General features: G+C 39.4%; 4 protein-coding genes across 8 annotated transcripts; 3 read left to right on the top strand and 1 right to left on the bottom strand.

Annotated features, from left to right (window-relative positions):
* The first annotated feature begins 3,376 nt into the window (after nucleotides 1–3,376).
* On the top strand, nucleotides 3,377–28,174 carry LOC122657919 (SWR1-complex protein 4-like). Of its 3 annotated transcripts, none has more exons than XM_043852717.1 (16): nucleotides 3,377–3,662; nucleotides 3,745–3,834; nucleotides 6,820–6,885; nucleotides 6,993–7,052; nucleotides 7,185–7,245; nucleotides 16,466–16,522; nucleotides 16,839–16,906; nucleotides 17,061–17,153; nucleotides 17,356–17,403; nucleotides 18,729–18,905; nucleotides 19,184–19,294; nucleotides 23,739–23,834; nucleotides 27,472–27,543; nucleotides 27,733–27,796; nucleotides 27,896–27,930; nucleotides 28,044–28,174. In XM_043852717.1, the coding sequence occupies exons 1-16, from the start codon at nucleotides 3,549–3,551 to the stop codon at nucleotides 28,122–28,124; spliced, it is 1,293 nt and encodes a 430-aa protein (XP_043708652.1). In that variant the 5' UTR covers nucleotides 3,377–3,548; the 3' UTR covers nucleotides 28,125–28,174. The 3 variants fall into 3 exon arrangements, with proteins under 3 accessions (XP_043708652.1, XP_043708650.1, XP_043708651.1); XM_043852715.1 differs by having other exon boundaries at nucleotides 7,185–7,241; nucleotides 16,393–16,522; XM_043852716.1 differs by having other exon boundaries at nucleotides 7,185–7,241; nucleotides 16,393–16,522; nucleotides 27,736–27,796.
* Nucleotides 28,175–30,570: 2,396 nt separating this feature from the next.
* On the bottom strand, nucleotides 30,571–32,616 carry LOC122657921 (patatin-like protein 2). The gene is made up of 7 exons (XM_043852718.1): nucleotides 32,388–32,616; nucleotides 32,059–32,267; nucleotides 31,700–31,964; nucleotides 31,448–31,594; nucleotides 31,047–31,331; nucleotides 30,782–30,957; nucleotides 30,571–30,653 (listed from the first exon to the last, which is right to left on the bottom strand). The coding sequence occupies exons 1-7, from the start codon at nucleotides 32,538–32,540 to the stop codon at nucleotides 30,596–30,598; spliced, it is 1,293 nt and encodes a 430-aa protein (XP_043708653.1). The 5' UTR covers nucleotides 32,541–32,616; the 3' UTR covers nucleotides 30,571–30,595.
* A 2,377-nt stretch (nucleotides 32,617–34,993) lies between these two features.
* Nucleotides 34,994–40,649, top strand: LOC122657918 (beta-glucosidase-like SFR2, chloroplastic). Its single transcript, XM_043852714.1, has 10 exons — nucleotides 34,994–35,214; nucleotides 36,074–36,428; nucleotides 36,632–36,770; nucleotides 36,961–37,127; nucleotides 38,061–38,282; nucleotides 38,863–39,034; nucleotides 39,124–39,357; nucleotides 39,432–39,581; nucleotides 39,675–39,804; nucleotides 40,257–40,649. Exons 1-10 carry the CDS (start codon nucleotides 35,034–35,036, stop codon nucleotides 40,451–40,453), a joined length of 1,947 nt encoding a protein of 648 aa, XP_043708649.1. The 5' UTR covers nucleotides 34,994–35,033; the 3' UTR covers nucleotides 40,454–40,649.
* A 2,775-nt stretch (nucleotides 40,650–43,424) lies between these two features.
* LOC122659894 (serine carboxypeptidase-like 26) lies at nucleotides 43,425–47,201 on the top strand. 3 transcript variants are annotated; one of them, XM_043855050.1, is made up of 11 exons: nucleotides 43,425–43,532; nucleotides 43,563–43,854; nucleotides 44,009–44,116; nucleotides 44,298–44,393; nucleotides 44,501–44,593; nucleotides 44,666–44,754; nucleotides 44,839–45,117; nucleotides 45,202–45,335; nucleotides 45,660–45,755; nucleotides 46,157–46,262; nucleotides 47,041–47,201. In XM_043855050.1, the coding sequence occupies exons 1-11, from the start codon at nucleotides 43,518–43,520 to the stop codon at nucleotides 47,185–47,187; spliced, it is 1,455 nt and encodes a 484-aa protein (XP_043710985.1). In that variant the 5' UTR covers nucleotides 43,425–43,517; the 3' UTR covers nucleotides 47,188–47,201. The 3 variants fall into 3 exon arrangements, with proteins under 3 accessions (XP_043710985.1, XP_043710986.1, XP_043710987.1); XM_043855051.1 differs by having other exon boundaries at nucleotides 46,175–46,262; XM_043855052.1 differs by lacking the exon at nucleotides 46,157–46,262.
* Nucleotides 47,202–58,631: the final 11,430 nt, after the last annotated feature.

Below are 58,631 nucleotides of genomic sequence, written 5' to 3' on the forward strand. Positions count from 1 at the left end.
AAAAATGAAAAACTGTTTAGTACCTACTAGACATAAAAGAATATTGAATGAAAAACCATTTGGTAACTATCTATGTGTAAATAATTTTCATAATATTTTTTAAGCTGTGAGGCCTTAACACCTCTTTTGGGGGCCATTTCTCCGTAGCAAAGGAATAGATCAGAATCCTCAATCTCTACGGCGGCCGCTAGAAGGGAAAAAGGTCCATGAACCGTAATTAGGTTCAACCTATGGGCCTTACTTCTAGGTCATTGCAAATCAACCAAAACACATTTTCCTTGCTGATGAGATGTTTTAGAAGAAGGGCGAGTGGATGGTGATAGGGATGGAACAAAGGATGGTGGGGCAAGTGGGGTTGCATGAAGAAGAAGAAGAAGAACAAAGTGTCGGACGAGGATGCTTCTACCCTCTATTTTGGGTCATATGAGCACATGCTCATTAAAGAGCGAAAAAATGAAGGAAAGACAGATTTTGGCCATAGGGGGTGTTATCATTTATTTTAAATAAAAACAAGTTTCAAAAGTGTTACCAAACACATGAAAAAATTAAAAATTATCAGAAAATGATAATGAAAATGAAAAATGATACCAAAAAGGCCCTAAGTGATGAGCCATAAAAACTACACAATATTCCTGCTTAACCAGATGTATATCCTTAAAACTGATATAAGCAGTTAAGTTTAATAGTCAACCAAGCTTTTGGGCAATTAGTCCACACTCCACACCTCTAACCTTTGCTATTCCATTTCTATTTCATCTTGCAATACTTCTTGCAAACCTCTTCCTTTTGCTTCTTGACCACATCTTGCAATTCCATAACTCATAGAAGCCAAAACAAAAATTTTGTCAGTGACCAAGAGAGAGGTCCAACCAGCCTCTATTCTATTCATAGAGGGTTACGATTATCATTTCAAATCAGGATAAGATGGATCTCGATAAATAGTTGTTGGTAAGCCTAGAAAGATAATAAAATAGAATCTTGAGAAAGAGCAACTGATTCAATCGAAGATAACAACTGAAAAGATCACTTGCCCATATTCCAAAATTGTGCAAAAATGGTAAGGTATTATGAGAGATCTTAAGAAAAAACGACTTGATTGTGAGCCATCTATAAGAAATGTTTAGTAACAACAATAATTGAAAAAGTGTAATTTTCTAGAATTAGAGATAAAACAAGAGGAAGGATCATAGATTCCAAAAGAGTTACCAATGACCGAAATTGAAGGCATTCAATGTGCAAATCTAGAGGTCCTACAACCCATATTCGCTTATAGAAAAGGAAAGACAGAAGCAAGCACCAGCCAGAAAATCAAAAAATAAAAATATGTAGTTTGACCAAGAGAGATCTTCAAAATCGCATGAGATGGGAAAATAGAATAATTAAGACCTATTCAAAGAGTCATTTATCATTAAGTTCTGGAATTGATAGTATGAAGGGTGGGGTGTAATTGTAGGAGTAACACAATAATCATCAATATAAGGTATCCAAGGATCATTCAAAATAGAGATTTGAGAACCATCCCCAATCTGCCAACAAACCAAATTCCTTAATAGTAGATAACACTTTTCTAGTACTATTCCAAATCCAAGAACCTCTCTTGGCAGCCACTGAAGGATCAAGTGAAATATAATTACCCAAAAAAAAAACAACACTTAAAATTCAAAACTATAGCCCATAAAGAGGATGAATTAGTAAGAAGTTTTCGAGAGAGTTTTAAGAAGTAATGTTTTATTATGTACTAAACTACTTATGAGGCCTTGATCTTCCCTTTTTCTTTAGGCATATAAAAGGACAATTTCATATCAACATATTGTTTCCCTTGCCATAAAGCTGAAATAATCAAATCTAGCTAACTGATGGTAGAATTGAGAAGGAAAAAAGAAAACCATACATCATATAGGTAAACATTGAACTAAAGACATACATCATATAGGTAACCACTGAGCTAAAGATAGACTCTTTTCTTTTCTTTTCTTTTTTTATCATAAATTAAAGATAGACTTGATTAACATGGCTTGCCTGAAATTACTTACTGCTATGTTTGGAAGCCATGAAAAAAGAAAACAACAAAAAAAAACAATAAGACAAAAAATGATGATATAATCATTGGTTTATGAGTATATCTCTCTCCTCAAATTCAATTTTTTCTTTTATTAGCTTCCAAATCATAGTTTGAGAACTCACGAGATCTCGACGAGTTTCCTGGTTTTTTGAGAAATCGAGACTAGTTGGAATACAAGTTGAAAAATGCAACAACTCGTTTGAGATCTTGATCCAAACTCATTTATATGAGTACCAGATCTCGAGATGTTTTTGTATTTGTATTTCATTTACTTAAGTTATTATTCATAAATAAGCAAATACCCCCTATTTGAATTTAATAAAAATAGTTAAAAAATCAAATTCCAAAAGAAAAAAAAAAGTCAACCCCTTGATTAAAGAACAAAAACTAGCTTTTTTACGGTAAGTGTAATTTTAAAATCTTTAATGCTGGGGTTTTTCTCAAATCTAAAAATTTCATAAATCTTAATATGGTAAAACATTGTTAAAAACAAAAAGTACGGTAAAATATTCATTTGTTTTGATGTCCAAAATAATATTTTCATTCAGAGCGATTTTGACAGCATTCGTGCACACCAAATTAAGTTTGATCGGTGTATAATTTCTTCAATATAAATTAGATTTAAGCATTCTTGGACTTGTTGGAAAGCTTAGAAAGCTTTAAATAGGCTGAATACCAAGTTTCAGACCCAAACTAGACATAAATGAAATACAAATATAAAAGCATTTACTTAAATGATATTAGGCATAAATAAATATGTTTGTCCTGGTTTCTAGCATAAATAAGTGTATGCCCTGTTTTTTCACTAAGTGAAACTCCTATTTGGACTTTGTTTTTATAAAATCTAACAGTGTCATTGTCTTTAAATGACCTAAAATAGGCTGAATATCAAGTTTCAGATCCAAACTAGGTCTAAAATCCATTGAGTTGAGGTTTCAAGTCAGAAAAAAAAAAAAAAAAAAACCAACTCGGCGAGATCTCGATTCGACTCGATTTTTCCAAGGGTCGAGTTGGTACTAAGTTCCGAGTTTTAGTACCTTGTTCCATACATAGCCACATGTTCATTAGTCATTACCTGATAAACAAAAGCTAAGTAGCTAACCATGTCTGGTTTGTTTGTTGGTTGGCCCGACCGGACCTAGTGGTCCTACAGTACATAACTACATAAGCCTGAGCCGTCGAGGCATATGGACCACTATTAATCATTTCGTAATTTCGAATCGGCGCGGTTCGCGGATCTGGATCGTCTGATTACTCAAACTGTGAAAGCGTCCTTCCTTCCCGCCATACGGAGTACAGACTCTACAGAGTATGAGGGTACCGACCCCTCGCAGGAAAACCATTGCGATCTGCATAAATTCGTAATTTGATTTTCATCAGATTTCGTTGCAAATGGAACGGAAAAAATAGCCATTTCATCTGCGGACGTTTTGGACTTTGAACGAAGAGAGAGGGGGAAAAAAAAAACCCTAGATTTCGCCATCGCATGGATGCCAAGGACATTCTCGGTTTGCCCAAAATCCCTTTCTCTGTTGCTCAGGAGAAGAAACCTCGTCCGCAGAAGGATTCTCAGAGAAAACCAGATGGCATTTCTCGAGAGGTATTTACTTCTCTTAATTTTTTTGCTTTAAATTCCTCGTTGCTTCTCAAATATTAACTATTTCAGGGTTTCCAAATTTTAGGTCTATGCGCTTACAGGTGGTTTGGCACCCCTCATGCCTTCTATAGACGTCTCTCACTTGAAACGGAAATCTCAACCGGACAATGAAAAGGCGAGGCCTCCTCAACCGTTTCCCTTTGAGTTATCGTTTTTATGTTTTCGTTCGTGCTGAATTTTCAGAGAGTTATTGCCCTTGCTAGTCGCTAAACTATAGTGTTTTTTTTCCTGGATGAGTTTATGAAGCATATGCTGAAGTTAGAGTTGGGAAGATTTCTCAACCCCCCTTCAAAAGGGAAAAAAGGAAGAAGAAAAGTTGGGATAAATAGGGTTCTCTGTTTTTAAGATGGGTAATGCCCAAAGTGTGGATTGTCATGTGCATCGTATTATGGTCATGAAGAACCATCGAACCAATTCATAAAAAAAACACCCGATTCATGCTAGGAGACAAACGACTTACATTGGTCAACTAGTTAGCCTATGCCAATGGGAGCTATGATGCTTTATTATAAGATTGAAAACCAGAATACAAAGTTCAAATCTCTCAAATCAAGGCATACAACTTTCAGAATCTAGAATTCAGTGCTCTGATTATCAATTTTATGAAAAACCTAGTCAATGAAAGTATGAAACCCTCTCACAGTATCTAAAAGAGCTTCTTTTGTCTCATACACAACTAATAATAAAGAACAGTCTTAACCCATTAGTTTTGGCCTTTTGGGTCATAAATATGTATTGAATCCTATTAGGCTTCCGAAAATGAACAGAAGTTTTGAAATGCTAATGGGATTCAACCCTATGGCGAACAAGATGCTTACTCAATGATCTACACCTTGACTTGCTTGCAGCAACTTTAAATATCATTTTGTTGTTTCCATCCCTCCAATGTCTTCTCCAGGATATGAACCTTGTCTTATATGTAACTGTGTACAAAAAAAAAGGCTGTACCCAGTGCACAAGGCTCCCGCGTTTAGCAGGGTCTGGAGAAGGTCAATTGTACGCAGCCTTACCCCTGTTTCCAGAGAGGCTGTTTCCAGAACTTGAACCCGTGACCAAGCGTTCAGCAAGTGAGCACTTGACCAACGCGAAGCACGGCCTTCTTGAACCATCTTGGAGATAACCAGGCACATGCCATCCTTTACCTAAGACCAGGGCATCAGACATCAGGTAGGTTGCTCCATGCTGTGCATGAGAATAACCTTGCTTGAACAACCCAAGCAGGCATCAATGGTGCTTCATGTATTGTACAGGCTTAATTCCTTTGGACTCGATGGAGCAACAAAAGCATCAAATTATCCATTCAATTGGGTGCCAAAGCGGTTTAGAATTCTTATTATTTGTCCAAGAGAGTAGGAGTCCATCTGCCTCTTTCTGTGAGTTTTCCATCCACTGGGATTTGATCCAGCGAAGGAGACAGGCATTGAAAGGAGCTTGTGGTTGGAAGCACAAGGAGGAGTGACAAAGTGATGCATGACTCCTTTATTGTTCTGTTCATATTTGTTCTGATCTGCAGCAACTCTAGTTGTTGAATCACTGGACTAGACAATTTGAGGCTTTCCAACTTGTGAACCTCTTTTATGTAAATCACAACCGAGCCTTAACCATCTGATACACCTGTAAAACTCTTGAACAAGTTTCTTGTAATGGTCATCGCTCTTCAATACGATAGATCTTAAGCTGCAGCTCTAGTATCTATTGTAGGAATATTCTAGAATCCTAATGAATGAAAGATCAGTAATCTCATCTTCCAGTACAATATAATGTAAAAGAAGAAGAAAAATCAGACACATACCAGAAGGCAAGAGATTATGTAGTTCGACTAGTACCCCAAGTCCGCAGTATTATGATACCTGTTCATCGCCATATGAGTTTAAACCAGAATACAAATTGTCCATATCTGTCAGGCTTGCACCCCCAAGTATTCATCCATTTAAAGCATTCATGCTCCTATTGCAAAAAAATGACCTACACAATGCCCCATAGGCAAGCCCCCCCAAGTATTCATCCATTTAAAACATTCATGATCCTATTGCAAAAAAATGACATACACAATGCCCCATAGGTCTGGTTCAACAAGTATATTGTTTTGGAGAGAGAAATTTGTACTGATGGTTATCCCGAAAAAACTAAGACGGTTAGTTAGGTGGTGAAAATTGATGAGAGGGAGATTCCGCACAATGATTATTTTAGGTATCTGGGCTCAATCATAAATAAAGAAGGTGATATAGAGGATGATGTTGCTCATAGAATTAAAATATGATGGATGAAGTGGAGAGGTGCGTTCAGAGTGTGGTGTGATCGGTGTATTCCTTTAAAGCTTAAAGGAAAATTTTATCAAACTGTCAGATGACCAGCTATGATGTGTGGTGTGGAATGTTGGCCAATTAAGAAGTGTCAAATAGATAAACTAAGTGTAGCGGAGATGAGGATGTTGAGATGGATGTGTGGTAAATCTAGGAAGGATAAACTAAGGAATGACTATATTGGAGCTGACTTGGGAGTAGCTCCGCTACATGATAAACTACGAAAAAGTCGTTTGAGGTGGCATGGCCATGTCCAATGGAGGCCTTGGGATTCTCCAATACAGTGGAGTGATTTGATTCAGATCGAAGGAATTAAAAGATCCAGGGGCAGGATTAAAATAACCATAGGAGAAGTGGTGAGGAAAGACATGCATAGCTTAGGACTTGTATCATGTATTACTTCAAATAGAGCTGATTGAAGTGAAAGGATCCATGTAACCGACCCCATTTAGTTGGGATAAGGCTATGTTGTTGTTGTTGTTGTTTGCTATCCCGAAAAACCCATTTATCAGATGGTTCATATCATGTTATGTGTTTGGTTTTGGCTAACATCTTTTATATGAAGTCATCTGTTTGGGTTGTCATGGTTGATTTCCTGAATGTCGATGTTAACATGATAGTGGTTTGACCATATTTATGTTTGTACTTATCTTTGGTGTGTTGTGGTTCCATTTAATGATATTTCTCTTGTAAAAATTTGAAGCTCTCACTAGGGATCCCTTCTTGTTGGAGCTAGATATGCTGTTTCTTTCAATCTTTGATTCAACTCCTAAGAAAATATAAGATTATTCATGCAGATCACTTGGAGGTGGCTTCCTTTCACATCTTCAGCTCGAACAGATAACTTGCAGCTTTGTCATTGGGTATCCTCATTAACCTGTTCGGAACAATTGAAGCACATATTTGGTGGTCTTTATTGTGGGCTTCATGAATTTGCTTGATCAATTGCTGATCTTATTTCTTTTTGCAGGTCAGAATTGTAAATGATGTTCCACCCACCGGTGACTATTCTTTTGCCAAGTATAACAAGGTTTCCAATTTGTTTGTTTTTTTTTTTCTTTTTGTATTTAAATATTTGTGTGAAGTTTATTTCCATTGTTTGGATCCCGAATTACATATTTTCTTTGTTCATAAAAGTAAATGTGTTACTTAATGTGTGCAGTCTGTAGACATTGTCAAATACACTGAAGCGGAGTATGAAAAGTGTTTGACTGATCCTGTAGGTACAGATTAAATTTGCTACATTTTTTTTCTTCCCTTTGGAATTAATTTTTCTGCAAGACCCCACAGTGCAGCATGAATATTCAATTTGATTCAATTTGATTCAATTCCTGTAAATTTTCAGTTAGGAAGACCCAAAAGTATATACCAGCATAATTAGATTTAGGGAAAATTACACTGCCACCCCCTGAGGTTTGTACTAAATACAGAGCGACCCTCTGTGTTTCTAAATTATACAGCCGCACCCCCTAAATTCTCACTCCGTTAGTTAGATGTTACGGTGTTAGTTAAGTTTGCCCTCAAATGACTAATATACCCCTTTTGGGGTGAACTTACCATTTTGCCCATAGGGCATCCCTATTACTTAATGAAGGTGTTTTTCCATATTTACCCCATTTGTTTGAAACACTAAATTTTTTTTCTTCCAATTTTACACTTAAAATAAACTTAATGGGACCCACCCCATCACCGGCCCTTCTTCTTCTTCTTCTTCTTCTCCTTCTTCTTCCTCCTCTGCAACCCCACTAGCCCCAGCACCTGCTGCAACCCAACCCCACCCGCCGCTACCCACTTCTGCAACCCAACCCCACCACGTCTCATCCTCCCATCTCCCCCCTCCCTCTGCAGATGACGTCTTTATCGGAGAAAAATTACCGCCAATTCAGTAACGACAGAAGAGAGAATTGAATTGATAAGATAAATTGAATTGATAAGATAAGGAGAAGGGGAACGAAATTAAAAAAAACAAAATTTTGGAATAGTAATCAAGAAAACCAGAGAGACTAGATGAGAGAAAATCTATAGGGAAAGGGAGAGAGAAAAAGACATTTTATTTACTAATTCGCACCCTGGAGCTTAATAGCTCTCCTCTCTCTTCCATTCTTCGTTTTCTTTTTATCTTCCATCATTTTTTAATTCTGTTGACCGTGTTACGAGTACCTGGTGCTTAGTTAACAAACCAAGTGCTTATGTGTGATTTCTTTGGTGCGGGATGGAAAAGAAGTTGAATAGATCAAGTGCCGCTACCCCCTTCTGCAACCCAACCCCTAAGCAACACTTGCAGAGCAAGAAAAAGAGAGAGAGAGATGAAGAAAGTAAAAGTTGAGAGCTAAAAAGAGGAGACACGTGAAGCGAAAAAGAGGAATTTATGAAGGTGATTGCTTCAGTAATCATTCCGTTTAAGGGGGAGTGGAAGGCAGCAATCATTCAAACCACCAACACCCCCTCACACCCTTCTCTTCCTTCCCTCCTTTCTTTGCACTTTTTAATCATTCCTCTCCTCCTTTTAGTTTTCCCACCCAGAGACCAATGGCAGAAGAGTAAAGTCAATATGAGAGACTCTCTCTCTGTTTTCTTCTTAGTTTTAGTTTCATAGCAGAGACGGGAGGATGGGACGTGGTGGGGTTGGGTTGCAGAAGGGGGTAGCGGCGGGTGGGATTGGGTTGCAGCAGGTGTTGGGGCCAGTGGGGTTGCAGAGGAGAAAGAAGAAGAAGAAGAAGAAGAAGAAGAGGAAGGAGAAGGGACGGTGATGGGTGGGTCCCATTAATTTATTTTAAGTGTAAAATTGGAAAAAAATTTAGAGTTTCAAACAAATGGGGGTAAATATGGAAAAACACCTTCATTAAGTGATGTCCTATGGTGTGTGTGAAATCTTGTGGTTGAAGAAACTTGTTCAAGAATTGGGGTTTGAGACAACTTAGCCTATGAGTCTATACTGCGATAACATGGCAGCCATCAGTATTGCTCACAATCCGGTTCAACATGACCGGACAAAGCATGTTGAGGTTGATAGACACTTTATCAAGGAGAAGATAGAGTGTAAGACTATTTGTACTCCTTTTGTGAAGACAAATGAACAAGTGGCAGACATATTCACCAAAGGACTTAGTTCTCATCACTTCAGTTTTATGTTAGACAAGCTGGGTATGTATGACATATACCACCCAGCTTGAGGGGGAGTGTTAAGAATAGTTGTTTCAGGGGTATACTTGTACATAAACCCCTTTTTATGTATTCTATGTGTTATTTGTATTAGGCTAAGGGCCTGAGTGTAATTAAATATTCTTTTCAATATAAGGCTGTTTGTCTCTAGTTGAGAGAGATAATAGATTACACCAAATCGTGTTTGAACTTTGTCTTTCTTGGAGCTTTTCTTCTTTCTTCTCTTTTTACTCTAAAACCTAACACAATTGACAGAACAAAAATCTAAAGACCTAATGGACGCGGACCCGGTGATGTCTTTAGTGCGATCTCGTCTACACGAGAATGAAGTACTACTGCTGCTTTGTCAGCGGACTGTGCAGTTTGTACCACCAAAAAATGCCCTTCTAACCGGAGCTGGGTACTGGATCCATTATAAGTCAACCAACAAGACTAAAGTTCATCAAGTTAATGACCGTAGTTTAATGCCTTTGGGCGACAGTGATGATCACATTAGGTTGTTGCTTTGTCCTGAGCTCGATTTTCACCGCATCGATCAGGTCTTGAATGGCATGCTTTAGGTGAAAGCACTTGTCAGTCTGATGACCCTTTTGGTCATGATAATGACAATATAGATCAGGCTTGTACCATGATGGTAGTTGTGCCATATCGACTGGTTGAGAGGACATTGTGCTCATTATTCCCTCCTTTTTCAACTTTGTGAACAGTGCAGTCAGAGTCATGCCCCCGAAATCTGAAAATTTCCTTCTAGGTGGGTGTGGCATTGTATGGCTTGACTGTATTATAATATGAGGAGTCACCAAATTCGGTTGTTATTCAGTTCTTAGCTTGAACCTTCCGATGTCCAACAAATCCTGAATAGCATGCTTGAGCGCAATGCATTCGTCAGTGAGGTTCCCATTTTCGGTGTGATAATCACAATATCGATCTTGGTCATACCAGGATGGTAGGGGATCTTTGACTGGCCTCGAAGGAACTGTGCCCTAAAGTCCTAGCTTTTTCAGTTCTATATGTGCAAGGGACCTAGCCACTCCCAAATTGGCAAACTGTCATTGCTGCCTCAGTGCTGGTTGTGATGACGAATCAGATTGCATCACAATTGGAGGATGTTGGGACGTGAGTGGTTATATGTTGACGGGCATTCACCAAATTCTCTTTTGAGCCTTGGCCTTGATCTTGCATCGAGTAACTATCTTGACCTTATGCATTTTTGAACGATTTGTTTTCAATGACCTTCTTCGTGGCCATGAACGAATCGAAGGTCTTAAGGTGTTGGCGGTAGAAGTGATCATGATATTCTCCGTAGATTTTCCAAAATCATCTCCTTCTGCTCTGCTTCCATTAGACAAATCCCCATCTTTGCAGTTTCCTCTTTGAACCTCATAATGAAATGGGAGAACCCTTCAGTTGGCCCTTGCCTCAGTGTCTTCAACTCTCGCCGCATGATGTCGACTTCAATATCGTATTTCACAACCGCTGACCAAGTCTGAGTCCCTGTCTGGTCCAACTGTGTCAACCAATTCAAAGCGGATCCCTCGAGCGAATAAAGAAATGCCTGACACATCTGATTTTCAACAAGATTCCAAGCCTCTGCCATAGTTGTAAAGACTTTAAGGTGGCCTTTAAGATCTCCAGTCCCATTAAACTTGTTGAGTTTCCATTTGAAGTCCTCTGGTACTTACCTAAAAGCAAAAGGCCGGCCAGAGCGCAATGTCTATAAAAAAAAAGTAAGCCTGAGTTTGTTGAAAGGTGAGCAGCCCCCCCCCGGAAGGAAGCTGACATTGGATAGTCCGCGGGGTAGCATAAGCCACCCACTGGTTAGTTAGGTGGTGGCGCATTTGGCATTCTATAAGCTTTGCCAGAAGGGCTTTGCTTCCCTCGCCAAAATAGAATGCCTCCTAGAAGCGATTAGTCACAACAACTATCCTTTTCCCACTCTCAATATAAATTCAAGTAAGGCCTGATGGAGGGAACCTCCCTACCCAAATAGAATCCCCTACAGTTCATCTTCTGTTGTCTTCTGGACCTTGCCTTTGACTGGGGCCTCAAGCCTTTCTATCTTTTCCCTCACCTTATGCTTCCTTTCATTCTAGGAATACCAGTGAGGGGCCTCAGTCATGACATCCTCTTCTCCTTCTATCATAACTCTGGTTTGTTGCCTGGACACTATCAAGGTTGCCATGGGAGTTACTGGCTTTCTAGTAGTGGGTACTGTGTCACCTTGAGACTGACCCTGTACTGTTTGCAAGATCTGTGCCATGAGCTGTCTTATTTTTGCCACCTCAGCCTGTTATTGATTCACTTTCTGGTCTAATTGTACTTTGGGTAAATCACTGCTTGACGGATCCATGGTGTCTTTGTCTGGAAATGACCTGACTGGACTCTAGCTCACAAGTTAAGTAAAGACAAGGGAGATTCCAAAATCTCGGGTGTACGGAGGGAGTAGGAACATGACCAGACTGATTCGGGCTAGTCTGTTGCTGTGGCAGGTCCACGCGGGTAGCTGGAAATTTCCTTGACATGGAATTGTGCCTTATTTTAAGACATAGAAAGATTGATTTATTATGAATTTTTTTTTTACATTTTGATCTTGATAACTTTGGGAATTGTGACTTGTGTCAATGAGACACAAATACACAATCACATGTCTATTTATAATAAATGCAATGAGAATACAGGGACAGAAATGCCCCTAGGGCAACACAACATAAAACACCTAGGACCGAACCGATAAAACTATAGCTTGTATGTATGAAGCGAGTTGGGGGTACGTGGTTCCTTTGATATACCAAGGGAGTAGATTAGTCGGTCTCAGAATGGTCAAGCTAGTGCCTTTTTTGAGTATCGAGTATACCCCACAACACACTAGTGACCACCCTCAGCGGTGATTCTGAACCCGTAAAGTACAAGATCATGGGGTGTGACTTAGTCGCAGGTTACCCATTATTACACATGAGTTCCAACGACTAAACCACGGGGTTGACTAATTGCATGCTGTGAGTGTGTGCATGATGGTGATGCAGGAAGCGGTTATCATCAAATTTTAGAGTATTTAGTATGGTGTGCCTCACCTCCCCAGGGATAGATGCACAACATGGAGTACCCTCGTCGTTTGATTTCAATTCGAGCTTGATGCATGATGTAGTTAATACAGTCATGATACAAACAAAGGTTTTGCCAAACACGTCATTATACAAACAATATTTGGGAGAGAAAATCTTTGCATTAAAACAAAAGTATCTAGTACTGACAGCTTGACCATAAACTTTCCCCAGTGGAGTCGCCACTGTATGTACAACGCGCGCTAGTCCGACACCTTGCGGGTGTCTTGGGGGCAGCGCCTCGGAGAAATTGTTGTTTTCTGTTAGCAATTCAATGGTGTAGGGGGGGGGGGAAGTGCGGGATGCACGACTTAAAAGAAATAAAATAAAAAGGGAGTCGCCACCTAGGTTGTTACGGGCCTAGAAACCTTTGGGGGGGGCAGCCCAAATCCCAGTTAAAGGATAGGGCTACGATTGATTCCATATGGTCTGGCCAGAGTTTGGGTAAGAGGTCAGGTTACGGAGGTGGGAAGGTTTTACTCACCCTACTTTGCCGGACTCCGACTTATTCAGACAAACTTTATTGGGGAAATTTCGGCAGAACCCCGGCTTATTCGGGCAAAACTTTGGCAGAACCTCGGCTCAGGAGAGGTGGATTGACTATTTCTCTCTTTGTTAAAGGACTATACCTCCTAAAAAGTGTTGGGCTTGGAAGTGGATTAAGCACGCACTTCTAGGCCAAATCGAGTAGATACCCTTCTTTGTGCATTTAGGACATCGAGGGCTTGTCGAGGGACTACTCGCAAGAGAAGGGGGGTTTGGGGTGTTGAAATAACACTAAAATGGAGGGGATGGGGGGAACTTCAGAAAGTGCTCTGGATCAGAGAAATCCGGATCCTAAACCTTAGAGGGGGGTCCCTATTTATAAGAAACTAGGGGGGATATTTTGGGGTTAATGTACCACCATTTAGGATCCACGGATCCGTGGATCACTTTTTTGATCCTCGGGTGCCTTTGGTCCGGTTTTGGGTTCCGATTCGTGTCTAGACATCGAAAATTTTCATACAAAATACCATTGGATTCCTCTTTCCTAGCACTATCTGACTGTGTGGGTGGCGGTCCAAGTTTTGGTCAAAAAATATTTTAAAATTCAGACGTGTTGATACTGTTTTGGTGCTACGGGAATTCCCGACGGTTTTTTTAACACTACTTCTGCACCACTGGCTAATGTCAAGTGTTCTGCACTCAAAGTCATTTATTTGAACCTTATCAGGGTCACGACGGGGAAGGCTTTGTGGTTGTGGGGGTGAGTCCTTCTTGAGAGAGGTACAATGTCAATCCATATCCTGTTGTTGTCATCGCCAGGGGATGACAAAATTCAGTTGTATAGACATCTTCTCTCCCTCTATTGTTTCATTTGACTCTCGCAAGCTCTCTCTCCCTCTCCCCCCTCTCCTCTATCTCAGACAACACACTCTCTCCCTTATGATGCAGATACATCACCAAAAGAGGCTTATTTTAATGGGAATAAGTCTAGGGTTGGGTTCTATACAAAGTTAGGCCCTTGATCCCATGGGTTTTCTATGTAATACGTCACTTTTATGGGCCCACACTATGGGTAATAAGGTTACATACGGCCATACGGGATTAGTTAGTAGATTTCTTTTTTAGTGGTCATGTGATCAGTTAAGTGATCATGTGACTTGGGTGATCATGTGGGTATTTAATTGTTTAGTAAGTTGGACTGGATTAGGACTCTGTTTCAGTTTCCTAGTCAGTTTAGGTTACCTAGTAGGTTTAGGATTGGGTTTGGCCTTTCCTTTGCAGTGTAGGAGTCTATTTTTGAGTCTTTTATATAAGGCTGTAAAGGGGGCAAGTATTGGACACGAATTTTTTATATTAATGAAAAGTTTTTTTTTGCTGCTCTTCTTCTCCATTGCTGTTACATTCAAGTTCTGGTTCAAGTTCTGATTTTTCAAGGATCTTCCATTCAAACAAGCTGCTGTCCAAGTACTTCTTCAACAACAGTAAGTTTGAATCATCCCTAATCTTAGCCATTTTTCTTCTAATCCTCCATACACCCAAACCCTAGATTCCCCCTTTTGTTTTCAATTTTCCCAAGACCTAAACTCTGTCTAGACCTAACCAGCCATCCAAATCACACCTAACCTGATCGACCTCTGCTCCCATACCTAGGAACACTTGATCCAAGTCCCATCCCAAATTGACCATCGTAAACCCTAGAATTCCATCTTCTCTTTTCAAAAACCCAAAACCCTAACTCTAACCTTGCTGCCGATTCATTCCAGCACACTTCCTCCATTAAAACTTAATGTAACCTTCACTGGAAGACTCCCCTACATCAACTTACCTAACCCTACCATCAAACCCTAGGATCCATTAAACCCTAACCCTAATTTGACCTACATGAGGTACTGGTCATAACAGATGCTGGTTATTGGCTTCTAGTTGGATCCCATAACAGATGCTGGTTATTGGCTTCTCGTTGGATCCCTTCCAATCTAGGACTACATTACCTTATCTCTTCTGTTTTTTTTTCTTCTATGCTGCACACGAAATAGGGGATTCCAACTCCACCTCTTCCTCTCCTATTTTATCTCCAACTCTCTCTAATTCGGACAGTCTCTCCAACTCTCTCTAATTCAGACAGTCTCTCCAACTCTCTCTAATTCAGAAAGTCTCTCCAACTCTCTCTAATTAGGACAGTCGCTCTCTCTCTGTATTGGGTTTTCTTTCTTTTTTTGTTTCTTGGTCATGCATATGGGAAGAGTCCCATATGCTGCACTTTACCCTATCCACATAGGGAGTTCTAGAACCCATCCTGATTCCTGACTAAACAATAGGCGTGGTTCAAACTGAATCAAACCAAAATAGACTGAACCCTTAAGTTCATTCAACTTAAATCAATTAATTAAAAACTAGGTGTATGAACTATGTACACATGCACCAAGCCCACCATGCTCATTCACATAAATCCTTTTTTTTAAATGTACCTCAAATTATCAATTGATCATGTGTACCTTGATAGGTATACCCCTATTAGGATTTCTATATTTTTGGGGTATTGCAGAGGAACTCACTGTTGTTGTGCTAGTCACTTGGGAGTTGCCACTGCAAGCCCTCTATCCACCACTCTCGGCATCAACAAAACAATGGAAACTAATAGGCCGTAGAGAAATGGAAGGGAAAACTCTTAACTTTTAACTTTTGTTTTTCTATTAGTCCTTTTTTATTTTTATTTTTTGCTGCCCCTCACCTGTCTACTCCTAGGGTCAATTGTTACATAATTAGGCCCTTTCAGAAACCACTATTTTTGAAATCTTCAATGATGATTGTTATTCAATGTACTTTTTGGGTGCATTTGATCTGTTTCAGGACTTGATTCTTCAGGTTATTTGGAATACCCAATGTTTTGTGTGTCCAGCTCTAAAGAAGTGAGAAAAAGAAAATTTCTACTTGCAAAAGAAAATAAGTAAAATAACTAATAGTATATCTAAAAATATTAAAATAAGTACACCCCCAACTGATGCCCTGAATCCTATTTTTTCGATATTCGCTGAGTTTGATACAGTGTCCGTATCGGACTCTTTCATTCGCGCCCTCATCCTGGTAACATAGGTAACAATTTTACTTAAAGTTCACATCCCTTCGATGTTGTTTTGCAGCTGTAATGCTGCTTATAAATCAACAGTCCAATGGGTTTAAGTACTTGTTGGTGTTGTAAACATGCGTTGAGGTTTCTAGAGCTTCTTAAGCTTTTGATATGATTGGGCATTTCACAGTGGGTATTTAATATGGCTGGTTTCATTGTTAAATGTGATGACATTTAATGGCCGTATCTCTATCATAGACATAGAGATGCATGTAAAAGACGATGATCTTAAGAATTCATATTTATTGGTTATTGTGCTCCCAAGATATACATTTGTCCTTGCTGTGATGTAATAATCCTTTCAGGTGTTGATTAGAAGTATTGATTAATAATGTCCTTTTGCTACTTAATTTACTCGTTACCAAGTGACTGCAGACATTGCTTCAAAGTTTTGGTTGACACTTTTGATGCAAATCGTTGAATGTTTGAATGTTGGTGCCTTCCCATGGCCTATCATCATGGACTGATTGCCTTCTTCTTTTCGCTATGCTTAGATGTGGACCAAAGAAGAGACAGATCAACTATTTGACTTGTGTGATAGGTTTGATCTACGTTTCGTTGTTATAGCTGACAGGTTCCCTTCACCTCGAACTGTGGAAGAGTTGAAAGATCGTTATTATTCTGGTACATATTTTTCTTGTATGATTATTATGTGCTGTTTATATTATTCTTCAAAGAGTATCTTTGAAGCTCCATCATTGTAAACCATGTCAAAGGCTTTTGGTACTGAATTATCTGTTCCGGCCTGAGTAGGTGTAGGACTTAAGCTGTTGTAGGCTTGTAGCCCTCTCGGCCCCGGGCTTCTTCCCTTTTCTTTTGTAGAAATGATCTTCTAATGCTTTGACTTTTTGTCTTGATGATTATTGTAGTTCTGTTGAAGTAGAGATTTGTTGTTTATGGAGTATGGACCTTGTTTCTAACTATCCTTGTTTGCTTACAGTATCTCGAGAAATTTTTCTTGCTAGAGATGCTTCTTCTGCTGATGTCGCTGGTAATCCTCTTGTTAAGGTGTGGCAGAAACACCTCTGTACATGAGTGCTTCTATATTTTTCTATGAACATTCTTTCCTTTTACTTTGTCATGTTAAGCCACTGAAACATGAGTTCTGTTATTTGTTACTATTGTTTTTCATTGCGGGGCTTAGCTTTTCTCATTTGTTTAGGAACCATACAATGTTTTACAAGAAATTGAGCGCAAGCGTGCACTGTCAATGGTTCTTTCTCAAACAAAGCAGCAAGAACGCAAGGATGCCGAGGTATAAATTTGTTGTCCAACTTTGGGTAATTGGATTTGTTTTTTTTCTGAATATTGCTTCATGCGCATGATGCCTATGACTTTCTACGGTCACAAGTGAATTGGGAGATTAGGAGATTTCCCCCCTTTTCTACTTCTATCCTTTCTTTCTTCTTCTTATTTTACTTCTCTTCACATGTTGTTCTATGTTCTTTCAACCTCAGGTTCTTGCTGAAGCAAAGAGAATAACTGAGTCACACATGATTGAAAAGGTAAGAGTGCTGAGTTAGCTGCCACTTTGTGTCATTTTAGGTACCTAGTGAGTTTTTCTTTGTGATTTCAAGATGAATTAAATGGTCTTAACATTGGCCCAGATTAATTACAAATGATCTGAACGTACTTCAATTTAAATGGTTTTTAAAAAATTAACCCGCAGTTAACTTTGAACTTAGAACTGAAATTGTTTTTTTTTCCTTTGGGTTGCTGTTATGTCACGAAGTATAACATTGGCAAACATGGGTAATTCCATGTGATAGAGTACCCAACACCCATCTCATTGGTCAGGTTTCAGCTCAAAACATGTAGGGGAACGGTGTTAAAACTGAGTTCGAAGTGACAAAATATTGCATTGTTAAAACCGAGTTTGAAGCGACAAAATATTGCATCCGCCTGATTACTTTATGGTGGAATGGATTAGGCTTAAATTTGACGGATGAGATCAAGGATTCAAAACTTCGATTTGGACCGTGGATTGGGGCCATGGATTGTGATCCATTCTTGGGGGGGGGGGGGGGAGGATGTAGATTGTAGATGTCCCAGTTTTGGAGTTTTTGCCTTGACTCATCGAATTGTCTTAAAGCTAGCTTTCAAACATGGGCAAGGAAGCTCTCCAACTCAATCTAAAAAGGCGTTTTTGGTGGCCAAGTGTCAGATATGGCCAAAAAATTAAACCTGATAGGATTTTGGTTGCTTCAGTTTTCCTTGTGGAGAATTGATTGAAATTGGGCTTGGAAACCATGGATTCCGGTTTGGATCGGCTGATTCTCTAATCCAATTCAAACTTCTGAACTCATGGATGAGTTGGTATGGCTTCATATATCTCATGGACCCACTTACACCCATTCAATTTCTACCATATGGCAAAGAAGTGTGACCTTGTTAAATTACATATATTTCAAAGCTTGTGACATTGGGATTCCCCCCTGGTTCAGCTTGTTAGTTTATTAATTTTTACTAGCACTTAGGAGAAAGGGAAAGGAAAAGTTAGTGCTTTTACTGGATTATATTTAAGTTTCTAATTTTGTTGACTAGATTTAATCTTTTAAAGATGTCCTTTGAACTTTTATCTACGGGATTAGTGGGATCTGCTCTGATTGTTCGGTACTTTAAAGGAGCTTCTAGGGGTTATTTGCACTTAGTTACTTCTTAATCCTTATTAGTGATGGACATTAGACTTAATTTGGTTTGGGGTTTTTGTTATATTCTGCTTTTTCTCTCGTATTCTTGATTGCTCTTCTTTTGAAGAAGAAGAAGGGGTTAATTTTTTGTTGTCTTCTGAAGGATAATTGTCCAATTTGTTTTTTTATTGTTCTTGTAGGGTGCTGAAGAAGCTGAGTTGCATGTGATGTCCACTGTTGGTGCAGAAAATACAGAAAGGCCTATTATCGATGTTGAATCTGTGCCACCATCTTCCAACAATCAGCTTCCAACTGCAGCTGTTGCACTTCCAACAGCAAATACTGATGGTACTTCTACTCCAGCTTCTCTTCGCATGGTAAGCCTGGAAAATCAGTTTCCAATTATGGTTTCTCTAATTCACTTGAACTTTAAGTTTCAATTCTTTGTTGTTCTCTGTTCCTTTCCCCTTCATTTTCATCAAATATTATTCTGGGCCAAAGCTTGAACTGGATGGTTTTCCCACTCATAAGATTTGTGCCTACAAGTCTTTAATGTTAATTTACTGATATCTTTGCCACATTTTATTTATTTTGAATTATTGGTATTGCATCTGTGAACTTTTCTGCATGTCTAGCTGATGTGGAAAATTTTCAGCTTCGGGTGTTTTTGAGAACCCATGTGCTTGATCAAATGGTGCAAGCTGCAAGCTCATCTTCTGGACTTCGAACAGTGAAGAGGGTTGAGCAGACTTTACAAGATCTTGGGGTTTGTTTTCTTTGCTTTCCAAATGTATATTTTACTTCATAATCATGTTTCCATTTTTCGGGAAGTATTTTGCAGATGATGGCATCAGTTTTGCATGATTCCTTTCTCTATGTTAATGCGCTATTGCCTGTTTGGGCTGTTTTATTATTATTTTTTGGGTTTTTGTCAAATGCTCCCCTCAAAATGCCCATTTGTCCAAATGCCCCCTTACAACTTTTCTAATTCTAAACTCCCCCCTATTTTCAACAAATTGTAGCATTTTGGTCCTGTCCGTTAATTTGGGACGTTAAACGTTAGTTTTAGGGTATGTAATGACCAAAATGCCCTTGTGACAAAAACCAACAAAAATTAAAATGTGAAGTGACCAAATTGCCCTCATCTTCCCCAAATGGTGTAGGGTTTGAAACTGAAAATCAAACCCTAAACCATTTGGGGAAGATGAACCCTAAAATCAAACCTCCAAAATTGAAGTTGCAGGGAAGAAAGTTTCCATGAATCAAGACAAGGGATGAGGGAATTTATTGCTGAGATCGTTTGTAGAGATGTAGTAACCATCCTAATTTCAGAAATCTCTGCAAATATACCTCTCTAAGCTCAAAAAACCCATCAATTTGTTCTCGAGAAAGTTAAGCTTCTGCTGCTGTATTTGTTTTTCCTTCTTGTCTGTTTTTCTTTGCCCTTTAGATCCAAAAAAAATCTCCAGAAGATAACAAAAAGAGTTTCAATTTCTTTTTCCTTTTCTTCTTTACTTTGTTATCCCGATTTCAGTATCAAATCATATACAATGCTTTACCAAACAAAAAAGAAGAAGAAAAAGAAAAAAAAATATCAAAAGGATATATAGAGCACAAAGAGAAATTGTTAAAAGACCAATTTCTTCCCAAGCTCTTGATGCAGACTCATCACCAAATAGGGCTTGTTTCATTAGAAATAAGTCTAGCGTTGGGTTACATACATGTTGGGCCTTTGATCCCATGGGTTTCTAATGTAATAGGCCACTTTTCTGGGCCTAAAATAGGGGTACATAGGTTGCATACGGGATTAGCCCAATACTTAGTTTTTATTGTGTGTTTTTAATTGAGCCGGTTTAAATTGGTTGCATCCAATTGGTTCAATTGGTCTAATTTAAGTGAAGTGATCCTATTGGCTAAGAGGTTCTTATATCCTATTGGCTACTAGGGAATCTTCTTTATTTTAAGTAGTTTAAGTTGTTTTAAGTCATTAGGACTCTATTTTGAGTCTATTTGAGTTTCCTAGTCAGTTTAAGTTGCCTAATAGATTAGGGATAAGGTTAGGCCATTCCTTTTAGTGTCTAAGTCTATTTTTGAGTCTTCTATATAAGTTTGTAAGGGAGGCCAGCATTGTATACGAATTTGATTAATAAAAATTAGCTTTATGCTTGCTGCCTTAGCTCCATCGTGAGTGTGCCTTGTGAGTAATATCAAGGTTGAAGGGATTGGTGGATCTCCAATCGACTCCTTGCATTGTGAAGATCGGGAGGGCTGCTACTTATCTCCTTGCATTGTGAAGATCGGAGACCCCATTGTTCATCTTCAAAGTTGTTGCCGTTGAAGACCTGTAACAAGTAAGAAATTCTGCAACTATTCTTCTTCCTTCTAGAAGGTCACATACAAGGTGATTTTCGTGAGAATTCTGCCCAGCCAAATCTAACCATTAGAATCTGTTAAAAATTTGATCAAGTCTTTCTCAAACCCTAAGAGAGACTCGATTCAAATTTCAGCACCATCCACCCAGCCGATTGTCTGGAATTACAGTTTTATCCCTCTCTCCTACTTCTACTAGGAAACCTCCATAACTCCAAATCTATCCATCAGTTTCAAACCAAACTTTCAACATACATCCCTTACATCATTGTTGACACTCGATCCAAGTTTCAGCCCCAAACTCCCACTTTATCCCCTCCATTCCTTCACTCCATTAAAACCCAAAACCTGCAACACAATTCTGTCAGAACTGCAGAATTTTAAAACCTTCCCAAATCCTATTATTTTTATACCATATTGACCCCTAGACCTGCCCATTAATACCCTATAAACCCCTTTCCCAATATCCAACCCTAACCCTAGGAATTGACCTAAATCCTAGTGCTGTCCATTCGAACCAGCAGCCCCTTTTTTTATTTGATCCTGTTGTTTGGCTCCTAGTCGGTCTACTACCTATCTAGGACTACATTAGCTGTCTTTTTTTCCTGCAATTTTCTCTAACTAGAGAGCAACTTCAGCCTTCAGGGACACATTAAACTCCACCTGCTCAACCTCCCACCTCGCCTTTGCTACTACTCCATCGTGCACAGGCACATAATCCTAATCAAACAACAAAAATTGAGGTGGAGATGAGGGCAAAAAACCTCTCTAAGCTCAAAAAACCCATCCCAGCTTCCAATCCATCCAAATACCATAAACACCCCTTCAAATTGGATCTTATCAGGTTGCAGACACCCTAAGACCTCTTCCTTCTCCGTGGATCAAAACCAATCCAACACCCATAAAAATGGTGATGCTGATAATGCTGCAACTCTCACCGACATCGATCACTTCCTCTTCGAAAACTTCAATTCCCTCTACTGCAACAATAACAACAACGATGGCAATAAGAACAGCGGTGGTGCCGCCACCGCCGCCAATCAATGTCGCGAAATCCGTAGTCCCAGAGCATTCCTCTTCGAATCACCAAGATTGGGCGATGCAACACCTCACGTACGGCCATCGAATAGGTTCTTTGTGTCACCCAGCACATCTAATTCACTATTGGAAGAGACCCGATCGACCTTATCGGGTGAAACTGGATCTCAGCAACAAATCAAATGGTTTAGGGTTTGATTCAGTTTCAAACCCTAAACCATTTGGGGAAGATGAGGGCAATTAGGTCACGTTACATTTTAATTTTTGTTGGTTTTTGTCACAAGGGCATTTTGGTCATTACATACCCTAAAACTAACGTTTAACGTCCCAAAATAACAGACAGGACCAAAATGCTACAATTTGTTGAAAATAGGGGGGAGTTTACAATTAGAAAAGTTGTAAGGGGGCATTTGGACAAATGAGCATTTTGAGGGGGGCATTTGACAAAAACCCTTATTTTTTTTTGGAGGTTTCTTTCTTGTTCCTGTTTTTCCCTTACCCCCTTAGGTTTTAGTGCATTCAATTTGTTGTAATGGTAGTCAGGGCTATGGTATTTGACATAATGGTCTTGATGTAGGCCAAAGTTGGGAGGGTTTGATTTTTTGAGTTATAGGTACTGTCTTGTAGGTTTGGTGTATGGGAATATACATCTTGTGGCTGCTGGCTCAGTGCTGGCTCAGTGCTTCAGAGAATTGTTGCTATAGTTTAGGGTTCTTAAAGTGGTAAAGAGAAAAGACTTCTTGGGTTTACAGAAATCTAGGCAGACCGAAGAAAGTGGTGCCAGATTGGCAGATCATCATGAAATCTGTGGGGAATGGGCCCTCACATCAAATCCTTTGTATCTGGATTCTGGGATTTTGTCCCTTTTCCTCTTCTTTCAGAAAAAAAATTGGAAACAAGAAAAAGAAGAATCCTCATTTCAAATACTAGAGTGCCTACCTAAGAAACCACTGCATTAATGGTGACCCAGAAAAGACAACAGTTTTGAAATCTCGTATTAACCTATCTTATGAGTACACCACAAGTTGGTGGCTGAAAGTGATCCGACTTTAACCATATTAGCTACTCAAATGATTGAGTGGTCTAGCAGTGGTGAACACCTCTCTCTCTCTCTCTTCCCTCTAAAAAATTTAAAAACTAATGAACTGTATAGCAGTTTGATCACGAATGCCAATATTTGGCACATGGTATGACCATTATAAAGGGAGTAACTGTCCTTATTGCATGGTAAGAAGGCGAAAGTACAAAACCTATAGGGGTCGAGCTTATAGACATGAGTGATCTTTATTTTATTTATTTTGTGTGTATGCGTGTGTGTGTGCATGCACTAAGACATCAGTAATCTAGATGATGATCCTCTGTGAATGGACCTTTTGGACTTTGCCATGTCAGGCGGTAACATATCAGAAGAGCTCTGGCAGTGAATGTTTTCTGGAGACATAGCAAATCACCTGTAGCTTCCCTTTTTTTTATTTTTTAATTTGATGTGATTTGAAAAGTCACATGTTGGACTTTTGGAAAACAGCCTCTTAGAGCCTTTTTGATCAAGATCCCAGACCTTATAATTGTTTCCATAATGGGGCTGGCTTATTGCACCTGTGTTGGGAACTTCCGTTTTATCTTTAAATGTGGAGTCCTTCTTGCTTACTGTCTTAGCCTGAATGTGGGGCACAACTCAATTCCACAATACTTGTCTCATAATAATATCAGATGTTATGTATTTATTGGTTGATTTCATGATTCCTTAGCTGTGGAACAAATACATGTTTGTCTTAATTTAATAAATAGCGCTTCTTTTGCAGGTTAATGTAAAACCAAAAATTCTAACAAAAGCTGTTTGCGCTGCGCATCTTGAGTTAAGGAAGGAGATACTGACTCTCCTGAATATCCAGAAACAGGTACCTCTTATGTGAGTTTCTCCCTGTTAAAAGTGGCCTTATCCCTTATATATCCAGGTTAGCCGATGTGCCATTGCCATTTTTATCTAAGCTGTGTATGTTCCCCACTGTATTACAGTACCTTTTCATTTTTTTTTTTGGGGGGAGGGGAGTTGCCATGCTCCGTCCAACATATTCATGATTGCTGCATTATCCCAATCAATTGAGCTAGGGGCTAAAGCTCTAATAGCCAACCCCATGTGACAAGATTTACTCCAAGGAAGGAACAATAACCAGATTTACTCCTAGTCAGGGCAGAGTAATAGGCAGTAGAGATAACTCCTTTTGGGCAGTATTGCAAACCTGTGGACGAATCTCATAAATCTGGGCATAATTTTCTGCCTGCGAATAGGTTTGGTGGACTGCATCCCAGAGCTCCTTGGTAGAGTTAAAGAGGACGGAGTTGGGACTAACAGAGGGTTCGATGGAATTAATTAGGAAGGACATTACCAAAGCATCATGGGATGACCATGTAGCAGCTGCAGTAGGATTTCTAGGCTTGGGAGTATTTCCTGTAACAAGCCCAGCATAGTTGTGTCCTCGAAGAGTGAGAACACAGGTACGGGACCAGGTAAGATAATTCTGACCCTTCGAAGACTTGTCTGGAGAACCCTAAACCACTGCCTCCCAACCCAAGCCTTCCTCGCCCACCGAAGAATCCCTGTCCCAACCTCTTGCATTCTCTGTTGGACTGGCATGGAAGACATTGACCATCTTTTTTTTGCCTGCCCTTTTTCTTCCACCATCTGGAAAAAAGCCCTGTTGTTCATTTGGCCTCGCAGCAGGAGTATTCTTCCTTTCGCTCGAGAGTGGCCTTGGATGGCCTTGACTTTTCCTGGAAGCACCACCTGCGACGCCATTGGCAAGCTTGTGCTCGGCGCTACTATCTATCATTTCGATGGAGAGGAACCTTAGGAGATGGACTTCCAAATCTCGTTCTTTTGACTTGATTTGGAAAGCCATCTCTTGGGATGTCTCCTCTAAGCTTAGTCTTTTGCCTCACAAGACCTGTAGGGATACCCCAAGGAATAGGCACATTGTTGTATCCTAGGGTCTAGATAGTGCTCTGTTACGCCCTAGCCCCTCCCCTAAGCGGGGCTCAGGGCTCCCCCCCCCCCCCTCCCTTCCTTTTTTCTCCTTCTCGCCCTTCTCGGGCTTTTGTAATATATCTATTTACTCACCAAAAAAAAAAAGATAATTCTGACCATTCAACTTAATGGGGCCAGGTTGGAGAGTGTTAGTAATGTAGAAGATGTTCAATTAAGAACCACTCTACAATAGGATCGATAAACCCATAAATCCAAAATAGAAACAAGAGGCAGAATTAGAAAGTATATGAAATCAACCAAACCAGCCAAAGGAATTCTCCCAGCTTTGGATCGAATGTTGCTTGTATGGGGTAGAAACACTGCTGAAAGTTTCAATTGATTCTGATGGTTGAGCTGAAAGATATGACAGCAACTCCCAAAATAGAAACTAATTCTCTGCAGGCCAAACCAGCCATGTTATGGTGATCAAACTTGGAGACTAACAGAGGATTCGATGGAATTAATTGGGAAGGACATTACCAAAGCATCATTGGATGACCATGTAGCAGCTGCAGTAGGATTTCTAGGCTTGGGAGTATCTCCTGTAACAAGCCCAGCATAGTTGTGTGCTCGAAGAGTGAGAACACGGGTACGGGACCAAAAAAGATAATTCTGATCATTCAACTTACTGGGGCCAGGTTGGAGAGTGTTAGTAATGTAGAAGAGGTTCAGTTAAGAACCACTCTACAGTAGGATCGATAAACCCATAAATCCAAAATAGAAACAAGAGGCAGAATTAGAAAGTATATGAAATCAACCAAATCAGCCAAAGGAATTCTCCCAGCTTTGGATCGAATGATGCTTGTATAGGTTAGAAACACTGCTGAAAGTTTCAATTGATTCTGATGGTTGAGCTGAAAGATATGACAGCAACTCCCAAAATAGAAACTAATTCTCTGCAGGCCAAACCAGCCATGTTATGGTGATCAAACTTGGATCGAGTGTGGGATCCATGGAGAGAGGTCTCTGCTAAAAGTTTGATGAAGTTCTGACGGGTAGAAGTGAAGTTATGGGGGTGGAATGAAAATAAAAGGTTTGTGGAATTTGGGAATTTCAGGCTGTGGAATGAGGTGGGAGTAACAATCGAGTGGAGGGAATGGAAGGGGGAAAACAGTGTTTCAAAACCAGCAGGGTTGGTGGAGAATTAGAGGTGTTATGGAATTAGAAGGTTGCAGACAAGAGAGTTGCAGAGATGCAGCAACAGCCCCTATCAAAGGCACACTCAGTAGCAGCAATCACAATGAGGAAAGGATGTTTCCAGCAACAGCAACACCCGATTGGTTTTCTGGGCAGAGGAAGGCTCACAGCAACCCTGGTTCGATGGAGATGACAGATATTGGAGAAGGTGATAATGGAGGGGTTGGGATAGATGGATTTAGCTCTCCCAACAAGGCTCCTTCAGCCCTTAGGTTTCTGCTCTCTCAGCCAGGCCCTCTGCCCTTCAAGCTTCACAATGAAACTTGAGAATAACCATGCTTGCAGCAGGAAAATAACTTTCATTCATCATAATCAAATCGTGGGTGAGGCATAGCAGCCTTACAATAAAAAGAGGGTGGTAGAACTTGCACCTCGAGTAAAAGAAAAAATAGAAACTAAATCTGGTAACATAAAAATAGAAACTCACTTTTAGTAACGAGGATGTACTAAATTAGAAACTAATATGTTGCAGCTGGCTTCTTCTTCAAGTGGACCCCACTGGAATATTCCTTATCTCAGGAAGTTTGACAGTGTCTTTTGGGTCCCTATTGTTGCTGTTGTGGGAAATCTTAATGGGGGGTTGGGGACTTTATTACATGCAGGCATAGGATCATTGTGGTAGGAATCTCAAAAGTTTTGTTCTAACCTTGGTTTATGGCGTACATGGTTGGAAAGAAACTACAGGGCAAGTTTTGTTCTGACCTCGGTTTATGGTGTATATGGTTGGAAAGAAACTAGAGGGCACTGAAAACCTTGAGGCTTGGGCTTACCCATGTATAAGGTCGCCTACCAAGCCAAGGAGCTGATTTTGAGTTTGAGTGTTTTTTTTTATGGAGTTGCTTAAGTTATGGCTCCAAATAGAGATGAATAGAGAAAAAAAATATTCATGTAGCCAGTCCCTTTTAAAGTTCAATCTGTTTAGCGTTTAGCCTTGACTTTTTTTATGCCATCCTGCTTTCTGTATAGACATGTCCCTTTTGCATTAGCATCATGCACACACAAGCACACAAAAAAGAGAAGAACAGAAAGGGTGGGGAAAAATGTCCCCTATGCATGAATAAGATGCACTGTCCAACCACCCAGTTATCTGGAACTTAAAGTTCTTTGGTACATAATAAGCAACACTCTCTGTGGGAGGCAATTGCAGAGTGAGAGATTTTTCGCTCCCCAAATACTAGATTAAGGTTTTTAAAGTATTTAACCATGTATCTTCTTTGTTAGTTTCACTAGAATGTGGATCTATGTGTCTACCAGGTTCTATTTCTTTAATTGCTCTTCTGTTTGTTCATGACTATTATATGTTTGATAATCAGTTGCAAAATAAAGAGGCAGAAGCTTCATCACTTCGTGACAATTCATACACCGACATTCCAAGTACTCCCAAGGTATGACGTGAAGGTGAACATTGGTAATTACTGAATGTGATGCATGCATGTTGCATGCCTTATACCATTTAAACTTGGTGTCGTTTAGCAGAGACATTGCCTGCTTATCCGCTTCTTATTTTGCATTCTTTCTTTCGTTGTGTGACTGTCAACTGATTTTTTTTTCTTAATGTTTGGATTCTATGTGAGCAGCGTGTACATCATGGTGTGGATCAGGATCGTCTGTTCATTCCCGATTCTCTTAGTTTTGGAGGTAAAATAGTTTGTAATGAATAATGAGTAGCTGAATGTGACCTACTTATTAGAAAAACCTGTATGGTCAGTTTTATGAATTTTCTTTGTTGGGTTTCAGGAGAGAGAATTGGCAAGCGTGACCAAAAGCGCAAGGTACTGACCTTGTTGGCCTCTTTAATGTTTTGCTTGTATTTTTACTTTTAATTATTTTGTGGTCTTTTATGGGTTTTTTTATATTCATTTCCTTTAAACTTTGTTTTTTCAAGGCTCCTGGAAGATTTTCAGAAGCACTGCCGTCGCCTCCTCAGTCTAAGAGGCCTCGAAAGTTAAAGGCTTCTGATGAATAATTTAGAGGTAAATAAGTAATTGGGAAAAGTTAGTCCAAGCAGCCCACCTGGAAAGGAATATCCAAACTGATGATTCATTTTTGCCACATGGAAAGACTGATGTGGCAATTCTGAATAGTTTATCCAGGAAATGGTGTGGATTGGCCATATGTCAAATTTCAGAGCCTAATTCAATCAAATATACCCTCCTATGTAGTGGCATGCATCCCCTCATATGTCCATGCAAGCTTACTATTACCCCAACCTCTATTATGTGCTCACCCGTAATCCTGTATTTTGAAAAGCTCTGTTTTGCCACTTTAAAAAAATTCTGATTGGGCTAAATTTGACATGTCAACAAGGTGACCTTGGAGTCCACTCCTTCACAAAATTTGGGCCCCACCTGGACTATTATAGAACAGATATTAAGGATCTCCTTAAAAGATTCCTTTCCAAGCCGGCTTCTTAGAGAACCCTCTCCATGGGAATTACAAACGGTGAAGAAGTAAAAGTTGGCGATGTGGTAGTCATTAAGCCCGTTTAGACCTTATGTTTTATGGTGGAGCTATGTACTTACTGTATAATGCACCAATTATGGTAAAACCTCAACTCTTGTTTGAGGAATAAGCAGCTGAATCAACCATGTGCTCCAATGAAATTGCAGAAAGCAGAATATCCCTGATACGTAAGTTTTGCTATTTTAGCACTTGATTGTAGAGTAGTCAATGGTAGGAGGCACTCTCTGCTTCAAGGGTGCATGGAAATGGCTTTGGTCTTGATTTTGCTACGAACCATCTATTGTTTCTTTGGCATATCTGCCAGAAAATTCAAGAGGAGTGTTAGCATGGGTTAGGGTTGGGGGGAGAGGGTGGGGTTTGGTTTTGTGGGTCTGAATCCTCTGCAGCGCACCAGTGTGTCCAGCATGCACCCCAAGGCCGGCGCCCCGCTGTTCGATGCGCACTGGCCACACTGGCAAGATGGAGAGGATTTTTACACTTGGTTTCGCTGGTAATGCCGGGGACTTTTAATGCAAGTTATGATGAAGTATTTAATTTAAGACTCTTGTTTCTCATTAAAAACAAAGGAGTACATTTTCTGGTATGGGACTTTTGTTGCTCCAAAGGATGACCATTCACCATGTCCAGTCTCTTCAGAAACCATTGGCGTCATTCATCATTCTCATCCTCTGCAGTCCGTCTATGGCATACGTATCTGAAAGCAGGTACGTACCTTTTCTTTAGTTTTTTAAGGACTCATGTTTCTCATAATAAAGAAGGATTGGGCATGGGCAAGGGCAAGGGCAGGGGATGAGCTTGAGGGGGTTGGGGAGGAAGGAAAGTGGGGTGGGGCAGGGTGCCTTTTCTTGCTGTAGAAGACAAAGAAGAGATTATGAGGATCGATTTACATGTATAAAAGAGGGGTACTTTGGCCATTTAAAACATCAGGGAGAAGAGAGGTAAAAGTCTAAATGTAAGGGGAGTATGAGAAAATAAGTTTTAAGGTACGGAATTATCAGTGTAGGGGAGCGATAGTAGTAATCTACCTATATGGAGTCTGATATATTCAGCATTAGATCCGGCCTAGACCATGCTTCTAGTTTGGGTTTGCACGTTGAAGAAGTTTGGTTCTCAAATCCACATGTCACCGATGTTCTTCCATCTCCAACTTCCTCTCCTTGGCCTTGGCATCTTCTTAAAGACCTCTATATACATAATCTAGTTAAGAACATCTCTTTTGACAAAAAAGGGAATAATTTTTGCCTGTTAATAGCTCTAAACTTGGCTAGATATGCTCAAGCTAAGAACACTGTAAATATCTCGCTTATGTAATCCCAATGTCTTTTACCATCAAAAAAACAAAAATTTGCCCCTTCGCTTAACTCTTCCAAAGTGTGCCCCAAAATGTAGAAGCAACCCAATGTCTGTGCATTTTTAAATGGAGATGCTCTTCATCAAAATATCAAAATTTTATGTTCCTTTATTTTCAAAATCTTTGTCAAATGACAAATTGTGTCTAGAGTTTCAAGTTATTTTCATAAAATCTATTGACAGTGCCAATCTTTCTGTAATCATTCATCAAGTTAGCGAAACTAGGAAGGATAAAGTAAGAAATTTTCATATTAGAGCTGATTTGGAAGCAAGCCCGATACATTATAAGTTACAAAAAAATCATTTAAGGTGGCATGGTCATGTTCAACGGGGTCCTTGGATAATGAATACTTAAATACAGAGGAGTGATTGATTCAAATTGAAAGAGCTAATTAAATAAGCCAGGGACAAATGTAAAATGGCTTAGACCTTATATCTTAAGTATGACGTTGAACATGGTTAATTGGAGGGCAAGGGTCCATGTGGTTAATCCCATTTATTTAATTGCGCCTGAACGATTAACAATTGTTCGATTTAGTTCGGTTTTAATTGTCTGGTTCTGGTTTATTGGTTTAGGTTTTCAAATGAACACTTAGGAATTTCATGTGCCTGCCCTGCAATGGATTAGTAGACCGCTGCCCTGTTTCTCCTCCTCCTTTCAATGGACAATCTCTGAGCAAACCTGGATACCATTAAAATGGTCGTTCAGCTTTAATAGTAGGAACCTAGGTGCCTGGGATCAACAATAATGATTGAAGGAAGGACCAGTAGCTTAAGAAAATCACAACAAATTATATTTTGTTTTCTTACTCAATCAGGGCATGTTTGTTAATTCGGCCACCAGGCATCGGTTCTAGCAGACCAGTCTCAGAGTTTGTAATCAAAACAGGTTTGTCAAGAAGATCGTTCGCAAACTTCTCTAGCTTCATAAGGCATTTCAAGCTTGAATCATCTGTTGAGGCTTCATCGGTCTTCAAGGTTTCATCCTGCTTGTCATCAATTAAAATAAAATGGATCAGATTGAAGAAATTGCTATTCAAACTGAGCAAGAGAACTTTGAATCAACACATCTAACCTGAATTCGTAGATAGTTGGATCGGCAATGGTGGCCTTGGAAGATAAATGAGAGGTATATCTGAACCATGTCATCCATGGCAGTGAAGAAAATGTCTAGTAAAGGTGCGGTTCCTTTACTGGTAAACCAATCGAATAAGCCCCAATTGCCCTCTTGTACCTCATACCCATCTCGTTTTGCTGCTCCAGTACCGAGAGATAGAACCAGATATCCTCTGTAGTCGATAGACGAGCTTGGGTCTTGTTCTCCGTTCATCTTTGTTGCTTCACGTATTGCAAGCAATGTCTGAAAATGACCCAGTAACAGAAAGAAGAAGAAACATGCTAAAGTGTTTCCATTGATTTCAGTCAAGAAGGTTGGGAAATTTTGTCAATTATGGGTTTTTAGAAAGAAGGATTTACAGGATTATTGGCAGCGACGCCACCATCTACAAGGTTGTATTTCCTGGAAAAAGCTTCGAAACAATATGGAGGAAGATAATATGGGGCTGCAGATGAGCTGATTACAGCATCCGACAGAAGCACATTCTTAGACACATCTCTTCTCCCCTGCATTTAGACATTTTGTCATGTAACTTCTATTCCTTTTCACCATTGATTTGAAGTTTGTAAAATTTGAGAAAACAAGGAGAAGGGAGATTTGGTGGAGTTGACCTGAGAGGTAGAGAAGAAGATTGGGTTGAGGAATTTGATATCAAAACTTGGGATTAACACAGCTGTTAGAGTGTCTCCCAAGCGGGTTTGGCCAAGCGTTTCTTTGATCATATTATGAAGATACTTGCCATCATATTTGGGTTGAAACACAGCCGTAAATAACCATGCCATGAAAAGCTTGATTGACACATATGTTGTCCCAATGATCTTCTTCCAAATCCCTGTGGATTTCCACTTGGCTTCATCTACCCATGGGAATCTAAGCCTGTTATGAACACAGAGACAGAGGAACCAAGAATATTGGATTCCTAAGGAGTTCAAGATATGAACACAGAGAAAGGAAAACAAGAACAAAATACCCTCCAATGGCATGTTTGGTAGGCCTGGCTTCTTCAGAAAAGATTTTGGGGCATTCTTTGAAGTAGAAGGCTTTGATATCTTTAGCGGCGCAGAGTGGGCGATGGTTCTGGTTTGGTGTAGTAAGCAAGGCTGTGATGAGCCCTCCTGTGCTCGTCCCAGCAATCAAGTCAAAGTAGTCTGCAATCCTTGCTTGCTCCCCATCAAGCTCCTGCATGTTTAGAGGCAGCCAAGACAAAGAACAACCATTTCTTTTCTTCATTTTTTCTAAGCTTGGAATGAGCATTTAACTCATTTTCATGCATTTTGGGTTCAGATTTTTGTTGATTACCTGAAGGCGAGACTCGAGGAAGGCGAGAATGGTTGCTGGAATGATGCCTCTAACTCCTCCTCCATCGATGCTGAGTATAGTGACTAGTTTTTCGTTATTTGGGTTCGTACCTATTCGTCTTGGAACACGACCTCGATCCCCTCCTTCCATCATAGTATTCGAACTCAGAGATTTGGATTTTGGAGAACTGCAGAGAAATTGAATAACAAGGAACTGAAACTCTTTTGATCAAAACCTTACTATTACTAGCTCCAGCTTGACTACATTGCCATGCCAATTACCATCAATTTGTCAAGAATCACAAACTATGTCTCCTTCAACTGGTGAAGAGAATTTTAACTTTTGGTTTTCCTTCCTTGTGAAGTTTGGAACCCAATTCTTGGTTGAAGATGACATCAGCGATGAAAGTTTGGAACCCAATTCTTGGATGAGTGGACTTACTGTAAATAAACTCTGTAAAACTTTCTTTGTAAGCTTATCAAGGTAGTCCAAATATTTTTTTCTTGGTAGAAAGATAGTCAAAATATCAGTAATGCCAATTGCCAATATGCCAATAATCACATACTTTGTCTCCATTTAGAACTGAAGAATGGAGGGATAAATGACCGTCTTACCCCTGTCCGAGTGCCTTGCTGTGTCTTGGCAGAAGGGTTCTGCCTAGTAGCTCTCCAGTAGAGGATCTAAATTGCCTACAACTTGCCCCATCTCCCTCCCTCTTACTAGACACAAACAGGGTTGGATCCCATCAAAACAGGATGTTCGAGCAGGGGATAGGGCGATCATTTCGCCCTTATTTGTATCTGATAGGAGGGTCGTAGGAGAGGAGCCGAATGCAAGTTTTCCTCACCGAGGGTGTAGTCTTCGTTCTTTGTTTCTTTTCAAATCCCAAATTTGTTCTCCACGACCGGTTCGACGTTGATTGAGCTACGCTGATGAGCAAAATTTCACTGACGTTGATTGGTTGATGTATCTTCCGTCATGAATGGAGCACCACATGCTGCCGCCTGCCGCCTGCCTCCTGCCGCCACCTCTTCCATCAAAATCAGAATAGTGGTGACACATGATTTAAGATCGTCTATTTACGTGTAAAATTTCAGCCCAAAGAGAGTTTGTCAAGTAATCAATTTGAGGCTTAAAAATGGAGGACTATAAGATAATGAAAAGTCTAATCGGATGATGAAAAAAAAAAAAAAAAAAAAAGATAATGAAATGCAGTTGATCTAAAGTATTCCAAGATTTTTTTTTTGTTTTTTTTTGGAGTAAGATCCCAAGATCAACAATGCTTTCTTTGGTTTTTCCAATTTAACTCCGGATCCCTTTAACTCCTGGATCTTTATCACCTCCAGATTGCTGACCGGCCCAGTTCCCCTAACAAAGGGGGGTTGAAATGACCTCTCTACCCATGCCCAAACACCCTGCCCGGGTGGGGTCCACCATCCCCCTATTAGAGGAACTGGGGGACTGGGCCGGTCAGCAAACCGGAGGTGATAATTTTCCTTTAACTCCTACCTTAAAAATGGTTTCAAGTAATGGGGAATCTGATTGGGATCGACCTCGGTCAATACCAATCTAGATCGCCTTGAATCAGGCCTGATCAAACGGATTTGCTCTTGATTTTTATTTCTTTTCTACCCTTGAACCGTAGCAGTTGATTGATACAAGATCGACCAAGAATCGGGATCACCCTCGGCTGATATTGATCTGGGTGATTCCACCGATCCGATACCGACACTTTGAATCATGATCACATCTATCACTTACGCTGAACTCTTGATTTTTATTTATTTTTATTATTATTATTATTTTTATAAACAAACTCTTGTGTCTTGATGCTTTATCAAGTCTGTAGATCATGGTTCGTAATCTTGGATTGGATCAGTATCGGTCGAGGCCGATTACGATCGATACTGAGATTAGACCTATATGACAAGGTTTGACTGGATCGTTTCTTGGATCGGCCGATCCGACTAAATATTTTTGTATTTTTTATTTATAAATTTTTCATATTATCTTGATTTGATAGTGACTGATATCAATCGATATTGATCAATCCAATCTGGATAATATCGGCCGATCTGATCCCGAGATCACAACACCTACCAACTCTGGCCGATACATGACTCGATCCATGAAAAAATGATTTTGAGGGTTTTTTGACCGATCCTGACTGATTTGTACCAATCTGATCCTAATCCGAAAAGGTTTCCAGAATGACCAATACCGAGTCCGATACCTGGATTTTGAACCTTGCTATAGATTCACTGGTTCCATGACCCATTAACCTGAAGATTTCATGGATGAACCAAGCCAACCCGAAAGACGAAGGGAAACTTGGTTGAACCCTGAAAGTGAACCTTTCCTTCTTCGTTCTATATTTCCTTTTCAAATCCAAATCTGTTCCCTACGAACCGGTTTGACGTTGATCGAGCTGCGCTGATGAGCTAAGTTCCAAAGACGTTGATAGGTTGATGCATCTTCCGTCATGAATAGAGCACCACATGCTGCTTCCGCCGCCTGCGCCATCACAATGAGAATGTCGGTGACACATGGCTTACTCACGTAGAGCGCGCTATAGCAACAGTATATCCTCTACTCAACAGTGTTCCAATTTCTTCTCTTACTGTCTCTGTTTCCCATACCTATTCCATGGCATTCGTTGCTCTGTTCTTATCGGCCACAAAGCTCGCCGGAATCCTAGTCACAGTCAGTGTAGCCGCAAATGTCTTCTCCTATTCAAGGTACCGGAGAAAGTATCTTCGGCCGTTACAATCACCCATTGACGAATCCTCCGATACGCTTGCAGACTTCAACGTTGATCCCAGCAATGGTAAACTAAACTAAATTTTCAAACCCTAAACATTATTGGACTAGTTTGGGTTGGTGGCCTTTTGTGTTCATTTATGGTTGTTGCTTTTACCCTTTTGACTAGTGTATGTGGAATTCCCACAACTTAAACTCTGAATATGCGTTGTGATTTCATCTCAGTTTGGGACCCTTCTTTATGGAATTGGGGAAGAGAATAATTCAGAATAGACTTTGCAGAACCTGAAAATGATGGAATTTTTTTTGAAGTCCTCCATTCTTCCGGTTTCTTCTGTGCGTTTCGAGTTTGGCTAAGTTTGAGAATAATCGATACTGAACCCAATTGTCGTCTGAAGGTACAGAGCTTGAGTATAAACTGTGAACCGCAGTTTTTTTATGCGAAATCTCGATTGAGATTCTGGTAATACTAAAAACTCAAAAAGAAAATTGTAACTTAGTTTCTGTCACTGGTAGTGAGAATACTAACTTCTCTGTTCTTTATGGAAGAAATTACGAGTATGTATTTCCAAAAGCTTTCTCAGAAGATTCTGATGGCAAAGTAAAAGTACCAAGCTCACCACATTTAAAGAGCCTGGTAACCAGATATTCATTTGAGAGTATTCAGAGCACTGTCGGAGAGTTCGAGAATGAACCCTCAAAATTTGTTTCAAAAGCTTGATCAGATCATGTATCCCATTTGGCTGTTCTTTCCTATCCCTACCCCTACCCTCAAGGTCCCTTGAACTTATAATCTTTCTTTGACAATGATTTTGAGAATTTTTAGGATTTGGTGAAAATTAGAGTTTAAACAAAGGCCTAAACTGTTGTTCATTTTTTACTCTTCAACAGAATTCACAATGTTTGTTTTGTGTAAATCCCTGTAGAGGAGGACAATGAGTTTTTCTTTGGACTGGCAACCGCACCAGCTCATGTTGAAGACAGGCTCGATGATGCTTGGCTTCAGTTTGCAGAGGAGCAACCGTGTGACAATTTGGAGGGGATGCAGAACCCACAACTTGCAGATGCATTAACAGCTTCCTCCACTGGTGACGGCAGCTCTCAGCCAGCTCCGTCATCTTTAAAAGAGCCTGAAAAGGCAAAAAGGAAGAAGAAACCTCTTAAAATATCCATGGAAGCCATGATTAGAGGTTTTCAGAAGTATTCAGATGAGGAGGAAGAACCTGCACCAAGTGCTGAATGCCACCATAATATAGCTGCATGGCACAATGTTCCTCACCCGTAAGCTCAGTTCTTAATTATGAGCTTGTGAATTGGACTCCGTGACGGGGTGTAAGATCAGTTTTCTGTGCCCAAACTTGAAGTTCTAATTCATGACTTTAAGTTTCTTGAAGAGAAAGGATGAACAATAATGTTCTTAAAATAGGTTGGTGATGAAGCCATGAATAAGAAAATGAATGATCTCTTTCTTGAATTGATTTCAGGGAAGATAGACTCAAATTTTGGTCTGAACCTGATATTGAATTGAATCTTGCTAAAGATACTGGCATCCGTGTTTTCCGAATGGGAATAGATTGGACCAGGATTATGCCTGAGGAGCCAGTAAAAGAACTGAAAGAAACAGTAAGTTTGATACCAACTACCCCCCCGCCCCCCTTTTCTTTAATGAAACTATGGGGAAATATATAATATTGGAAGTTCATTCCAATCCTCAATCTGTATCAATTTAGGAATGTTTATTGTCTCATTACCTGATTTGATGAACTATTGGAGATGAATTGAACTGAGCTCTTTTGTATTATGTCTACTATAGGTTAATTTTACAGCACTAGAGCGATATAGATGGATCATACAACGGGTTCGTTCCCATGGAATGAAAGTAATGGTGACTTTGTTCCATCACTCTCTTCCACCATGGGCTGGAGAATATGGAGGGTGGAAGATGGAAAAAACAGTCAAATATTTCATGGATTTTACGAGGTTACGTTATTTTCCATTTCTATTTACTATTCTTTATGTTTGTAGGAAGCAATTTTGTATTTCAGTTGCTTGCGAATGTTTCCAGGCGTATAAAAAAGTTCAGTGAAATGTGTCTAAGCACATGTCCATGCTTATGAATGTACATTTGCCCTTTTTTTTCAGTATATCTTAGACTAAAAAACAATTTGCATGATTTAGAGAGACTACAATTTTGGTCGCAGAAACTCAGATTAACACACTTGAAGTTCTCTTTGAGATTTTCAAAATGTCCAATAGGCATTTCATCTCTTCAAGCAGTTTAGGTTTCATAGAGATCCTTTTTCTCCATGTCAAACGAGCTATTGGACAAGTTGCTGAGAGAATAATAATAAGTTTCTGGTTTTGAAGGAAAGGAATCTATTCATTTCAACCTAGTCATTTAGCATGTGTTTCAATACTAGTTTCTGGTTTTGAAGGCAAGGAATCTATTCAATTTAACCTAGTCGTTTGGCATTTGTTTTCAATAAGCTACGCAGGACTTTCGATTTAAATTTTGACTGAACACTGAGCCAAACTTATCTCTATGTTTTTTTTGTTTTTTTGTTTTTTTTTTTTGGGGGGGGGGGGGCGGGAGGAGGAGAGGGAAGGTGGAATCAAACTTGGACAAAATATATGGCTTTTAGTCCTTGCCTCCCAGGACCTAAAATTTATAGCAGGACAATGAGGAGTCAAGTAATGCTTGCTTTACATTGATTCAATTGAGAAACATAACAAAAGAACGCATATGTTTGTTTCTTGAATTCATTATGCTTTATGCAATTAGATAGGGAAAAAGTAAACTACAGAATTGTCTTACCTTGTTACTTTTTCTTTAAACCATTTGATTTCCTATCGGTTTTCCATGTATTTTTATGAACTCTTCTATGTTATTCTACGGCTCTTTCTCTTTTGCAGGCTTGTCGTTGAAACTGTATCGGATTTAGTGGACTACTGGGTAACATTTAATGAGCCTCATATATTTTGCATATTAACTTATTGTGCTGGGGCTTGGCCTGGTGGTAAGCCTGATATGCTAGAGGCTGCAACTTCTGCTCTACCAACTGGTGTTTTTAAACAAGCCATGCACTGGATGACGATTGCACATAGGGAGGCCTATGACTTTATCCACGGACAAAGGTTCTTCATCTCACAAGCTCTCATATTGGATTTGCCATCAACCCTGGGAAAAAGTTGAAAAATCCATAATCAATGGGAATAAGAGAATTAGTGAATATATAAAAGATGATTTGGTGGAGCAACCTAAGATACCTGTCCTTTAGACAGTAGGGATGGTCTTGGCACATCAATATGCATGTGGTTCACATGAAAAATGTTGAAACTACCAATTGATGGATCGAGCATAAAATGTTTTGTTCCAAAAATCATTCCAAATGATGGCTAGTGACTTCTCAGCAGTAATAAAAAATCCCCCCTCCTCCCCCCCCCCCCCCCCCAAAAAAAAAAGTCTGTCCAAAGGTATGTGATGATATGTATGAATAGACCATCTAATCTCACATATCTTGGCACTTTAGAGCTACAAGGCGAGTCTCCTGCATGGGGTAAGTACTGTTGTTATCTGTACCCATCCTTACAGTCTGCCTAACAAGTAATTGTGCATATCTTCGTAAAATTCTTGCATCAGTTCTGCTATTTACCTCATCAGTTGACTTCCCTGGAGCTATTTATCCTTAAATAAACTAATAAAAACAATTGACAGCCACTCTCCGTCAAAAGCAATTGTTGGGGTAGCACATCATGCTTCATTTATGCGGCCATATGGTCTCTTTGATGTTGCTGCTGTTTCGTTGGCGAGTTCCTTGACCCTTTTCCCATACATCGATAGCATCTGTGACAAGATGGATTTCATAGGGATGAACTACTACGGACAGGTTGTTACTTCTCTTACCTAGAAATAATAACTAAAGGTTCCTGCTTTTGGTTAAAGTGTATTAAGCTTTATATTGTTTTTAATGGTTAGGAAGTGCTGTCTGGAGCTGGAATAAAACTTGTAGAGAATGATGAGTACAGTGAATCTGGTCGTGCGGTCTATCCTGAAGGCTTATTTTGCATGTTGCTTCAGTTCCATGAAAGATATAAACACCTAAAAGTTCCCTTCATCATTACTGAAAATGGTGTTTCTGATGAGACAGACTTGATCCGACAGCCATATATATTAGAGCATTTGCTTGCTGTGTATGCGGCCATGATCATGGTTTGTGTTCCTTCTTGATCTGTATCAGTTCTCCATATGAAATAGTAGGGCATTAAACACGCCTTGTTTTGCAGGGTGTTCCTGTGCTTGGTTACCTGTTCTGGACTATATCAGATAACTGGGAGTGGGCTGATGGATATGGTCCCAAGTTTGGACTTGTCGCAGTTGATCGTGCCAATGGGCTTGCACGTGTTCCACGCCCTTCATACTATTTGTTTTCCAAGGTCAAAACACATCACATGCTTTTTCTGTCAGTGATCTATTTCTATTGTTCTTTGAATATAGCATCAATAATTTGGCTGGCATCTTAATTTCAGGTGGTAACCACAGGTAAAATAACAAGGCAAGATAGGGCACATGCATGGAGTGAACTTCAAAGTGCTGCTAAAGACAAGAAGACACGACCATTTTACCGAGCAGTTAACAAACAAGGGCTAATGTATGCAGGTAAAATCTGGAGCTCAAGTATTCAGTAAGGAAATCTTTTTTTTTTATTTTTCCGAATAAGTAAATCTAAATTTGACTTAGAATATGATTGGAGTTTTAATTTATATCCGATATTAATTATTTCTGTAGATTGTTTTGCCCAGATCTTATTAGCTCAGTGGAAAAACTTGGCAGTGATAACCATAAATTCAGATGTCCCATATAGCATATATGACTGGCCTTGTACTCTTTCCAACAAAAACCTCCTGCAAGTGCACAGATATCTTGATATTTCCTATATTACTTGCACTTCTATCTATTGCACTCAGACAATAGATTCCACCCTATGTGCAACAATTGTCTCCTTCCCTGATATCAAGTGGATAATCTGTAGTTAGGATTGGTAATTCTCGAAACTTCAAATTTAGTTCTGCTTCAAGTATATCATTGGTTTGTTCTTTTCCTTTTACCAGGAGGCCTTGATAAACCCGAATTGAGACCATATATCGTAAGGGATTGGCGATTTGGACACTATGAGATGGATGGTCTACAGGACCCTTTAAGCCGCTTATCAAGATTTGTCTTTCAAGTTTTCTCTCCGAAGAGGAAAATAAAACCTGAATTTGATGATATAGATTTGTTTCTTCAGCCTCTTGAATTACAGCCCTGAATGCTAATTCCCAGCAGTGAAATCTACTACTCATTCTAGGAAATCAAAGCTGGAGAGAAGCTGGATGAACTTGTATCAAATCTTGGGATTGGTTATTGTCTTCAGCTGCTTTTCTCTTCAAGCTTTCAGCAAGGTGCCTGAAACATAGAAATTATTAATCAAGTATTGCATGTATCGGAATATTTTTCATGTATTGTGCTTTTGGACCCAAACTGAAGGTGGAGCCTATCACACGTAGCAGTTCATTGTTAAAAACTACTTTGGTTTTGTTCTCTGTCCTCATTAAATTCTCAGCTTTTCACGCATGCTCAGTATAAGATCCATCCATGGAAAAGGGAATATTCCCATCTACGATTACGTGTCGCATGGGAATTCGTACAGTAGAATTATCCCTACGGTAGTGAACCAGATATATTTTCTTGGGAAAATTACACCCCTCACCTGTACTATGTCCTAATTACACCTCCCCTCTATTTTTAACAATTACATGAACTTCCCCCCCTACAGTTTATACTATGTTACAAAAAGACCCAGACCATTAGTGTCCTTCCGTTAAGTCATTCCGTGCGTAAGGACTAACTACTTTAATCCCTAAATTACCCTTGGGTGCGTGTAACATTACCTTTCTACCCTTATTTTAAAAATGAGGAGAAATGAGTTCAGCCTACCTATTAACACGTTGAACCTCATCAACTTCCTCACTTCAAAAGTCAAATCGCCCGCGATGAAAGTTTAAAAACCACATCTGCCGCCAGCGTAACCCATCTCCCCACCCATTCATTAAAAAAAAAAAAAAAAAAAAAACCCATCTACCCATCCCACCCCTGGTAGGGGCGTCAATTTTGGACCATAATCGGTAACTGGACTAAAATCGTCCTGCTAGGAACTAGAATCGACCCACCCAATAGTTTATTGATCCGAATCTGGTCTTAGTGATAGGTTATTGGTCTGAATCTAATTTGGTCCTCGGAACCATTGGAACCGAAAGAAATGCATACATACATTTGAACTTGTCTTGCACCATTTTTTCTGTTTTAAAATGTTAAAAGATGATCTTTGCTATTTTAATATACAGTTGTTGTCCAGTTGCTATTAGAACATGATCAAAGACTAAGTAAGACACTTGTCCCCTCAAATTTTAGTATTCTACCCCTCTCATATCTGTTGCACATAGAACCATAGAGGACACACACCAATAGATAATGAATTGTTTTTGAAAGATTGTAGCTTGCTTGAGATTTCTAGTTCCAATGAGAAAAATGTTTTACATTTGGCTACTCAATAAGGACATATTTGGACCTGTTTAGGAACCTGAAATGGACCACCCATTAGTTAATAATCCTGGATCTCAAATTTGGAACCGGTGAACTTATTGATCCGGATCTGATCTTGACATCTTAGAACTGAAACCACTAGAAAATCGAACCGATAGCCCAGAACTGAGCCCTAGGTCTTGGTGGATTGTAACAAGGGCCAAAATCCCATGGAAAAATTCTTACTCTATGTTGGTGTGATAGGCTGTTCATGACTTCCTACCAAAAACACTAGGGATTGAAAGGGAGTTCAAAATATGAACTAGAACAGCTAAGGATTGAGAGAGGGCAGAGTTGCAGGAAAGATGGTGGAGGCGGGGTTGCAGGGAAACTTACTTAGTAAAGTCGCGTATAATACATGTATTATACACATCCCTGTATTTTTAAATGTATAATACTCCCGTCCCCATATTTTTATTAAAAAAAACACGTTTTTTAATCGATCGAATATTATACTCGTATATTACGCGTATTATACGTTTTTTTTAAAAAAAAATTTACCCACAAGATTAGAATTTAGGGAAACGATTTCACTTTCCCTTTCGTCCCTTTCGATTTGTGTTGAACATCCAACTGTAGCAGGCAACAATAGCCACCCTCCATCTCCAATCATCCTTGCCATCTCCATTCAACAAAGCGGCACTTAAGTCTTGTACTCTCCTCTTGTTTCTCTGGTCTTTGAACTTTGATGGTGGTAGTGAAGCAAATGAATCTGGTGTGATATTGGCGAGAACGGGTCAATCTCTATTCTATTTTATTCTTGTTTTTCTGTCTCTTGTAGCTAATGTGTACAGTGGAGATCCATATCTGGAACTCTCCCTCTTGTCTTGTGTTGGTTAATTAGTGGAAACTCATCCCCCTTCACAAGAACACATCTGGTTAAAAATATATGGTTATCTCATTGTAAATAGAAAGAAATGTAATGTTGGAAGAATGATTTAATGATAAGGTAATCAACTTGCTCATCTCATTTTTAGACAATCTACATTCATTTCTTGTAGATTATTGATATTTTGGTATGTTAAATGATAATATTAGAGATGTTATATAGCATATTATATTATTGTGTTTATTTTAGTTCATAAAATCATGATATTATTTTGTTTATTAGGTGGTGAATGCATGTTATATAATAAATATATGTCCGTTTTTTTTAAAGTATTATTGCCGTCTATGCCGTATTACACCTGTATTAAACTTATACCATATTATTATTGTATGTGTTTTATGAAGTTAGATTTTTAAAAAATATTATTACCATCTAATCCGTTTAATTATCGTACGTATCCGTTTCCGTTCAATTGTCGTTCCGAACTTACTAACTAAGGAGGGAAAGGGTTGAGGAGGGCGAATTGAGGAAGATGATGCAGGGAAAGTGTTAAGGTAAAATGGTCTTTTACATTTCACAACTAATTTTGACTAACATCGTCAACCACAAGAGAGGGGGTTATAATTAGCGCATAGAACAAGGGGGGACAAATGAGTGAGGGAATCTTGACTTTGGACATGAGAAAGTGAAGAATGTGATTCTCCAGAGGTGAATTGGTGAACCCCTCTGGAAGTCTGGAGACTCTGGACTGTGGGATATTTGGAAATGTCACCTTTTCAGATTCCCATCTCACATGGCATTGATGAGTGATGAGACATGAGAGTAAACGACAAAAAAATAGTAATAGCAGAGCAGAGTGAGTGGAGTGAGGAATTGCAGAAGGAAACCGTACCTCATCTTAAGAATACAAACTTGGAAGAAAATGGCTTCACGCACACCACGGCCGCCCTGCTCACCGTGCTTGAATGCCTCTGCGGCATCGCCTCTCTTCCTTCTACTTTCAGTGTTTGGGTTTATTATTGGATTTGGGTCATTCTTTGTTACAGGCATTAATGCTTCAGCGCAAACCTACACCAACCCATTACCTGAAACCCAGCAATCTGATAGGATAACTTTTCTCCCAGGTCAGCCCTCAAACCCACCGATCTCACACTTCTCCGGCTACATCACTGTCCATCCAGGTAGGGCTCTGTTCTACTGGTTTTTTGAAGCTCAATCTCAACCAACCAAGAAGCCTCTCCTTCTCTGGCTTAATGGAGGTAGGCCTAAGCAATCAATCAATCACCAACCCCCATTTGTTCTTTTCTTCTTCTTCTTCTTCTTTCTTTTTAATTCATTAATTAACCCATTCCTGTTTCCTTCCCCTATTTAATACCCTTTCCTCTGTTTTTCCATTTTTTTTTTATAAAATAGGTCCTGGTTGTTCATCAATTGGATATGGTGCTGCTGTTGAATTGGGCCCTCTTCGTGTTAAAAGAAGTGGAGTTGGACTTAAGTTCAATAAATATGCTTGGAATAAAGGTGTCGTACTTCCTTCTTATCATAATTATGACTCTTTCATTTTGTCCTTGCAGAAGTACAAACTATCACATTAGGGTTTTTTGTTTTTCTCTTCCAAATTTATATAATGGGGATTTATCAGTCCAGAATCTTCAGATTGAAATTGAATGGAATTGTTTCTTTTCTTCTTTTGATGCTTCAGAAGCAAATTTGTTATTCGTGGAATCTCCTGTGGGAGTTGGGTTCTCATATACCAACACTAGTTCTGATCTCACCAAATTAGATGACAGTTTTGTGGGTAATTAAAATGAAGAACAAACGAAGCTTTAATTTCTTCTTGCTTTTACATATATTTTTTTTGATGGGTTCACTAATTTATACTCTTACCATTTTAATTACATGAAGCCGAGGATGCCTACCATTTCTTGGTCAATTGGCTGAACAGATTTCCACAATTTAAAGCTCATGATTTCTATATATCAGGAGAGAGTTATGCAGGTGAAGAAACTATCTTCAATTTCTTCTTGTATATATTCTTAAACCATTAATCTCTCTTGATCATTTCTGCAGGTCACTATGTGCCTCAACTAGCCGAGCTTGTGTATGACCGAAACAAGGATCAGAAGAACTATCCATTCATTCACCTGAAAGGTTTCATAGTAAGCTGCTCATAGACCCACACAAGAACACAGATGAGTAAAGTTTGTAATTAAAGGTTTAAATTGATGAATGAATTGTTGCAGGTAGGAAATCCTGAAACAGATGATTTCTATGATTCCAAAGGTTTATTAGAGTATGCATGGAGTCATGCGGTTATATCAGACCAAGTCTACCAGAAAGCAAAACGAGTATGTGATTTCAAGCTCCTCAACTGGACAGACCAATGCAACAATGCCATGAACTTTGTTTTCCAACCTTACACAGAGATTGATATCTACAATATCTATGCACCTATTTGCCTCCTCAACACCACTTCATCTTCTTCAACTAGTCACTATGATGTTCTTGCTTCTCGCTTTAAGGTAATCAATCTTCTTCCAATGTCAATAACTTAGAATCCACACCAATTCATTTATTATCATGAGAACTGGGAAATGATTGTGCAGGTGAAAGGGAAGAGAAAGAGAATTCTTGGAGGCTATGATCCTTGTTACTCTACATACGCAGAAGAGTATTTCAATAGAATGGATGTTCGATTGTCCCTCCATGTACATACCACCGAGAAATGGAGGGTCTGCAAGTAAGTAGTTTCAGGATGGAATCGATAAGAACCCTAAAATCGTTAATGGCGTCCAGTCCAAAAGTCCGATAGGAGAAGCCCTTTTAAGGTTATAAGCCAAATTGTCGTACAATACCCGACTGATGTGGGACTAAACTCCCCTCCAATTCCTGGCCATGGAGTGCATTCACTGTGCATCACGATCCAATCCCAAAAACCTTAGAATTGATCATTTTGGAATGTTCAACATCAGGATTGATCACGATCAGTTTTTATGGCTATACATGCTGGAATCCTTTTCTTCATCTCATGTTTTACTGATTTAATGTATTGTTTTTTTTGCAGTGATTCCATTTTGAATTCATACGACTTTACGGTTTTCTCAATCCTACCCATCTATCGCAAACTAATCAAAGCTGGTCTAAAGATATGGGTTTACAGGTTTTCCTCTATCCTCATCTTTATTGGTGCACTTCCATACGCTGCTTGATTAGAGTACCCTCTCCCTGCTTTCCGGATGGCCGGGGCTCCTCTGTAGAGCGACATGGTGTGTAGCGCACCATCCAACGGCCATGCATGCTCGGGCATGCAGCCCAACAACACCCATTGGGCTACGTGCCTGAGCATGCATGGCCGTCGGATGGTGCGCTACACACCATGTCGTACTACAAAGGACCTTAATCCCTGCTTTCCTTAGACTCTGGTACAACTTTATTTCTCCCTCAAAGAGAGCTTTATGTATGGGATTTTCTTATTGACTCCTGTCTTTCTTTGTTAAATGGTGGTGATCAAACACTGATAGTATTTGTAAATTTGGGATTTATGTGGTTGGAGGTGAGCAGCGGGGACATGGATGGTAGGGTACCAGTTTTGGGGACCCAATACTGCATCAAAGCTTTGGGTCTGCCCATGAAAGCACCTTGGCACTCTTGGTTCCACCACCAGCAGGTTTGTACATACACTAGAGCCTCTGTCTTATAATGTTGGCTTAACTAGAACCAAATAGGTTATAAGGTTTGAGTCATGGATTCAAAACATATGATTTGAAACACAGTGGGGATCGGTCAAATCGGTTTGAAAATACCTTAAAACGGCTCTCAGAACTGAAAATTCGGCGATTCTAAGGTTTTGAACCAAGAATCGACACTATGGAATTGGATAAATCAGGACTGATCTCAACTGATTCTTATTTTTGAAACGGTGGATTGACTTTTTTGAGATAAACCGTACTTGACTCATTATTTGAAGGGACATAGAACTACCTCATCGTCAACCCTTGTGAAAAAAAAATTCTCATCCATGTTAATGCGTCTGTGTGCACTTTCATTGGCCCCCGCATTGGTGCGGGACCACATGACCAGGCAACGATCTCTTCCTTTTATCTTAATTAAGATCACCTAAAAAGAAAGATCGATCACACGTGCTATGCATACCCCAATGCATTTTAACTGAGTTTATTAATATAGGGAAAAAGATTGGAATGCTACCATTGTACATAATACATATTCCTTTATATTCTTCTCACATAATGGACAGTAAGGTCTACACAAGCACTCTCTTTCTCTCTCTCTTATTTTGATCATATGGATTTCGTGTGGACCTTATATAGATAAGACCATTTTCCAACCCTCAATTGGTGCAACGTGCAGATTCCCTGTTACACCGCCCCTTAGGAAAACCTCCCCTTTTTATTTATTTATTTATTTTTATTTTTATTTTTGGACAGGTTGGAGGGAGGGTTGTTGAATACGAAGGACTAACATTTGTGACAGTAAGAGGAGCAGGTCACTTGGTTCCCCTCAATAAACCAAGTGAAGCCTTGAAGCTCATCAACTCTTTTTTGTCTGGTGGAAATCTCCCAACAACACACTAGAAGACTAGAAGTAATAAAACCAAGTAAGAGGGTTCCCTACGCTGCCTGAGTGCAGATTCAGGAGAATGAGGGGTCCAAATCCTTCTTCATTGATTAGCTTAATTTTTTGGACGAGACACTTCGAAATGGTATCTAGAACTGTTTTAATAAGGGTTTTCCTCCCCATCACTATGACAAGTGAAGTATAACACTTCACTATATGACACATGGCATTATATGGGGGATTTTATTCCCCTCCAATTTCTAAAGCCGTGCAGTGCGGTAGTGCTAGGTGGAGATGTCGACATTTGGCAACTCGGACATCCAACGGTTTAAGCTCAACATAAGTCAATGAGTTCGGACCGTTGGATGTCCAATCTGTCATGTGTCGACTTCTCTACCTAGCACTGCCACACCGCACAACTTTAGGGAATTGGAGAGGATTATTTTCCTTACATGGGTTAGTCCTATTTCAGCTTAAAATGAGTAGTGAAAGTAATTAAAATATAAAAAAAAAATGCCATTTTTTGTTTTATATTCATCTTCAGTTGATGTCATTTTGATAATTTTAGTAAAACTTTGAATCAAAGTTTGAGCAACTTTCCTTGTTCACTTTAGATTAAAATTTGGCTATTGAAATATATGTGGGGTCCTCTATCATATGGACAAACCCATATATTGCACAATAGCAAATTATGAAGCGTTATACTTCACTAGCCATAGTGACACCTAGAAATACGTAAGATTATTGTGAGGGAGAGGTAATATCATATCAACTAACTCTTAAGACTTTGAACAACTTCATATCCCAGTTACCCAATTTGTGATATACCTTCTCTCAAGTCTCAACTTGAGTTGTAACCTTTAGGTGGTCATCCAATCCTAGTAGCCAGCCTAGTCCAATGACCATGGTTTTAGGAATCGGCATTCGTATAGGCCGATTTGCATCAATATCGATTGTGTCTTGATACCATATCATATTTTGACAATTTTACATTCTGTTTGTACCATGCTGCGATCCAGTATAAGCCAAGTACTGGTATCGATGTCGGCTAGTATCGATACGACTGATACTGAACCAATACCTATAACTATGATTGAGTCTATTAATTAATTAATTAATGGGAGAAAGAACGTTGCCTAGTCGAGTGGAGTGCGCAACCCCTGAGCCCAGACATAAGGTTGCATGAAATGATCATTGTACCCCTATGAAAAGACGAACTTGAGGGGGTGATGGTCATTTTCCATAACCCTTTGTCTTAGATCAAGGGCCGTGCATCGCCAGCAACCAGGTGGCGATCTCTTTCCCTTGATTTATTATTACATCTTAATTTAAAACCCTTACATTAAAGATGTCAATTAATTCGTAATTTATTATTTACTTTTGAATCAAGTACCGATTTTGTATGAAGGAAGTTTGGTGTAGCAACAAGACAATACTGGAGATAATACATTACCTACAACTTCTGTTAGATGTTGGCCTATCCTCTAGTTCCTTCTTAAAGCCAATACGTTTGTTAATAATAATACAGTTCTGTTTCAAACTATTCCAGGCGTGTCTCTTTTGAATCTCTTTACTACTGTGATCAATTATGTTGTAAGAATTAGGAGTGCTCTCAAACAACATTGTACAAACTTTTTTTTTTCTAGTTCAATATATTTTCCCTTTCCCATAAAAAAAAAATACTGATTTTGTATTTTATATTCTATTTGTTTTCTTCGTACTTAAAAAACCATCTCTTTAGTAAATAATTTATCCCTACCCTTTATTATTTTCATTTGAAATAATAGATTAAAGGGTTGATCCGTTTGTAACCAAGCCGGTTACAACAGATTTTTATGGTCTCTCTTTTTGCCCTTGGCTATATTACTTAGATCCTCTTTTAAGGATGTTATTGTGTAATTTTATTTCTCTTCTCCCCACGCCTTCCCCTTCTCGCTTCTCCTTCTCTAGCTTTGGCGCCAGCATTCCTTCGGCTCTCAAGCCCCTCACCTACCGCATTTCCCCACCTTCCGCATGTAACCCCTGCCCCCATCCTTGCAACAAATACCCACTCCTGACCCCGCCTTGCTCGGCACATATGGATCCGTTTGGTCGCTTGAATCAATGCATGGAAGAGAAGAGGTATTTTCATGATCCCATTTAAATCACATCTACATCTGTTAGATACTAGATCGATACGTCAAAAGCTCCGAAGCTAATGGAACGTGTTAAATCAAACTTTTTAACCTATCTCATACTAGGCTAGCCTAATCTAGCGTTCATACATTAGAGTGAACCCCATTAGGCACATAACAGACCACCAGTTTCTGCAGCTGTCGTCCTCAACGGCTCTCACTCTAGGCAGCTTTCACTTTGGCGGTAGGTAGCCCTTTCCAAACGGCTCTACTCTGCTCCAAGGTTTTTTCCTGGCGACAGGTAGCCCTTTCTTGACGGTTCTCACTCTACTCTAGGTAGCCCTTTTTGTGACTCGAATCCGTGACGTGGTGCCTTGCTCTGATACCAAATGTTAGGTACTTGACCGATACGCCAAAAACTTCGAAGCTGATGGAACAGGTTAAATCAAGCCCTTTAACCTCTCCCATACTAGGTTGATCCAATCTGGTGCCGATACATTAGAGTGGGCCCATTAGGTACTTAACAACATCTCATCGAGCAAGCAAAACTATTCTCTGTTACGGTAAATGCTTGTAAACAATTCTCTTACAAGGGAGATAATTTCACGAGATTGGGTGCTGCACCAGCCTAACAATCGATTATCGGGGACAATCCCTGTTGACATATCGAATATTGCCCAAAATCAAACTTCAACATTAGAGTCAAATCAGCATGGATGTCGAGTCCCCACCAATTCTGGTGAGTGCATTGACAGTGAAGTGAAGTGATGGATACCAATGAACTACCCACCTTTCAACTTTGGCAAGATTGGCAAAAGAATTTGGGATTCTTTACTACAAAGGATATGCAATCTTCCAAAATATGTGCTAATGATTCAAGGGTCATAACACAATATCACTGGTTACGTCCAGCTCACCAGAAACTAGATCTCAGGAAGCTAGCTACTCCTAGAAATCCGCAAGTTGCACAATTTTATTCTCCTTCATATTGGAATCAATAATTTGTCTGGAGTGCTCCCACTTAAGTTTTCTGATGAAATCCCTTTAGAACTTGGCAAGGCAAAGTGTTTGCAGAACCTGTATTTGTCCCATAACAATTTCTCTGGCAAGTTCCATGCTACCTTCAACAATTTGGCACCCCTGGTGGGAAAGCCCTCTTGCACCCCCACTGCTAGAACCCTTGACCTCTACAACTCTGCGATAGTTGCACAATTACATTTGTCCGCTCCAACTCTTAGAAGAACGGCTTTGTTGACATGCCACCCTCACCCCCACCCCCACCCCCACCCCCACCCCCACCTCCGTCCGCCACTCCACACCTGCCTTCCCCTCCCATCCCCCGTCCCTATTACTCTGCAATTCCACTCCACTCCCTGCCCCACCCCACCTGTTTCCCGTTAACGAACTCTCTCTCTCTCACATTGTGAAATTACATCACTAGCCTTTTATTATATTGCCATATCATTTTTTGAGGGGCAAAAAATATTGATTACAAAATCTGTTTGAGAATAGACAAAGGGTAAAAAGTAGCATTCGACTCCTCTCCTACAACCTGCCCCTCCTACGACCCTCCTTCCAGACACAAACAGGGGCGAAATGATCACCCTACCCCCTATCCGAACACCCTGCCTGGGTGGGATCCACCACTATTTGTGTCTAGTAGGAGGGAGGGAGGTGGGGCAGGTCGTAGGAGAGGAGATCCCAAAAAGTAAGGTTACAACTTCTTAATTCAATTAGGGGTGATAAACTGATAACAAGATGCACCATTTAAAAAAAATTAATTTTTTTTAATTTAAAAAATAATAATTTAATTTTATATAAATTTATGCTTAATCATCAAATATTAATATTTAATTAATAACACATGAGTTGGTCTCAATTTTTTTTAATTTAAAAAATAATAATCTAATTTTATATAAATTTATACTTAATCATCAAATATTAATATTTAATTAATAAGACATGAGTTGGTCTCACAATGTCTTTTTTTTTTTGTCTATTTTTCAAATCTAAATATTTAAGATCCATACCATCGTCTGTTTTCGTTCTTTTGCCAAATACAAAATATTTGATGATACTCTTGACCATCCCGTTTTAGTCGACCCGAACTTGGATCCTCTCAATTTTCAACGCACATCCAACAAATGGGCTGACACGATCCACATTGGGATGTGTGCTGGCATATGGATCGGGCCAGCCCATCTATTGGATGTGTGCTGGACACTATCCCGTACTAAAGAGGAGTCATGTCCTCAAACTAGTAATTATGCCAGATTGAAGCCAACCCTTTGACACCCCTCTCTACTACCTTCCTCATCCAATATATACTATATATAATTCACACAATGTGATAACTAATATCATTCATATGTTTGACAATTGTTGGCTAGGTGTTAGCAGTTCGAATTGGAATGAAGACAGAGTTTATGAATTCCATATCAGGTTCTCGTGCGTTACAATTCACTATGCGGGTTGGTTCTCGTGCGTTACAATCCACAATGGAATTGTAACGCACGAGAACCAATCCATTGTAACACACGAGAACCAGATATGGAATTCATAAACTCTGCCTTCATTCCAATTCTAACTGCTAGTGCCTAGCCAACAATTGTCCGAGAACCTAATATGGACTTCATAAACTCTGCCTTCATTCCAATTCTAACCGCTAGCGCCTAGCCAACAATTGTCAAACATATGAATGATATTAGTTGTCGCATTGTGTGGAGTATACATATCTTTCTTGGATTCCATCTATGCACCTTGCAGCATACGAGAATGGTTCTTGTACGAGAACTTGATCTCAACTCAAGTTTACGGCATGAGAATGGATATTGATCAGTTTTGTAAGCGATACGATACTGATACATATCGGTATATATTGGTTCAATATCGGTTAAATTGGCCAAAGATTTATAAAGAACACCTTTTTTATAGATATCAGCAACACATATCGGTATGTATGGATATTTGATCATATCGACTAATCCGATATCCATATCAATACCGGTAGTACCGATACCATCTTTTCCCCTTCTACTCCCGCCAAGAAAAATTATATAAAAATAGGCAAAAAGGTTTTACAAAGTATACCGAGCGTCAGAAGCTCAGAGGCTCAGAGCTGATCGATCAGAACATCCCTCTCTCTCTCTCTTAAAGTCTGCTGTGGGGAGTGTTGAGAGTTTGTAAAATTGATATCAGCGATGAAGGAAAGGGTCTCGACTTCGGAGAGTAGAGAAGCGCTAATGGTGCAGGCCTATTTCAGAGAAGGGGCGGAGGTAGAAGTTAGCAGCAACGAAGAGGGTTTCAAGGACGCGTGGTTCGTAGCCATTGTCATCTACTCGCCGCTGAAATCGTCGTCGAAGAGGAAGAAACGGCTACTTGTGGAGTACCTGAGCCTGTTGGAGGATGAAGGAGGTTTTAAACCACTTAAGGAGTACGTTGATGCCTCCAATGTTAGGCCTCGCCCTCCTGTGCGTACCGATCACTGTTTCCAACTCAACGATGTGGTTGATGCTTACCACAACGATGGATGGTGGACAGGAGTCATTATCAAGCTTCTTGAAGACTCTAGATTTTCGGTCTTTTTCCAAAACACCAACGAAGAGATTGAGTTTGAAAAATCGGATTTACGTGTCCACCTGGAATGGATCGATGAAGAATGGGTTCGGCCTGAAAACCAGGTAGTAAAGCTATTTCTCAGCTGGACCTTGAAGTTTTTCTTCCTTCCCCCCTCCCCACTTGGGACAACTCTTAACTTTGGTTGAATCGATCTCAAGTTATTCGAGAGTTAGACAGTCTTTGTGTTTTTTTATTTCCCGCATTGTCTCTTTCCCTGATGTTCTTCTGTTGGCGATAAACTGATGAAGATGCCTGAGCTTTTCTCTTTGTATTTGATTGCAAAAGAACATCTCTAAAATATAGCGTTTGTGCCATTATTCGTTACTGTTTCATCTAAGCACTTTATTTCGTCCAGTTCTGTTTTGAAAAAACAAAAGAAAATTTGTTCCGGGCTTCTTTTAGTTTCCGGTGTTTCTTCATTTCTGGCTTGTTGTGTGGTTTGGTTGTTCGATGTAATTTTGTGGTTGTCTGAGCTTCATCTCATCATCCTGCCAACAGAGTCCACAGTCACATATGGCCACTAGTCAAATGATGAAGATCAGGCACTGTTCCGTGAGATGGGAAGCCATATTTATAGTCTGAAGTAGGATCTTTGGTCACACATCTGAAATCAAATTATCTTATCAATTTAACAATGTTAATTTTAATTTGTGGGTTGTCCTATGTTGCATCCCCAGACTGCAGGACAGAAGCTAACCATCCTTATGGGCTTCGCTTCTGCATGAATAGAGATGATAATAAATTTCTTGTCATGTGAGTGGATTTCCTCTCTCACATGTATCAGATATCCATCTGGTTGCACAAAGAAGCTAGTCTTTTCCTATTATATCTTCAAGGGGTAATGAATAGATACAAGTTTGTCAAGGTTTAAAATTTCTGTTCTTTCTTAGAATAAAGAAAAAGAGTTCAAATTTTCTGTAGAAAAAGTCCTAGATGTGTTTTGAACATTTTGCCTCTTGTTTTCTTTCTTTTTAAGCAAGAATCTGTTTTGGGGTTCTGATGTCATGTGGAAACACAGTACCAATTTTAATCCATAGAAAAAACAACTATGGAGTGTAATTATTGAGGAAAGCAATTATCATAAATTGAAGTATGTATTTTAATTTTGTGATGGAATGGATGAGAATGGGAAATCATTTATTTATTTGTTTTCAGACATGTATATAGTTTGGCATGTTTATAAATCAGAAAAAAATTTAAGATTCATGATGAAATCCAATTCTACAATTTAAAAGTCATTTTTGATTTCCAGAAAATTGATTATTTTAAAACCTTAAGGAAAACAAGTTTTCAGAAAATTGTCCACCAGATGACCTTGTTTCAACCACTTCGAGGGATGCTGTGGTGAAACAGCTCTCATCAGGTACATAACCTTTTCAATCAGCCATTTGAGTGTTGCCTTTTCCATTGAGCTCCCGATTATTGGAGTTTTCCCAAGCATTATTGAGATATCAAAATCTCAGTTAAAAAATAAAATTCCTACAAAGGTGAGTTTTATTTTGGTACGGGAAGAAGAGCTATAGACCTTAAACTTGCCATTTGGACATGGGATGACGAGAACTTCGAGAGCCCTTTTGGATTGTCAACTCTCATTCCACACTTCATATTCCCTGGTTTTTGTTATTCTTTTGCTAATGGCAAACCTGCTTAAAGCTCCTTTGATCTATTAATGATTCCAGCTTGATTTCTGAAATCTTCTCAGGGGATGATGAATTTCAAATTGAGTGCCGGAACACATGTGGAAGTGAGCATTAATGATGAAAATTTCCATGGAGTTTGGTTCCCTGCAATTGTACTTCAGCGAATCAATGAAGACTCTTTCCTAGTGGAGTACCAGAGACCAGGGTCAGGCCTCCTAAAACAAACAGTTGATTACCTACATATCCGACCATCCTCTCCTCGTACTTCGATGGACAAAAGCTTTCAGTTATTGGAAAAGGTGGATGCATTCTTTGATTTTGGCTGGTGGACGGGGGTGGTTGTTAAAGTTCTTGCTGAGATGAGGTACAGTGTGTCCTTCAGGTGCAGGAAAGAACATAAGGAATTTGATCATTTAGAATTACGACCTCACATGGATTGGAATGAAGGCAAATGGGTTCAAGCTTCCTCGGTATGACCATATATTTGTTATATTTTCATATACCTCTGTACATGTGTGGTTTATATCCTTATCTTTGCAGTGGTTTATTTTGACCTTTTCTTTGGTTTGCCTTATTATTTTATCTGTTTCTCCAAAGGATTGTAGGATTTGTGAAGTTTTGTTAAGCATCGGTTTTTGCGCCTTCAGTTTTGCTTGTTGCTTAATTTTAGTGTTACCTAAGAAGAATGTTGGGTGGAATGGAATGAAGTTGCTGTTCTTTGCCTGTCACAGTCCTGGCAAAAAAATTGATTTTTATTTTATAATCACATCCTTCTATCATTTGTCAACCCCACCCCCAAACCAAAGAATAAATGGTAAATGATAGTTGTGAGGTAAAGTGCACCAATGATCCCACCTCCTTTTTGGCTGTAAGAATAAAAATATGGTGAATAGTTTGGGGGAAAATATGTTTCAGATGGAAGGGATTATCAGTGCAGGGCAGTTTGTTGAGTCATATATCTTTTGTGTTCAAAGCCTGACCCCATTTCATCATTAGAATGGCATTTTGATTTTTGGTCTTGAAACTTGAGTTGAAGTGCTTGATAGCATATAAAGGTCTGAAACATGGGTTATGAATGATTAACTGATGGAAATTTTGAACATAGGTTGGCAACACTGCCCAAACTTCTGAGATGTCTGATCAACTCAAAAGTCCAGATGTGGCAAGTGATGAAGTAACACCTTCTTCTGTCATCGAAACAAGCAAGAAGACGACAATTCAGTCAATGCCTGATAAAGAGAAGTCACCTTATAATGCAGTGACCTCGAGCAAGAAGAAGGTCAAGCATTCAACCCATATGTGGGATTCTGAACTATCAAGGCATAACAAGAAGTTAAAGAAAGGAGAAACTGCAGAGTCTCCTTTTTCTCTGAAAGCACATTCTGTGGATGCTGAAAAATCAAGTAGGGCAAAGACAACACCCGTTGCTACCCAAACCATGGAAAGTAAAGGAACTAGCCATCCAACAAAAATCGTGTTTAGCCATCAAACTTCTGTGAAGATTGGAAGCCCTGACAAAGAGAAGCGACCAGCAAGTCCAACTTCAGCTGAAACCGTCCTGAACCCTTCGTTAGGATATAGTGATGGCAAGACTATGCCTACAAATTTGAACCAAGAGGAACAAGTAGAGATGGTGCCAGATCCATTGGCACAAGAGGTAACTATTCATTATATGGAGTGTAATGGATCTGCGAGTCACTTGTCAGTTGGAGAGTCCTACTCCCACCCTCGACCAGACAGCCATAGTGTCAATTTTCTTCACAATTTCATACAATTGGAAAAAGCAATTGTTGACTGTGGTTATTTCCAAGTGCACTGGCAACGAAAGCTGCTTGCCAAGCGATCCCGAAGAGGACCACGACAGAGGAAATATCCTGTGTTTGGCGCTGTAACTTGCTTTTCTCTAATTTGATCTTGCTTCTAGACCCAAATTTCTAACGTTCCTGCTCATGCTGTTTGTATTTACTGGTCCAGGAGATTCATCCACAAAAAGTTGAAGGTGGAGGGAACGAAACGGTGAGAGTTCCGAGAAAAAGGGGAAGACCACCAAAGAAAAGGGTCGGAGGGACAAATGTGTCCATTAAAGGTGCATTGTAGCATAATTGATTGTTTGTTACTCTTTTTTTTTTTTTTTTTTTTTTTTTTTTGTGGCTGCCCCTACCCTTTTGCTGACAATGAAAAACACATAATATTTGTAGATAAGGAGCCCAATGCATCTGGTGGAGTGGGTCATATTGTAAAAGATGACTATGCAGCTAAAGACATTGAAATGCCTATAACTGCAGAATTAGAGGTTTCAGAAATGAAGGGCTCACAGGCTAATGATTGTTGTCTAGATCATAATGAGGAACATCTTAAGTTAATAAGTGATGAAAGGGAACTCCTTATGGATCCTGTTAGGGGCCAGAAAGTTGTGCATGATGTAATGGAAGGCCCATCGATAAAGAAAGGAGGAGATGAAGACACAATTTTGAAATCAAAACCCATTGCTTTAGGTGTTTTAACTCCAACTCAAGGTAGTTTATGGCCTTCTAGCTATTAGTTACTGATGCATGAGAGACTCTCTGTAATACTCATATCCTCATAAGGAAGACTTGGTGCTAGTCTTCGTTTTAAAAGATTTGTTTGTTGTTTCCAAGCATGATAGCTCACCCTTCCATGAGAACCATCACTCTTTAATTTTGTTCTAAGTTGAAATTTTTTGTAGGTCAATATCAGGCATCTGGAGAAGAAAATTTTGATGAAGTTACCGAAGCACAAATTGTTTCCAAAGAAGCTGACATTTCAATTAACATCCTCGAAGAGCAACTCTTGTGGATTGAACAGCTATACACTCCAACTAATAGCTCAGGTAAGCTACTTCGGTTTTGAAGTGATGATAAAAAGGAATGGCTTGTTTGACCATCCATGCATTTATGTAGGAACCTTGCCAGATAACCAACCTGTATCTCACCAACACAAAGGAGCTCTCACTTGGACTACTGACCAATGTAACGAGTCTAGAGGAGATTGGCCAGGTGGGGCTGTAATGTTCTCTCCTACAATTGTTCCTATATGCGATGTTGTGTTTGTGGAGAATCAAAGCTGGCCTTTTGTGAAGAGTTCACCAATTTGGGAAATGATTGAGTCCCTGAAAATATTCCACCTGCTGCCACAAAAGCCACATTTCAATCCCCTTGGTGAATCTAATGAGGAATTACGGGAGGGATTGGCTATTGGTTACATGGTTGCCTTTGCCAGCTTGGTACACAAAACAAGCAAACTACAACTCGACAATCCTAGGAGTGCATTTGAAAAGATATTGCTTGCTCTTGCTGATTTGGACACCCACGGTTTCAATATTCAGCCAGTAAGAGAGTGGGTAAATAAATTGCTTAAAATTAAAGATAAGCAAGAGAAGCTTTTGAACAAGTCAAAGGTAATCGAAAGTGATATAAACAACTGGAAGGATGAGAAAAAGATGATTAACCAAGGAATTGATGATATTTGTGAAAATATCAGTAAGATAGAAAAAAGTCTCTGCATATTAAGGAAGGAAAGAGAATTGAATCTGGCAAAGAAGGAGACGATTGAGTCCAATATCACTACATTGCAAATGCAGGTGGATAGAATCAATAGAGATATTCAGGATGCAAATGTTGATTTTGACAGCATAGTCAGAGCTCCTTCTTGGTGAGTAACTTATCATAGCAGGTTTTTTTGCATCATTCCAAAGATTCTGTAAATACCAAGTACAGGTGTGCAGTCATGAATTATCTATGTTTTGTAGGCATGTTTATATTAAAGTTTGGTGAAAACTTAGTCATTAATGTAAAAGGAGAACTGATGTACAATTTTTTGGGCAGGTTACTGTAATGTCTGGTATACATGTAAGTTGGTTGGTTCTAGAACTAATGTCAATGTTCTGATGTAATGATCTTTGAGTTGGTTATTTTGATTTAATTTCAGCCCTATGCATACTATTTTATCTTTCTATAAGATGGTGTTTGGTTTTAAATTGTTATTGACCATTTGTAGTGATGTGAGTGGGTAAGCACCAGTTAGCTGATGTAGTGATGTAAAACATTTGAAAATTCTGGGTTTCAGAGA

The sequence above is a fragment of the Telopea speciosissima genome, chromosome 4 (assembly GCF_018873765.1).
Source record: "Telopea speciosissima isolate NSW1024214 ecotype Mountain lineage chromosome 4, Tspe_v1, whole genome shotgun sequence".
Lineage (NCBI taxonomy): Eukaryota > Viridiplantae > Streptophyta > Magnoliopsida > Proteales > Proteaceae > Telopea > Telopea speciosissima.

What these genes read in the sequence shown, in the direction of transcription:
- LOC122659894 (XM_043855050.1), top strand. An exon ending in TTCACCTGAAAGGTTTCATA is followed by an intron (nt 44,755 to 44,838) that starts GTAAGCTGCTCA and finishes GAATTGTTGCAG; the next exon opens with GTAGGAAATCCTGAAACAGA. An exon ending in TTCTTGCTTCTCGCTTTAAG is followed by an intron (nt 45,118 to 45,201) that starts GTAATCAATCTT and finishes ATGATTGTGCAG; the next exon opens with GTGAAAGGGAAGAGAAAGAG.
- LOC122657918 (XM_043852714.1), top strand. Translation starts at nt 35,034, where the DNA reads ATGGCATTCGTTGCTCTGTTCTTATCGGCCACAAAGCTCGCCGGAATC. An exon ending in TAAAAGAACTGAAAGAAACA is followed by an intron (nt 36,771 to 36,960) that starts GTAAGTTTGATA and finishes TGTCTACTATAG; the next exon opens with GTTAATTTTACAGCACTAGA. An exon ending in ACAAGGGCTAATGTATGCAG is followed by an intron (nt 39,805 to 40,256) that starts GTAAAATCTGGA and finishes TCCTTTTACCAG; the next exon opens with GAGGCCTTGATAAACCCGAA.
- LOC122657919 (XM_043852715.1), top strand. Translation starts at nt 3,549, where the DNA reads ATGGATGCCAAGGACATTCTCGGTTTGCCCAAAATCCCTTTCTCTGTT. An exon ending in CTCAACCGGACAATGAAAAG is followed by an intron (nt 3,835 to 6,819) that starts GCGAGGCCTCCT and finishes TTATTCATGCAG; the next exon opens with ATCACTTGGAGGTGGCTTCC. An exon ending in AAGAACGCAAGGATGCCGAG is followed by an intron (nt 17,154 to 17,355) that starts GTATAAATTTGT and finishes TTTCAACCTCAG; the next exon opens with GTTCTTGCTGAAGCAAAGAG.
- LOC122657921 (XM_043852718.1), bottom strand. Translation starts at nt 32,540, where the DNA reads ATGATGGAAGGAGGGGATCGAGGTCGTGTTCCAAGACGAATAGGTACG. An exon ending in TCCTCGAGTCTCGCCTTCAG is followed by an intron (nt 32,268 to 32,387) that starts GTAATCAACAAA and finishes CTAAACATGCAG; the next exon opens with GAGCTTGATGGGGAGCAAGC. An exon ending in ACCAAACATGCCATTGGAGG is followed by an intron (nt 31,965 to 32,058) that starts GTATTTTGTTCT and finishes TGTTCATAACAG; the next exon opens with GCTTAGATTCCCATGGGTAG.